The 72089-nt window shown below is 45.9% G+C and overlaps 1 protein-coding gene and 1 long non-coding RNA gene across 3 annotated transcripts; both read right to left on the bottom strand.

Moving 5' to 3' along the window:
* Positions 1 to 6155: 6155 nt before the first annotated feature.
* On the bottom strand, positions 6156 to 7871 carry LOC114701379. Its single transcript, XR_003735815.1, has 2 exons — positions 7677 to 7871; positions 6156 to 7348 (listed from the first exon to the last, which is right to left on the bottom strand). It is a non-coding gene; the product is annotated as an uncharacterized LOC114701379 (long non-coding RNA).
* Positions 7872 to 13526: 5655 nt separating this feature from the next.
* LOC119088023 (solute carrier family 22 member 23-like) lies at positions 13527 to 58125 on the bottom strand. 2 transcript variants are annotated; one of them, XM_037205824.1, is made up of 3 exons: positions 57416 to 58125; positions 21026 to 21129; positions 13527 to 14657 (listed from the first exon to the last, which is right to left on the bottom strand). In XM_037205824.1, exons 1-3 carry the CDS (start codon positions 58052 to 58054, stop codon positions 14495 to 14497), a joined length of 906 nt encoding a protein of 301 aa, XP_037061719.1. In that variant the 5' UTR covers positions 58055 to 58125; the 3' UTR covers positions 13527 to 14494. The 2 variants fall into 2 exon arrangements, with proteins under 2 accessions (XP_037061719.1, XP_037061720.1); XM_037205825.1 differs by lacking the exon at positions 21026 to 21129.
* Between the last annotated feature and the right edge of the window lie 13964 nt (positions 58126 to 72089).

The following is a 72089-nucleotide window of genomic DNA, read 5'->3' as shown; positions in this document are numbered from 1 at the left end:
TGTGTTCAAGGTTCTCCAGATGAGATGCCTGAAGTTCAATGTTGAGCAGCATTTCAGAAACAGCCAGTTTGATACCATGTCTCAAAAATAAACAAAGGAGCAAACAAAAAACAAGTAAGTAAGAAAACAACAACAGGGGCTGGCTCAGTGGGTAAGAGCCCTGGTTGTTCTTCCAGACGACCCGGGTTCAATTCCCAGCACCCACATGGCAGCTCACAACTGTCTGTAACTATACTTCCAGGGGATCCAACACCCTCAGGGAGACATGAATTCAGACTAAACAACAATGCACATAAAATAAAATTAAATGAAATCTTAAAAAAGAAAAACAAAACAAAACAAAACAAAAAGAAAGCAACAACAGCAGCAAAAACAAAAGAACAAAACAAAAATTCTGAGGCCACTTATGCGTGCCATTTGGACCTCGGCTCACCAAAAGCCAAATGTCATCATGACTGGCTACACAACTGCAGGTTAGACGGAGGTGTGATAAAAGTCACATGGGAACTGAGACCACACACGTGCAGGATGGCACAGGCCTGAGGAACACCACGGCAGCCAGATGTCAGGTCAAGGACTGATACAAGTACTCCACCCATCTACCTCCATTAAGGACATCTTCGTTAGCAGGAAGAATAACAGGGAATGGGCAATAATAATGTCCCCAGGTTCTATTACAGCCATACATGATTTAAATGTCTACTTAGTGAATCCTTTAAGTTGCAAATCTAACTGCCTTTCCTGAGATGGAGTAGACCTCTCACTCTAACAGAAAGATGCCAACCTTATTTACCAAAGAGCCAACTCTCACCTCCCCTGGATTCCATCTACCTCAAGAGCCCAAGCCGCCTACAATCTTCTTTATATAAAGGCAACACTGGCTGGACAAAATGGAGTCAGGGAAGACAGGGTCAGAAACTCCAGATCACAGTAGGGCTTCTGCACAGTTACCCTCTATTATGTAAAATAGATGAGTGTGGAGCCGGGCTGGAGTTAAAGGGCCCTTAGTTCACCCATGCCCCACCCCAACAACCTGCCTTCTGTTTGGAGGGAGTTCTGAGCCCTTTCCCAGAACCAACACAAAGCAAATACCAAGAATGACAGGATTTCAAAAGGCCCAGGTTGGAGAAACACAGCACTGTTGGTCTCTCAAACAACACCAGAGTAAGCTTCCCTTGGTCACAAAAGCACCCTTTGCTACAGGAATCATCAAAGGCTCCGTGGAGGGGAAATGAAAACACAGCTCCAAGCACAGAGCCCCGATTTTCCTGCCCTTGTGTTCCATGAAGGCAGTTCAAAGGCCCTGCCCGCCTGGGCCTCTGAGCAGTTCACTCCATCACACTGAGGCAGGATAAAAAAGGAATTTATGGGGACATATGTGGGAAGGGAAAGGGACTCCTCTTCTCAAAATCTGATTAAACCTTTTTTTTTTTTTCAGTTGAGAAGTCCAGCAAAATTAACAAAATGTACTGCAAAGGTTGCTAACATAGTTAATATTACTTTCACATATAGATAAGAAAAGTTAAAGTAACGGCGAACCAAGATTAAGGCCTGAGTGCATATGAGCTTGGGTAGAGCCTCATTCCTTTCCCCTGAAGTCTATGGACCTCAAACAGAGCTGTTTACAAGGAGCTTCTTCCACCTTCCTGCATCCTTATCAACTGTAGCCCCGTTGGGCGCCCCCACCAGGAACCCAGTGATGAGGTAGGAACTTCAGACCTAACCAAGATCTTATATTTGGCTATTGATAAAACAAGGAGCTGGACTCTCCGAGAAGTCTACCCCAAACTGTTGGATATGCCTTTCCTTCTTCTGAGTGCCTCTCTTTTGCTTATGCTAGGGCTTGGGCCTATATGAAGATATTTTTAATAAAATCTCCAACTCAGCTTTATAAACTGGCTAGTTCTGAAATTCTTTTTGGCATCAAAGTTAACAATCTTGATTCAGTCTGCATCAACCTTCCTAAAACTTCAAGCTACTGAGGGTGGTGGTGTGGAGTTGTGGGTATTCCCTCCACCACTGAAAACATGGAGCATCAGGAGCTAGATGCATCCCTGCCCTTCCTTCTCAGACGCCTCCATGCTGCTGTGATGGAGGTTGGTTGGTGTGGCTTTAAAACTGACCATAGCCCAGGTCTGATGCTCCAGTAAAGAGATTCACAGAAAGGTGTAGGTGCTGGAGCTTGGGCTAGTAGGAGGTACGAACAACCCAAGGAAGGCCGGCCTGCCTACTAGGGAGCTGGGAGAACTCTAGCAAGAAGGGCTGATTCTGTTCCCACAACCCAGGCAAGAGGCAGAAAATCGTCCCTGCTCAGCCTTGGCACACGTGGCCCTTACAGGTTGGGATGCTGGGCTGGGACTTGTTCATGCAGAGGGGACAGCACACATTTCAGATGTTTGTTGGATCTGGCATGCTCTTAGACCAGTGATTGGAGGGTTGCTTCTGAACAGCTTTCCCCTGAAGCTGTACTTTGAAAATACAAACAGAGCAAGCCTGGTGCTGCTTAAGGAAGACTCCCTTCGGCAGCTTTTCCAGAGCAGGGATCTCAGCAGCTTTTCCAGAGCAGGGATCCACATTCACACTGGCCACTTTACAGGCAGTACCCACTATCATCCCTTCAACAAAGTCAGGCAAAGAACACTTGAGGTCAAAGCATAGCCAGCAGCTGCCTTAAAAATAAGGCACACTTTTTTATGAGTTAATATTTTAAAAATATAGAAAAGGAAGTGGGGCATGGTGGTGTGTGCCTGTCATCCCAGCCCTGCAGAGGTTGAGGCTGGAGGATACTACCCATCCTGCGCTACAGAGCAAGATCCTGTCTCTAAAAGTGTACACAACACACACACACACACACACACACACACACACACACACACACACACACACTGGTGGGGGTTGGGAGGAGGCTAGGAATATAGCCCAGTGGTACAGCACTGGCCTGATAGGCCTAAAGCCCTGGGTTCCATCCCTAGTATCACAAAAAATACAATAAAAATATGGAGAAAATGGACGACTGACATATTTACACCACTAGTAATTTAGAGGCTGCTCTGAGTCTAGGTAAATTTAAAAGTGGCCACTTCCACTCTTTCTTTAATACTTTTTATGGGTTGCTCTATTATGGTGGTCTGAGAGAAGAGAGAAGAGACCCCAGGTCTTCCAGGATGATTGGTCCAGGAGAATTTTTCTAGACTTTTAAATGGTTAGTACAAAAAGACACAGAACTCTGCCTGAGGCCCAGGAGAGCAATTACAAAGCAGATTCTTGGCTCCCTCTCTCAGCACACCTCAGTCAGCCTACTTTGCATTGCTAAGCTGGGAACCACCCTTAGACCAAGCCTGCTGTGAGCCAAAGAAACCCCCACCCAGAGGTCCTGGTAGAAGCGGAGGGACTGGATTTCTCCACTGAGGAATCATGCCTTCAGCAGAAGGGTGACTGTCACATTCCATCTTGTCACAGGGAACACACACACACACACACACACACACACACACACACACATACACACACACACACACACACACACACAAGCCAAGGCCCACAAACATCTCTCTGGAACTTTGTGGCTTAAGGATGATGACTGCCTTTATGCTTCCTGCCATCTGCATAATCTCTTGGAGGCGGGAAAACTGACACAAAGTCCATACAGGAGAAATTCATTCAAGACAACTAGAAAGTAGTGGGCTCAGCTTACGGTCCACTGCTGGCTGGATCTTTACGAGCTGCTTACCTGTGGTTACGCACCTGTGTGCACACTTACATGCATGTTGGACAGAAGCAGGTGATGAGTGTGTCAATTTGTCACATATTGCCTTTCAGTGTGGACAACACAACACCACACATGAGTGCAAAGTGCACCTCGATTATGTATCCGAATTCTCTGCATTAAAACCTGGGAATGTGCTTCAGGGACTCAAAGGAAAAATCACTATTGACATGCCTTATGATCTAGTTTTTCTATCCAACAGTAACAAACAACTGCTAAGGTAAAAATTTTTTCTTCTGTACAAAGATATGGATGAGTCATATTAAATATAAATTATGATGCTTAAGAACGGTTGGAATGGTAAAACTATTGTTATACATGTTTTACAACAGCTGAAAATTATTGTAAGCTATTTAGCAAGATATATAACATAAGAACAAGATAGTATTTTGAGACTAACATGAATTAAAACCTAAGTTGGAGGTATTTCATATTAATCACTAAATTGAATTAAAGCTGCCTTTGCCACAATTACCTCCGATCTACTAGGCAGTTATTGCTTCATCCAAAGGACACTGTTCCATGTCTTGCATCATTTGACAACATGTTGCCCACTCCTTGGCTCCCTGTTTACCAGCTTATCTCAGTCACCAATAACCATTTAGGCCATTCCTTCCTGTCTTGCTCAACTGGTTCTTCCGCCTGCACCCATTACTCTTCCACACTGATCCCTCTGATCTCTGCTCTCTCAGTAGCCTGTCAGTGGCTACTTTATGCTGAGGACCCACAGACCTGATTCCACAAGATTCTGAACTGTGGATCATTAAAGCAAAGCTGGAAGATGCCCTTAAGGGACCACTGACTCAGCTTCCTAAAACAGAAGTAACCAGACCCTTCTCACACCTCATGGAGGAAGGGAGGGGTCCATAGCTTCAAATCTGAAGGACTTGGAATCAAAAGCACTGGCTGAATCCCTCACTTACATTTGGAAGGGGGAAAATCGCATCTATCCAGGTGCAAGCAGTTGCCTGGTCATCTTTCTGTGCTCTCCTCATCTTCAGTTAATTGGCTGTGGTCCTCCCTTGCCCACAGCCCTGGCCTTTATTCAGGCTCTTCCTTACATAGATGCAGCACCAGCCTCCCAGCTCCCAGCATGGCCTGCCAGGTTGGCCTATTTACAACTGCAGCCTGAGTGTTTCCCTCCAAAACAAACATGTAAAAAGCTACCCTCTCTGGCTTGGGCTCCTTCATTGGCTTGCTACTATCCTAAGGTCACGGAGGACAGAACTTTTGTGTGCTGTCCTTTTTTAGTGCTCCTCCTCAGGTTCTACTGGTCATGATTTGTATTCCGGACAGGTCCTAAGGACCTACAGCATCCAAAATGGAGTGGGCTCCAGCTCAATCCTAATGACCCACAGTGCCCAGAAGGCACTAGGCTCCTCTGGTCCATGAGAACCCTCATCAGATAATGAACTTCTTTCCGATGCTAATGCCGTCAGTCCTATCAGAGTGCACCCCATCCTCACTTCTTGAACTCTCAGTGTCCTGGGAGGCAGGACGATGTGTGCCTCTGCAACTTCGGAGCCTGACGGTGCCCAGGGTTTAACACATGCCCAAATTGACAAATCACTACTCTCCTGACCCTCCAATGTTTAACAAGTGAATGAATAAAGGAAGATGTAGTTCTTATGTGAGCCACCAAAAAATAAAAAATAAAGTATTGTTTGGAACGGAACAAATCTGGCATGGCACAGTGGTTTGGACAGGAGTCACTGGCAGCACAGTTCTACGGCTCTATATAATTTAAGGCATGTTTTCCTCTCTGTTCTCTGGTAAGCCTATGGCTTTCTTCCATTAGCAGTGGACCTTGGCAAACCAGACATGGTCTCCCTTCCCCCATATACGTTTGGAGGTTTTCAAGGAGCCTGGAACTTTTTATTTGCTTTCAATATGATTGATTGATTTCATTATTTTATTTTCATTCAAGAGTGGAGAAAAAAGGATGGGGGGTAGGAAGGGAGTCCATTGCACACTGCTTGCTTACAGTCCTGAACTCCCTCTAGGAATTCCAGCCTCCAGCTCGGTGTCCCACCCTGTCTTCCCCGGTGGAAACGGGGACTCCTGGAGGTTCTAACAGGATTCCCAGGATTTTCTGTCAGGCTGAACCAGTAAATGTGGAGTGAGAAAGGCCATGCAGGCGGGGCAAGTGAGGCCAAGCTGTGGGCAGGGAGGAGGCAAGCGCTTTGGCCATAGGAAAGGCAAACTGTTAACCGTTAATCTTACCCCATCCCTTCACCTCTTCCTAGCCAGCCTGGCCTTTGTAGCCACTCCATGTGACATCCACCAGGGTAGGATGGAATTCCACCAATGTTAATGATTGAGTTTAGGATTCTAAGGTTGTGAAATTCTAAAACTGGAAGGATTTCTCTGTGTTTTTGTTCTTCCTTGGTTTTTTTTTTCCATTTATTCCCAGGAATGGATTCATATTTTGGACACATTTGAAAACCCATCCCCTAACTCCAGAGAAAGGAATTGGAAGCTGATGAATTTAAGCTATGTATCGTGGTCGCAGTCATGCGAGGGACTCAAGCCACAGCTCAGATCTCTTAATTTCCAGATCATGCTAAGGATTCTTCTGCTCTATAGACAGTTTTGCTTCCAAGTATGCAGGCAGCATTAGATTTCCAGCATGACGAAACCTAACCCATGAGGAAGCATGGAATCTAATAATCTCTTTTTACTCTGTGGCCAATACAGCTAAGCCCTATCATTTCAACGCTCAAAATATTTGCCGCCTTTTTTCCCTCTGATTTTTGAGATATGCCTATCCTTACCAAATTCAAAAGCCCCTAATAAACAAGCACTTTAAAATCTATCTACACATTTAAGCAGCTGGTGTGTGTTTTTGTCTCCTAACTTCTGCAAAGATGAGGCGTTTGGTTCTCTGGGAGGTTTTGTGTTTCCATTTTTAGCATGCAGAAGACATATCACATCTGTACATGCTCTACAGGCACTCACGAATAATTTTTGTTTGAAGGACTAATATACTTTAAGAAAAAGTAGTCCTGGGTGGCAAAGTATGGCTCCCTGCTAGACAGCTCATCCCCATTCCCCTCTGACTGGTCCCCACAGCATCCTGTCCACACAGGGACTTCATCCCCAGACATTTCTATTCCCACTTGCCTCCCCAGGATGGCATAAGGTGCTCTGATGCTCAGAGACAGGTCAGAGGGAAGATTTAAGGCAAGTGCTCCAGTTTAATTTCTTTTTTTAGTTTTTTTGAGACATTTTTATAGCCCAGGTAGCCACGAATTCACTCTGCAGTTCAGGTTAGCCTTGAACTCTTGGCAATCCTCCTATCTCAACCTCCTACAAATACTGGGATTACAGGCAGTACCCACCATACCCACCTCCATTCTTTTTTTGCTTATAAATTTACTGCATTGCTTTGCTTTTCACAATGAATCTGCAGGATTAGTAAATGATTGGTGGAGGGCCTTTAATCTGTGGATTCTCTGATCATGCCAAGTTGAACTAGAGAAACAAATAAAAATGGGTGTGTGTGTTTGTGTGCTATTGAGGTACACATGCCTTTGCATATGTGGTAAGCACAGGAAGAGGCTTGATGTCCTGCACTATCACCTGTAGTGGGTAGCCATTCCAGCTTGGATCTGGAAGCTCCAACCCCCATTGAGACTCTGGCAACTGTCACGCCTACAAGGCGGGGCGAGGGGAGGTGCTGGAAACCTGAGAGCTGGATGGGCAAGCGCTCGCTCTGGGCGCGCTCTCTGCGCCTGGACCCTGGATAGTGGAGATTGATTGTGCAGAGCTCCAGAGAACACCGCTGGATTGCGATACACTTTCCCCAGACCCCCGCGACCTATCCATTCCTTCATTTGTAAGTCATCCACTAAATAAATCTTCCTTTTAACTACGTGGAGTGGCCTTTATAATTTTCCCCAATAATCACCCATTATCTCTTCCCTTAAGACACAGTCTCTCAAAGAATCTATCCTAAACTGCTGGCCAGCAAGTCTCAGAGCCCCTCCTGTCTCTATCCTCTATGGCTCTGAGATTACAGCTACATGCAGCCATGCCTGACTTTTAAAAGATTATTTATGCTTTATTTTATATGTATGAGTATTTGACTATGTGTGTGTGTGTGTGTGTGTGTGTGTGTGTGTGTGCACGCCACATGTGTGTCTAGTGCTTGCAGAGGCCAGAGGCTTTGTGTCTGCTGAGAGTGGATTCGCAGACAGTGGTGAGCTGCCATGTGGGTTCTGGAAACCAAATTCAGGTCCTCTACAAGAGGAATAAGTGCTCTTAACCTCTGAGCCATTGCTCCAGCACCTCCTCCAACATTTTATATGGGTGCTGGGGATTTGAACATGGGTCCTCATGCTTGTACAGGTTTTCTTACTCAAGAAAAAAAGTCCAGTTAAAATAATATGGCTTGTCAAAGTCCTGTGGTAAACTCTGACTCATTCCTTGATGGAAAAGTCCCTGTTAGCAGAGCTGGCCCACAGGGGACCAGGATTACAGCCCAGAAAGATGTACTACAGGAAGAACCAGGCATCTGAGATGGAAGAGGATAGGGCCAAAAAGAGACCCACCAAGCACACATTCTCATGGAACTTGCCTCCCCCAAATGCAAGGCAAATGTTTGCACTCCAGATGCAGTCAACTACTTTCTCAACAGGCCATCTCCATCTCTTCATCCCACAGCTCAACCATCTCCATCTCTTTATTCCACAGCTCAACCATCTCCATCTCTTCCTTCCACAGCTCAACCATCTCCATCTCTTCCTTCCACAGCTCAACCATCTCCATCTCTTCATCCCACATGTCTGCCGCTCACTACACAGAGCCATTTGGTGCAGTCATTCAAGTAAAAAGAAAAAAGAGTACAGCAATCCCGTTGAGTGAAGTAAGTCCCTACATTTTCAGCAACACAGACAAATACAGAAAATAATACAAGCTGCAGTACTTCCGAAGAATATACAAGTGTAAAAATGCATAGTATAGTAAGAATACAAGTATCATTCTGCCCCATGGATTAGAAAGCATTCAACCTTTCCTTGGGAGTTTAAACTCATTAGGGTCATGTCAGGGCAAAAGAGCAACACCCACCTAGAGCAGACCCCAGATTCTTTTCTAGTCTCTTTAGCAATTAAATCGAGACTCAGACTCTAATTTTGCAATGTTATCAGTAACTTAGGCACCTTACAATTTCTGGTCACTCTTTGATGATGTGTAAATGCATTCAACTGGTTAGGCTGCCTAGGCTCAAGGAGAGTTATTATAATGAGAATCCCTGTGAGAGAATTTCTCAAAAAAATTGTCATTGTTAGTAAAAAAAAAAAAAAAAAAGTTACTTGTTAACATTCACTTGACCATCTCCAGGCAAGGTCTCTCCTAGCAAAAGGTAACAAACTCATTGCTTCAAATCAGAAAAGCAGAATTGTGGGAAGGGGAAGCTTTAATGACCAGAGATACCAAAAAAAGGTACTTATGGTAATATGACCAAATGGTCAGCCCTGAAAAATTATATACAATTAACATCATACAGACTGGGCAAGTTATGTAAGGGAATACACACACACACACACACACACACACACAATTTAAATACATACATACATATATTCATGTAACAATTAATGAAAACAGAGGCCAAGAATTTGAAAAATAGTAAGGAAAGATATGAGGGTGTGGAGGGAAGAAAGGGAAGGGGGCAGGGAAGAAGGGAAATGAAAAGAAAGGGATGGGGGAAATAAAAGACATAATAAAAAAGTTAAAACACAGAAATAAATAAATTGGGGGCAGTGTTTTTAAAAATGGGCCAGGGGTGTCGCTCAGTAGTAGCCCATTTTGCCTGAAGGTGCAGGGTCCTGAATCCCATCCCTGGCACTGCAAAAAACAAGCAAACCAACAAATAAACAAAAACAAAAAACCCTACTACATCCAACATCCAATCAACTGAGCATGTAAAATAAAGCAATACTCTTGGCTATTATTATTATTATTATTATTATTATTATTATTATCTCATTTAAAAGGGGACCTGTCCCACTATGCTGCCTAGGCTGGCTTCAAACTTCTGGTCACAAGCCACCCTCCGAACTCAGCTTCCTGAGTATCTGGGGCTACAAGTGAGTGCCACAGTAAAGAGCCTTGCTTTGAAGACAGATGCATCTTAAACAGTGCTGATCACCTGGCCTGCGACACTATGGTCTTAGTTGGGAATGAGGGTCAGACTACAATCACTCACAGCTGCTTATATAACCATTTCTCTAGCCTTTGATAAAACGATGTTCATAAAGAGATGGGGAGATGTGATTTATAGCTCTTGTCTGTGTCTCTCACAACTAAATTGAGTGTTCCACCATGTGTGAGTGGGTATGTGTGAATGCAAACACGCTCATATTCACAGGTTTTAAAAAAAAGAAAATCCACCCTCCAGCGTAGCCTTGTGTTTAAGTGCCTGTGTGCCTCACAATGGTCTCAGTGGCCGGCAGGCACCGCTGCCTGGTCCTGCACAGACCTGGTCTGTTCAATTGCTGCAGTTCAAATCCTCCGGAAGACCAAGATAATCTCTATTTGATGTCTTAATTATACAACCACTTATCCGGTTGGCAACTTAAAAAAAAAACAAAAGTTTAAAAGGTAGAATATTTAACCACAGTGTACCTTAGAACAAGATCCAAAGGAGGAAAAAAAAAAAAAAAAAAAACCTTAAGCAGTCTTTCGAGTAAAGCAGAAAATATCCGTAAGTCAGCAGCATTTCTTCTTTCTTCTTTCTTTTTTTCTTTTTTTTTTTTTTCTCAGATAGGGTTTTTCTGTGTAGCCCTGGCTATCTTGGAACTCACTCTGTAGACCAGGCTGGTCTCAAACTCAGATTTCCACCTGCCTCTGCCTAGGATTAAAGGCGTGTGCCACCACTACCCAGTGGTAGCACTTCTTGAAATGAATAGCCTACCCTCATGGCGAACTACACAAGAAATCAAAATGGCAAAAATCATTGCTTTGCTAGTTCCATTGCCAAGCACCTGCAACATTAAAACAGAATAAAGCCCAGGTCTGGTTTGATAAAGGCCAGGCTTTCCCAACAGAGGCTAGAAGGGATATAAAACGCTTCCAGATGAAGGAGGAGAAAATTTGGGGACCACTAAAAATGTCACTTGCAAATAATTAATGTCCAGAAGTGTCACACTTATCTTTGGAGCTAAGAACTACTTAGCTCATGGCTTATCAGTAACTTCTCTAAGCTCAATTCACAGGTTTTACACATGTGCTTCTGTGTGTAAAAAGCTAGCAAGCTCACTAGCTGGAGAGACGCAGCTCCCTGCTCTGTTGACTGACAGCACTCCTTCATGTCTTGTCACCAGCTCACGTATTTCCTCAAGCTGGCCCAGGGATGTGGAGAGCTGGGCTATCTCAGCCCAGCTACCCATGTCCACCCCAACCTCATCTGCCAAGTATGACTTTGGTTCCTTTTTTTTTTTTTTCAATTCTCCATTGTCAAAGGTGGCTTGTCTGTCACTTCTTTACAAAATCCTCCTCCTTTTCACCATTTAAATGGGTTCTCAAGCCATTGTTCACATTCTTTTGCTTCATTTTAATTGTGCTATCTGGAATAATCTATTAGCTCCTACAGGAGGCCACTGTTAATGTTTGGATGTTTTCATTACATGTGTCATGCTGTTTGGATGTTATCCTCAACTTTAAAAAAAAAAAAAAAAAAAAAAAAAAAAAAAAAAAAAAAAAAAAAAACGTGACTCATTAAAAAAAAGTTTGATTTAATTATTTGTTTGTGGGTACGTGTCTGTGTATGCAGGTAACTGTGGAGGCTAGAAGAGGGTGCTGGATTCCCTAGAGCTGGAGCAGCAGGTGGCTGGAGACTGCCCAACATGAGTGCTGGAAACTACACTGAGCCATCTCTCCAGCCCCGAACACAATCGTTTTCAATAGCTTATTCTACTTCAGGGAAAAAAAAATTGGCAGGCTGCTTATACACATCTATACAATAAGATAAATCCTGAAGCCAGAAAACTGCACAAAGGAGGAACTAACCAGGGATAGTAAGATGAAGCTAAGAGAGAGGACTGGACCTAAAGCTTGTGTGGTCAGTCCAGGAAGGAACCACTTCCACCAGCGCTTGGGAGGTTCTGAACTCCTAGCCCAATATGGTCCACAGTCTGCTTCAGTGGATAACATTGTAGGGCAACACAGCCACAGCCATTCATGTACATATTAAGCATATGCTTGGCTACTTTCATGTCACAGTGGCAGAGCTTAGGGGCTGCAGCAGAGACCATCTGGCCCACAATGCCTACAATTTTTACTATCTGGCTCTTTTCAGAACAGTTTGCAGGCAGCCAGGTTATATGATTCTCTTCCTAGGAGACAGAAGCAAACCTACTTCCTAGACCAAGTACAGTCCTTGTATATAGCAAGTGTCATCATCCCAGCTCCCCAAATTCTTTTCAAGCGTAATAAACACATAAATGAACATAAAATGGTTTGTCAGAAGCCCGTGGCAAACTCTGACTATACACTTAGTAGGAAAGGCCCGACTAGAAAAGATGGTCCACAGGGACCCAGAGGGCTTGTACTACAGGAAGGCCCAGTCATCAGAGATGAAGGGGGCAGGGCAAGAGAGAGGTCCACCAAACACATATTCCCATGAAACTTGCTTCTCTCAAATTCAGTATAAATACATCAGTGACTTTCACAGGGTCAACGGCACAATGACGTATGTCAGCACAAGTCAGTAAGGCTGAACAACAGCACAGTTCGGGTACCATCCACACATGGGCCAGCTTAATCCAGGAACAGACTCAGAGTGGGCAGGTGCCAGGCACATACGCAGTCTTTCCCTGCCCTCCTTCCTCAGCCTTGGCTGATGGGGCTAATGATCTGGGGTTTTCTTCTGCTGAGACCCAAGTATCCTCAGCAAATTATTAGCACTTATTTTGCAAGATAAAAGGAGAGGCCATCTTTACTAGATGACAATTTCTTCTGAACTCTGCTGACTAGAGTGTGAGGTTGAGGATGTATGGTGTGCCACCTTCCTGTGGTTCAGCCACTGCGCTTTGCCTACAGATAGCCATCTCCTTCAGAGGTAGTCCATGGGAAAGACCAGGTTGCCAGGACCCTGTGACTAAAAGACAGCTGCCTGGAGAGAAGAGCACGTTGATGACTTCAAGCATGGCTTGGAGTCACTTCAGGAAACATGCCTCGGACCCGGCATACTACACAGGCCAATGGTGGGTCAGGGCCTTGGGGACACCATAGCCACTCTGAAGGTGTTAAAGCCCAATCAATGCCCATACTGTCTCTTCAAAGAAAGAAAACTCCAGATGCCATCAGCTAAACCCACTGCCTTGTCACACAGCTCCAAAGAACTCGGTACGACAAGTGCCCCAAAATAAAGACAAACACTATAAAAGGTGACCTATAAGAAACTATGATTCAGCTCATTGCTAGAAGGAGATAGAAGAATATGCTGTGGCCTTTCCATTTCCACTCCTTTCTTATGGTTGAAACGCTGTCATGCACTGATTGTGTTTCCAGTGGGACAGAAATTTAGGTTTATCTAAAGAAAACTTTAATATGCAAATTGAGCCAGGCGGTGGTAGTGGCTCACACCTTTAATCCCATCACCTCCCAGGCAGAGGCAGTTGGATCTCTGTGAGTTTGAGGCCAGCCAGGGCTACACAAACAAACCTTGTCTCAAAAAAAAAAAAAAAAAAAAAAAAAAAAAGAAGAAGAAGAAGAAAAAGAAAGAAAGAAAGGAAATGCAAACTGAAGAAAACTGAAGAGAATTACTCTAGAAATTACTAGCTAATCAAGACCTGACTCCTCCCTGTTATCAAAGATCAAGAAAGCCAGAACCTTATCTGCCCAGTGATCCAAAAGGTCTTTCCACAGGGTGTCCAGAAGCAAGCACAAAACTAACAAGTAAAATGTCTACAGCTTCTCCTCCTCTTGTGGGTGTGAGGTTGTCTTCCAGAGAAATGAATACAGGTAAGTAAAACTTACCCAATGTGACAGCAGAGATCATATGGGAAACAAATATGGCAGAGCCCCTGAATGCTTTCTCCATCCTATTTCAAGCACAGGAAGCATGCACAGGCCCAGCCCCAGGTGCTTCGAGCCCCAAGAGCAGAGGCTGAGTGGATGGGAAAACCCTATAGCCTTGGAGGAAGCTGCAACCTAAGAGGCCATAGTCCTTTAATGTCACCCACTTAGGGGACAGTGTGTCAGCTCCATCCTGTTTCAAAAGAGCAAACACTACCAAGTCTTGCCACCTAATGTTCTAGTACTAAAGCTTGACAGTTCAAATCCAGACCACCTACGGTCACATCAAAAGGATGTTAAAAATGTGGATTTTGTATGACCTCAAAGTAGAGGAAAAGAAGAAAAGATCTCAAGGAGTCCAGGATAGCATAGTTCATCTCAAGTGCAGTCCACATAGAATCGTTCTTCAGTATGCACTGCTAGATCCAGGACTGGGGTACCCAATGGTGCATTCTGAAGTGCACAGAAACTTCCTGAGAAATCAGCAGCCCACATGTCAGCTTGAACTGATTCCCACATCTCCAAATCATTACACAAACTTCCATTCTCCTTGATGCGGGCACTGAGCCCAAGCTGGAAGCCTTTTTGTAACCACAAAGGCTTCAAAGTGTATGTGTCTCAAGTGCCACCACCCCAACAATGAGCCCAGAACTTCGCAGGCAGCAATACTGGGCTGATTTTCATAGCGACTGGTCATGACAGTTCCTACTTACGTAATGCATATAAGGTGAGGATGATTCCGGCCAGGCAAAATCCTTCAAAGAACCTGAGTGTGCTGAACATCGTCACATTCACTGACAGTGCCACAGTCAGTCCAAAGATCAGGATGAAGATGATGGAAAACAGCAGCACAGGCCGCCGACCAACCCTGCGTGGAAGAGGGGAGAAGTCAGGCATCCATGTTAAACAAGAGGGCAGTGCTCAGTGCTGAAATCCAGCATCCAGTGAGCACTCAGTACATGTTGAAGGAGTCAGCGCTAAGTGTCTTCATACTACCTATACCCACTTCCTAGATCACGGCTTACTCCCTTGGGATACAGGCCTCTTGTAGGACATTAAGCCCCATCCTCTCTGGAACTGAGAGGGCATTGCTCAAACAGCTACTAGGAGAGAGAATTATGATGTGGCCCTGATTGCTGCTGCTGAGTCTATCTCTGTGTATAAACAGGGACAACTCAAGGCAAGAGAACAAAATTAATAATAATTCCCCAAACACAAACCTTGACACACCCAGCATAAAATGGCTCGAAAAACTGTTGACCTTTGGAACTGGCCCAAAAGTCAACACAGACATGGAGGGAAGGCTTGACTTCTATTCTCCCGTTGCTACCTTGGTGGGGGAAGGGGTATCTTGTTTCATAGGCAGCCTATAGGTCCAGGGTTGGGCCAGCTGCAATCTGCTTCAGCTACATGACACCATGTAATTCTAAAGGGACCAGAGGGATCACACATTAAGCCTAGACACTTTGGACTGTAAATAAATGCTCTGATGTCTTAAAGTAGAAGCTGCAGGAAAGGGCAGTGGCATACTGACTCCACAAACCACACACAGAGCGGAGCTGATCGGTGCATGATCAGTGGCCACTATGGGACAATGTACTTGGGGGCACTCAGAGGGCAGATGGGGTAAGTTCATGGACCCTGAAAAACCATGAGTTCCCTTGTCCCCGTACTAACCCTTCACCTCTCTCTACTTATTACAAGTAAAACTATGGCAACAGAGCTGCAGGAAACAAATTAATATTTAACACAACTGGCTTGGACTAGAAGGATAGTTCACAGAGAAGGTGGGGGAGAGGATAGGAAGAAAATGCAGGCCTGGTGCCCTCAACAGCATGCAGGGTAGCCAAACGGCATTGGCTGTCCTGGACATTTATGACAAGTAAAAAGGGGAGAAAAAAAGAGCCAAAGAAACAGACAGCAGAACGGTGGCTGCCTGGGGCTGGGTGAGAATAGAGAATGTTTATGAGCATATTTCACAGTCTCTTCAAGGACCATGGAAGTGACTTAAACTCAGAATGGGCAAAGGACTGAAGTAACTCTGTAAACACATTCAAAATCATTGAATTGTGCATATTAAAAGGCAGGTTTATATATGTGCAAATGCTTTCCCACTTAAACCTCATTTTAAAGATTAAAGTGCTGTTGCAAGGCCTATTCCACCTTCTATAATTTTAATTTATATAAAATATAACATAATATGTAAAAATATAAAAATATATAACACAGTAATATATAATAGTTTTAAATATAAAATGTAAATATATAAAATATAACATTTACATATATGTATATATATACTATAAATACAAAGTGCTTTCTCAGGGTCTACCCATTTCTTTTTGATTTGAGGATACACAGCCAAGGCTATGAGTTTATAACAATGAAAAGCCTTTGTGTTTCTGCTGGGGTCACAAAGCCCTTCCAGGAAAGATCTTACCAGACGCCATTGTCTGTACCCAACTCATTTGCAGAAATACATTTAAAGCATGGTTCACTTGTCCACTTAAAAGGGAGGAGAGTATACAAATCTCTAATATCCATTTTTAATTCGAGGTACCTACCTCACCCTTGAATGGGGATATGGGTTCTGTTTCACTTCTTAGAGGGGCATGATGAGCCTGGCCTGAATCCCCGAGCTAAACATTTCAACTTTCAGCCTTTCTGCACTTCCTGCTGTTGCTTGATATTGTCTTCCTAAGTAGCCCAGTCTGGCTAACCTAGAACTCTCTATGTAGCCCAGGTTGGACTGAAACTGGCAATCCTCCTACCTCCAACCTCCCCAAGTCTTCCGATCTCAGGTGTATGCAGCCATGCCTACTTCTTCCTGATGTTCCAACCTGTGTTTTCCTGTTTTGATTTTGTCTTAGAAATGATGCTTGATTTTTTTAATTTTCAATCTTGTAAAACATATTCTATGTACTTCCCTTTCAAATGGTTACTTAAATCAGTAAACCACACCTATCAATCCTTAGGGGCTGTGGGGGCACGAGTAGCCTCTGAAGTCAGAACAAACACCTTGGTTTTGCATCCAGGCTGGTAGTACATCATTCCTGAGCTGTGATCTTGGGAAAGTCCATACTTTCTCCACTGGTGTCTTCTAGGGAGTTTGTATAGAAATGCGCCAGCAACTCAACAACCGTTCACTACATCACTACACGCTAGTTACAAGCCTCATGTGAGCTGGTTCCCCAGAGTGGGAGCACAGGTGAGGGACAGCAGAGGCCTTTATCTTTTCGGATCTTCAAAGATGTACCTATCTAAATTCTCAGAATCTATCTTTTTTTTATTTTAAACTTTCAGGGCAAGAGGGACTCTGAAAATGGGATTGCAGCTAAGGACCTCAAATAAAGTGATTTTCCAAGGAGGGTATGTAGCATGAAAGAACTTGATTCCATTTTACTGGTTCTGAAGATGGAGGATGGGCCCATGAACCCAGAACACAGGTGGCTACTAGGGGCTAGAAAAGACAAGGAAACGACTGTCCCCTGAGCCTCCAGGAAGGAGCTCTGCCCTGGTGGTGTCCTGGTTTTATCCCAGTGACACCCATCTTGTGAACTGTACGATGATTAATTTGTGTTGAAGCCACTGAGCACGTCTTAGTGACAGCAGTCACAGGGAACTGATACAGGGTCTCCGAACAGACATCCCTCGCCAATGAAGTGACTGGAAGAGATTTTGAATAAAAGCAGGGATTGTTTATAAAAGATGGAGCAAGCTGGCAGAGAACCTGTAGGACAATATATCCACTTTGAAGTTTCTATCAGCGGGGCTGGGAGGCTGGGACGCTGGAACCAGATAGTCAGGCATGGAACCAGTTAGAGGCACTATGTAGAGAGGACCCGGTTGGTGCCCCTTGCAGCTCTGCAGAGACCAATGCCTGAGCTGTCCCTTATTTCAGCTCTTCTATATCCCCAACTATGCTTTCATTCCACCATTGCTGTTATAAACACAGGCCATCCTTCAGCTGAGCCCTGTCCTGAGTGTCTCACACACAGCTCAACTAAGCTATTCTCTAAACAAAAATCTGGGTTGAAAATGAAGCTCGTTTTTTCTTTTAAAAAATATTATTTTAATTTTTTTTTTTTTTTTTGTGTGTGTGTAGTGTGATTTGCTGGGGTCGGAGGAGGATGTCAGATACTCTCCTCTACCATTCTCTGCTGTGATGCCTTGTAACAGGGTCCTTCGATGTCTTAGAGTTTCTGTAGCTGTGATGAAACACCAGGACCAAAGAAACTTGGGGAGGAAAGGGTTCTTTCAGTTTATGCTTCTCCATCATTGTTCATCATGGAAGGAAGTCAGGACAGGAACTTAAGCAGGGCAGGGACCTAGAGGCAGGAGCTGATGCGGAAGCCTTGGAGGAATGCTACTTACTGGCTTGCTTTCTTATAGAACCCAGGAGCTCCAGCCCAGGGATGGTACCACCCACAATAAGAAGGACCCTCCAACAGCAATCACTAATTAAAAAAAAAATGTTCTACAAGTTTGCTGACAGCCCAGTCTTATAGAGACATTTTCTCCATTGAGGCTCCCTCCTCTCTGATGACTCCAGCCTGTGTCAAGTTGACATCAATCCAGCCAGTATACTCTCTTAACTTGCGAATAGGCCAGAAGCCAGCAAGCCAACCAAATCCTCCTGTGTCTGTTTCAATAGCTCTGGGATTAGGTGCATGTAGCCATGCCCAGTTTTTTACATGGGTGCTGAGGATTCAAACTCAGGTCCTCACGCTTGTGCAGCAAGTGTTCTCACTGACTGAGCCACCTCCACAGTTCTACAACTCTTTAAGGAAAGCACCTAAATGTCTGTAGATGTTGACTGTAATTTTAGAAAGCTTACTCTATGACTTGATCAACTTCCTCATGCAGCCCTAACCCTGCTGTGAGATGCGGAGTTCCCTCAAATGGGGTGATTTCTTTTAAGGCAAGGCTTAAGCAGAGAGTAAATACACTACCCCCCTCCCCGCGCCCCCGCCCCCCCCCCCCGCCCCCCGCAAAGGTAGGAGAGTTGTGAAGAACAAAATTTCCCTGAAACGGAAGGTCACCATTCAAACTCTCCCAAAGCTAGTGCTCAAACATGTGTGATGACTCCCTAGGACATCCCTGCTTGCTTGTCCAACCTAGCCCCCCAGGAAGCCACTGCAGAGAACTGGGTTTGTGCCATCAGACTCTAGGCACTCTGAGAAAGATCCAGACGGACTCTTAAGTCTTTTGTCCCCATACCCAGGCCTGGAGTGTGATCAGGGAGGCCACTGGGTATGCATGTGCAAAAAAAAGCCTGACACGGGGAACTTCCACTTCCACAGACAGATTGTTTAACAAACCCCTGCATTTCCTATTGTAGTAAGTCACTTGTGGAATCAGGACACTATGAGCGCTATCAAGTCTGCATTTCTTAGAAAGGAGGGCCATGGATCCTATCGGTATACATTTCTAATTTCTGTCAGTTCTCTGGGAAGCAGTGTCTGCCAGATGAGAACAGCTCATGCTAAAAAGCTAGCAAGCCAAGCATCTGGTTAAATAAAACCTTACTTTCCACCCTCAAAAACTAGACAGCTCCTAGAATAAGACTGCACAGGTCACTGACAGTTTCATTGCTGAACACAAGAAATGTGTCCATATGAAGCCCTAGAAATGGTGAGTTAGCAGATTCTGGGCTCACAGGAAATCATATCATATGTGCACACAAATAGACATTAGTTTGAGGAAGGAAATTTCCACCATGTAAAGTGGCCTGAGAACTCTCTATAGCCATTCCCACTGCCCTGGCTAGCTTTCTCAGTTAACCAGGATACAGAGGGTACCAGGAAAACACACACACACACACACACACACACACACACACACACACACACACAGTCTGTCCCTTGGCATTCCTGACATTCCTATGTCAACAGGCCCGAGACAGGCTGATTCACATACAAAAAAGATGATTGTAAAGGGTGTGGGATAGGAAGCAGCCACCCCACATCTCTGTCCTTGGGCAGTCCCTGACATTATACAATTGTCTTCCCTCTTGAACACAGACAGCACCACAGTGTTCTTGTGACCTGAGAATGCCTTAAACAAAAGTGCCAAGGCAGGCCATCAGTTCTGGGCCCTGTGGTGTGGTGTCAAGTCCTGAATGCAGCTTATTGCTCAGTGAACTTGGGGATTGACTTCAACTGCTAGGCTCTAGGTTTTCAGCAATAAACAATTAAGGCATGGGAATATCTGATACTTGCCTGGTACATAGTGATCAGTAGCAATGGGGTCTTTTTAAAAATTATTTATTTTGATTTATTTTATTTTAGGTGTTTTGTGTGCATGCATGTCTGTGCCTGCTGCCCTTAGAGTGGAGAAGAGGCTCACTCAAGAAGAGGGTGCTAGGAACGGAACCTGGGAGCTCTGGGAAAGCAGCCAGTGCTCTTTACCACTGAGCCGTCCATCTCTCCAGCCCCTAAGCAGCAGGTTCTAACTCATCTTCTGTCTCCTCCTGGTCCTTTTCATCACTTATTTCCTCCTGAACTACACATTTTGATCTGGAAATCCACCCCTCCTTACCCACCTAAAACACATTCTGTCTCATTTCTGATTGCTGCCCTTCCCTTGTCCACAATGCCTATCCATTACCCAAATGCCATTATGTTCTACTGTCCTCCTCACCATCGGCACCACAGAGGCAGCTCCTAGCTAAGCCAATAACTGTCTCTAAAATGTGCATGATATTTTAAGGTGTTACTCCGGACTGATATCTATCTCCATTCATAAGGTGAAGGGTCTGCAACTCCTTCACCAACGTTTTAGGTTTTTGGAGATGGAGTTTCATTATGTTGCTCAGGCTGGCCTCACTGAGTTCAAGCAGTGAATTCAGCCCCCAGTAGCAGAGACTACAGGTACATGCCACTTCACCCAGCTCTTTTTTTTTTTTTTTAAATGTATTTTGTGCATCTATCCACTTGGCACCTAGCTGGGCATCTCCATGCTCCTCCCAACTAAGCATAAGTTATCAGAATTAAATGGGGCTGCAGGCTGATCTTGAATGAATTTAGACCCTCCTTCCCCCTGGTCTATCATGTATAGTGATCAATTCTCTTTTGCCTCTGCATTCTCCAAGTGGTAGCTTCTATTCTGGCCTCACTGGCAAGCAGAGCCAAGGCACAGTGACTACACCTGTGTTAACAATAACCACTCCTCTTTAGCTAGCAAAGGTGTGCTGTGCCTTCCAAAGGTCCACGGGTCGGGTGTGTTGGTACTCACCAGTCAGCAATGCATCCAGTTATTAGGTAGCCAAAGATTAATCCAACCAGCAAGGAGAACTTAGCGATATGGACCTTCCAGGCATTATCACACACAAGATCCCACTAGAGAGGGGCAAACAGAAGGTAAATCAGAGAGACACATACACACAACTAGTCGTGCTCTATTACAAGCACAATACAGTAACCCTGCAAGGGCCTGGGCATTCTTATTGGGGCCATATCACACGTGACACTAAGAATATCATCATTAGGCTGCTGAAAACCCAATGGGAACTCTAATTTGCTCACAAAATTAAATGTGGTGTTTTAATCTAAACAGATTACCTACATTTGGGAGGAGTGATCATATGAAATCTGGGGGACATATGTGCTTCTGTCCCAAAAGACCACAGGAAACCAAGGGAGAGGAGAATGGCCAGAGAAATCAGTAGCACCCTGGTGACCAGAGTCCTTCACACCCCACAGAGTTGCTATAATCTAGATGATGGGAAGGCCTGGCCAAGTGTCCTTACGGGGTGCTGTAATAACACAAGGAAATGAAAGGCAACATTGGCTTTTTCACCCCATTATACTGTCTAAACTGCAGTCTCAAAAAGAAATGGAGTTAATAGTGAATGCTGAGCTCCGAACTTACTACATTCTCATTTTTTTTTTCTTGTAAATGCTCTTGTGAATTGTCTTATAGGGCTAACGGCACCATCGGAGTCTCAGACTTAGCCAATTTTGTGCAGTAAAGTTATATTATTTAATTGGAAAAATGAAAATGCTCCTCCAGGCTGGGGAGATCACTCAGTCCAGAAAGTACTTGTCATACAAATGTGAGGATCTGAGTTTGAATTTCCAGAACCCACATAAAGCTGCCTATGGTAATGGAATCCCAGAGCTCCTACAGCAAGACGGGAGATTTGTGGACCAGATAGACTGGCATACACGAGGGTGAAGAACCAAGAGACCCTGTCTCAAACAAGCTAGAAGGTGGGGACTGGCACCTGAGGCTGTTCTCTGACCTTCACGTGTGTTACAGCATGTATGCATGCCTACTCACACGCAAACATTCATGCACATACAAAGGGAGAGAGGAGCAAGAGAGAGAGTGAGATCCTCGATTATTATCTTTCCTATTTACCAAAGTGGAGAAGGACCGAGGCTCACACACAGTCTACCTCTAGGTCAGAGGGCAAATGAACAGGGAGTGGCTGGCTGGTGTCACGAGGACTGGATCACCCATCCTTGCTGTTTAGTGTTGCCATCCACTGTCATGGTAGGGAAGCCCTTCTGGCGAACGTTACAGCCTGGAGCTTTTGACCCCAGGTCAAAGGAGGTACAAGGGTGGTGGGGTATTGATTGCAGCTGGAGACATGCCCCACCATGGGAAAATTTAGGACTATTAGAACAAGAGGTATGCTGGAGGCCATCAGGAAAGGTGAGGCTAAGGGGTAGAAGCTATGCGGTCGCAGCCTGAACTAAGTGCTGCCTTCTTAGGTGTCTCTTCTTTGAGCCTCTGCCTATAGAGAGACGCAGAATGTAATGCCAAGAATTCTGGTGGCCTCAGGTTTGAAGTTTCCAAACTTCTGCGGAGTCCAGTGGAGGCGGAGGATGACAGCTTAGGTCTCAGCTTCAGTGGAATTTGGAAAAGACTATCTGTAGCAGCAGTTGCCCAGGAAAGAACCTGGCCTGGACAGAGAAGGAAGGGGCTACCAGTCATTGTTCTGACATCTGCCCAGAACTCCTTGGGATACTTGATGCCCATGCTCCAAGGCAGGATCCAGAGACTTGGAGAGAGTAACTCACTCCATCCTCTACCGAGCTGGCTCCAGATGGTCTGAATCAGAGCTTAGGAGGGAAGGCAAAAAGATCAGGCACAAGCTCCACGATGGCCCAAGAAGGATGGTTTGAGGCTAGTTGTCTAGATGCATTCGTGTGTCTGGGGAGGAGGGCTGCTGGCTGCTTCGGATATCACTTAGGCAGTCAGATGCAGGCATTCCTTAAAGGAGATCTCAAAATGCTACAGAACCACGGGGACTCCATTGCCTGGGAATGAGCAGGAAGTACAGATTAGGGGACCCCAGCCCCAATGTTCTGAGTGAAAACTCCTGCAGGAAAGCCGAGCAGGGCTGACAAGCTGTCCAGGTGAGCCTGAGCCACATGGACCAACTGTCCTGCTTCTAAGAAGAGCCATAAGATCCTAGCCTGCCTTCCCATGCCACAGTGGAGGCAACCCATGAGCTTCACCACCTCAGGCTTCAATGGCCTCCCAAGAAGGAAGAGACTAACACTCCATATAAAACATACATCACTACACCTTTGTCCACTTGGAAATTGACTGTGAAGCTCCAAGACAGCTTAAGTGGGTTCTTGGAGCCAGCCTGATGTTTCTAGAAGAACAAATTTAATAACAAACAACTTTCTAATGCCAGGAAGGCAGATTTGGCCTTAAAACACGAGTTAACAGCTTTGTCATGAACAATGTGGGTGCATTCTGTTTTCCCAGCTCCATGTAAACATTTCTGGGAGAGTCATCACCTGTACCTGTTCATCTCCCAGCTACACCACACCTGCGTAGACTTCAGCCTGGCATATTCTTGGCAAGCACTAAGCCGCCCTGACCCGGGTTACTGCCTGGGAGGAACACACCAGCTGCCATCTCTTTCATTCACTCCACTTCTAACAACTTTCCCATCGTCACCAAGACGCCCCATTGATGAGTTTACTCAAGGTTAAATGGTGCAAAAGAGTGCATTACACTTATACCGAATGGCCAGGAGACGGGAGACTTTAATAAAAACAACCAGGGAAGTGGAGAAAATAGCTGGCACTGTTGCCAGCCCAGTCACCTGAGCAATTACTACACCCGGCCCGGGGCAGCCATGACCCAATTTAGCTGCCACCTAATAAGTTGTTCAGTCGTCGCCTCCACATGACCCCTATCAATTAACAATGCCAGAGTGGAAAATTATGAGGACATGCAGGAAGGCTGAAGCATTCCCGCTGTCAATAAGGAAAGGAAGCTCAGCTGGCATCGGTGAGCTCGGCCTGTGTGGGGACTCACTCTCCCTGGGTTGGTGGGCCAGGGGATCCAGGGCAAGACAGTCACCCATGCTCTACAGCTTCCTCAGCTGGAGACATATCTGAGTCAGCAAGCCCAGCACCTAAGAACACCCAGCAGGTTTAGCAAGATAAGGGTTACTCATGCCTGGGGATCCACCTACACCCCCACCCTTGCCATCCTGGGGCCCACCCTTGAGGCACATTCCACTGGGCTTAGGGGTGGGGAGGAAGGTGGTGGGTAGAGTGGAGGTGGGGTGAGGGATGGAAATGGGGGTAATCTATGGCGCTGGCTCCCTTGTTTAACTTCGACCAAAAAAAAAATGTACTGGGCACATGAAGTGCGTCCTCACACGCTGTTATCTTTGAAAAAAATCCACCAAAGAATTTCAGAAGTATGAGGAAGCTTTGTGGTCGCTTGGCTCTCAAATAGGTTCTCATTGCTATAGATAAGATTATGGCAATTGGCTGCTCAGGAAGTTAAACTAAGTTTTTAAGACTTAAAAATAAAGATGTCTGACTAGAGCAGTGTTGTAAAAAGTCTAAGACTCGGACTTAATGAGCTTGGCCACCTCCCCTTCCCCCTGTCCCCTCCCTCCATCAGTCCCTCACCAATACCAGCACAACCGCAGAAACATGTCAAACACATCCCGAATGTCTCCCGTGTTCCACTGTGGCCATGTCATCCTAGGGGTGAGGGAGATGCTCACTGGACATCCAAGATGGCAGGGATTTCCTCCTGGTTTATGTTCCTGTAGTGCAGGCTACAAGGCTAAAAACACTCCTTCTGGACCCTTACAGAGGTTTCACAGATGATTTCCGGTCTGCTAATCAGGTCCACACAACAAAGAACTGTCCATGCTGCCTAGTTCTGATCTCAGGGCTCCCTTGACTTGAAGGAGAATAAGTGGTTGGGGTGTGTTGGGGGAAGTCCTGCGATGCTGGTCAGATCTGGTAGGGACTGGGTGGTCTTGCGGCCTACAGCTCTGATGATAGCTTTACAAGAGTGTGAGCCTGGGTCAGTGGCTTGCTAAATTCCTCGGCTTCCAAATGCAACACTGGGCCATCAGCAGCTCTGCTGGGAATCCTTCTGGAGCTCTGGCCTGTGTGCTCCAGGAACTTAGGAGACACTGTTGTCCTGCATTCAATCCCTGTCTCTGCAGTACTCACAGCAGTGCCTGATACTTGCAAACTGAGCCCCTTTTTTGATTGGGTTTCCTTGAAATAGAGTTCCCAAGGAAGGTGTGGGCGGAAACCCCTACTCTCCAGAAACAGTACAGCCTGGCATTGACTCCACCTCCTGGAAATCATCCCCTAGGGACCAATGGGAACAGCCCTCTAATGAAGCAAGTTAACACTCCATCAGCAGGTTTAACAAGATCATAAAAGCTTCAAGCCACAGCCCATTCGACCATCCCATTCTCGCCTCCTCTGCCACGTACTCACTTCAGAAGCATCCTGCATGATCACAGGGAACTCTGGCCCATACTTCAGGACAAGGTGAATGATTTTACACATCTCATACTACATGTTAGTTGCTACGCATTCTGTTCAGAAGCTTAATTAAAAACCTTAAAAGAGGAAAGATCTGGTAGGCCGTTTTTGTACTCAATAGATTTAAAGGACAGACTACAAGAAATAGAAGTTGTCAATGATCAACTCTCTCGACTTATTAGAGTGGAGAATCGTCACCAAGAAAACTAATCACATTTCTGAAGAAGATGGAAGAAAATGGGACAGAGAAAACAATTTTCAGTAATAAGAAAATCTATGAAATTTATAAAAAAGAATCTCTGAAAAACTGGAAGAAGACAGGTTACTATCTGACTGTGGAGAGTGAATATCTGCCATAAAAACTAATGAGAGCAATCACCCAGAGAAATGATAGGATGGGGCTGGGGAGATGGTTCAGTGGGTCCAAGCACTGGCTGCTCCTGCAGAGGATCAGGGTTCAGTCCCCAGCACCCACACGACAGCTCACAAAGGTCTGTAACTTCAGTTCCATGGGATCCATTGCCCCTTCTGACCTCCACAGGCACCAGACATGCATATGGTACACATACATACGTCCATGAAAGCAAACATTCATATACAAAATAAAATGAATCTTTTTTAAAGACTAGTATATGTTTTGCGTTTAATTGTTACTACTTCATTACTAACTTCAAGTAGTTAAAATTTCTATGCACCAGAAATGTCATAAACAAAATTGTAGCTATCCATATTTGTAAAATTACATCCACAGGTCTCACATTTAACTGTCAGCTATTTTCCTCTGGTTTTATTTTCTTAGCAATATAGCCCAACATTCTAAATAGAAATGTGTGTGAACATCCAGACAGTTGACAAAATATGGAGTATGGATGGGTTGGAAAATACTCAGGAAATGCTTGATTCTGCTAATGAAAATCTAAACAATATGTGTATTTTTAACTTTCTAAAGATGAAAGAGAGACAAAGAGGTATGGTACCATTTTTTTTTTTCCAGAAAGAAATTTGACAACATACAGCCCATTCCTTTAAGCAGTATCTACTCTTTGACCCAGCAAACCCCACTTTGGGGTAACTTTTTCCCAAGGAAATGATCAGAGATGCCCACAGAGGTCCCTATGCAATGAATGACATCACCCATTGTAATTTACAAGGGCAAGACATGAATTCTTGAGAAAAGGTCCCGGGGAACCATGTGGCCAAAATTCTGCTTTCAAAAACTAATGACTGACACAGCCTTTCATTGTGTGTTACAGTGTCAGAATGAGAAGAGTGAGGACAAAAGGTGGTGTGCACAGGGAGGAAGAGGCGTCCCAATGAATGCATCAAGACCAGAACAGGGCCCTGGAAGCCGCTCAGCAGGAGAAGCTGCTCACTGCCAAGCCCGACTACCTGAACTTGACTCCCAGAGCTCATATGGTGGAAAGAGAACTGACTCCCACACATTTCCCTCTGATCTCCAAAGGCCTGCTGTTGTACATGCACTGAGCACAGATGTACATAACACACACACACACACATATGAAATTAAAAAAAAAAGATGTGAGACTAGGGAAACTGAGTTTTGTTTTCTAGTTTATAATATTCTTATATTCCCTAAACTTCTCATGATTAACTGTGAACTTATGAAATGGGAATACAAAGTGATGATAAGGGTAAGACAAAAATCATTTAAAAAAAAACAAAACAAAACAAGAATACACGTTCCTTTCACCTTTTCAGGGATATATATTTTCGCGCAATCTAAAACTGGAGGCTGAGGATGAAGTTCAGTTGGCAGAGTGCTTGCCTGGTGTGCACAAAGTTCTATGTTCTATTCTAACATGGCAGAACACCAGGTGTGGTGGGACACATCTGTCATCTCAGATGAAGTCAGGGGAATCAGAAGGTCAGGGCTATCCTCAGCTACACATGGAGTTTAAGACCAGCCTAGAATACATGAGACCCTATCCCAGTCAATCAGTAAATGAACAAATAATATGTTTAGAAGAAATTTGTTTTGAAAATGTTTGGCTGTCAACTGGAATTTTTAAAAAATAGAGAAAATAAAGTTGGGTACAGTGGAACATGCCTGAAGTCCTAGCTACCTAGTGGCTGAGGATGAGGGTTTTCATGAACCTAAGAGTTCAAGGCTAGCCTGGGCTAACACACCACACTGTTGTTTCAAAGCAAGCAAACATTTTAAAAAATATTTATTTACTTATTATGTATATAGTGTTCTGCCTGTATGTCTGCCTGAAGGCCAGAAAAGGATACCAGATCTCATTACAGATGGTTATGAGTAACCATGTGGTTGCTGGGAATTGAACTCAGGACCTCTGGAAGAGCAGCTAGTACTCTTAACCTCTGAGTCATCTCTCCAGCCCCACAAGCAAACATTTTAAAAGAAGCTTTGCAGCTGGGCATGGCAGTGCGTTCCTTTAATCCCTGTGGCACAAACAAGAGAATCTCTGTGAGTTCCAGGCTAGTCAGGACTGCAAGTGAGACCTTGTCTCAAAATAGGGTTTGGGAGCTGGAGAGATGACTCAGCTGTAAAGAGCACTGGCTGCTGTTTTTAGAGGACCCAGGTTCAATTCCAATCACTTACGGGGCAGCTCACAGCAATCTGTAACTGTAGTTCCAGGAGCTCTGACACCCGCTTCTGACCTCTACAGGTACTAGGTACACACACGGTACACAGACACACATGCAGGCACAACACTCATGTACAAAAAATAAATTTATTGTTTTTTTATTGTAAAAGAAGCAGCTTGCAACAAATTCATAGCCTGTTGTCAAGCCATGAAATTTACTTCTGTGTTTTGTTTTGTTTTTTCACGAATGTGAGTTCCCCCAAAGTTTCATCTCTTAGAGTGGAGATCCACATGTGAGCTTGTTGTCATTAGCAGACCACCGGGTTTTGCCAACCACTGTGCCAGCTGCCGGGTCCATGCCTGAGCACAGTCAATTAAGATACAAGGAAATATTTCAGGGTAATACCACAAAGACGACAAAATGGCTTCAAATTCCAATGATTTAAATGAAACAAAATCCCCAACTGGGTTGCAGGAATGTAGAGAAATATGAGGTCATCACTTTCCTCTCCAAAACAGCATTTCAGAGTCTCCCAGGCACTATGGATGTGCTCTGCTCTGCTGCTGTTAAACTAGAAACAATAGGAATGAAAAGAACAGACACACGTGTACATATGTGCACACAAGAAAGCATACACATACATGTGAAGATTAGTCACAGAAGGACAGAAGAAATAGTCTCCACAAGCCAGACTGAAGGAGTGTGTGAGCTACAATTAGCCTCTCCACATGTAGGCAGCCAAGAGCACCATTTTTAGTATATCTATTCTAGCAGTATATAGAGTCTCTTTTTTTTTTCTTAAAAGACTTCATCAAAATTCAAGATATACTGTCTAATTTGAAAAACCCTCAAACTCTCTCTTCATTTTTGCTTCTAAGCTCATCCTCCGGTTTCAGGAGGCCGGCTGTCAACAGTAGCCAACACAAGTGCCAATTAGAGTTGGCATGCTAGTGAGCTTCCTTAAATGACATCATCAACATCCTTGCCAGGTACTCTGGGGATTTTTTTTTTTTTAAGCTTTGTCTCTGGTTTTTGTTCATTGCTACTGCAATTGCTCTTCATCTTTATTTTCTCCCTTCCACCTACTGCCAAAATAAACAAACAAATAAATAAATAACTATAGCTTGTTGGAGGAAACAATAGGAAAAAATGGCTAGCAAGCTTGTTTGGGCTAAAGGGAGAATGTACCCCTCCCAGAAAACCAGCACTCTGGCTTCTTCTTCTTCTTTTTTCTTTTTTTTTTCAGGAGACCCACACCAAAGCCACAGCATTAGAGCTGGTTAGGGTTCTTAAACATTCCGTATCCCCATTTCATGACTAACAGTGTGATTTCATCCAAACTCCAGACAACGCTTCATCTCTTTTTCTAAATGGTATTCCTGGGGGTTGCTTCTCTACTTTTACAGCAGCCCTCTGGTGCAGGAGAAGAGCTGAGACTGTGATGCCTCATTTGCCAAAGCTGAGGCTTCCTTGGTTTTCACCGAACTGGATCTTTTTTTTTTTTTTTTTTTTCCATAATGCTAGAGATGGAGAACTGCTTCCCAGCAAGGTTTACAAGGGACACAGAAACATGATCACCTGGCTGCACTCTCACTTCAACTGATGCAGGATTATTTCTGGGAAAGCAATTCAGTGAGCCCCTTTATCTTCTCCATAGAAACGCTGTGTGGCAGCCCAAAGTGGAGGTCTACACTGTGAAACGGTCCTAGTCTCTTGATAGAAATCCCTGTCATTTGCGGGGAGGCGGGGAGTTCAACAGCCATCCACAAGGCAGCGGAACTTGCTAATAAGCAATGCCTTCTATTAACCAAACTTTGAGGAATCTTGCCCTGACCTTTGATGTATATTTCAGCAATGATCATCACTGCTAAGAAAGGAAGGGAATTAAGAGCCAATTGTGTAAAGAGACCAGAGAAGGAGGGGAGGGGGAAGAACCCAGCTGTAAGCATCAAGACAAATCAAGATGTGCACACTAATTTGTCCTAAGTAACAAACACTGCACTGCTCACTTGAGAAACTACTGTCCTGTATAGCTTAGAAGGCCTCTCCTAGTGCAACACAGTGTATGAACAAAACTGGTCTGTCACATTAATATTTAAGCACACCCACTCATTCGGGAAAAGAGCCAAGTGTGGAAAACTTGGGACTGAGATCAGAAAACTCTCAGCCTGGTGAGGACTTAGAGGGAGAAGGCCCGGCATAACATGGCTCCGTGAAGTTCTCTCTATAATCGACTCACCACACCTCCTATTCGCAAGCCTGAACTCCAACTCCTGTTACCGAGTCATATTTTATACCTCACCAGCTCCCCAAAGCCTCAGGACTCTCCATAGAACTGCTCTCCTGTGTACCACCCCGCTCCGTCTGCCCATGACATGCCTGGCTCAGCATGAAAGACTAAGACACTTCTCCCTACCAGGGGCTAGAGGCACAGCTCAGTGGCAGAATGTTTTTCAGTGTGTTAGACCCTGGGTTTCCTTCCCGGCACCATAAAAAGGCCCCTCCAACCAAAACCTATGCTCACCACAACCAGTCAGAGTGTGCTAGACCTTCCCCACTGTTTATCCTTTTTTCTTTCAGTGAGTTGATGACACCTTTGCAAACAGAAGACTAAGAGGAAAAGGTGTCAAACACAAATGCATAGATGAGGGCCGGCGGTGGTGGCGCACGCCTTTAATCCCAGCACTCGGGAGGCAGAGGCAGGCGGATCTCTGTGGGTTCGAGGCCAGCCTGGTCTACAAAGCGAGTTCCAGGAAAGGTGCAAAGCTACACAGAGAAACCCTGTCTCGAAAAACAAAAAACAAAAAACAAAAAACAAAAAACAAACAAACAAACAAACAAACAAAAAAAACAAAAACAAAAACAAATGCATAGATGAATACAGTTCCACATTCCTATCAAGGCAATCAACGCAGCTGAAGGTCTCCCTCCCAGGCTAGATCAAGAGCCTTCCTCTGTGCTCCGAGAACATTCTGCAGTCATAATAAATACCCAGGTGACTGAAATACACTGTAAGCGCCTGCTGACAAGTCCTTTCACTAGCTCAGGAGCTGGAAAACTACAGCCTAGGAGGCCAATACACCTCTGTACCTGTTTTTGTAAATAATTTTGTTAGCACATGGCCACACTTCATCTATATGTTTACTATGCCCACATAATATATTATAATAGCAATTTGAGCAGCTGTAAAGATGGCAGCACACTCCCCATGTCCACAAATAAAAATGCTTACTATTTGATCTTTATAGCATCACCATCAAAACTTAAGTTTGGGTGTCTTTGTGGCTGTTTTCCAAAAGTTTTAACTGAAGAAGGAAGATTCAGCTAGAATGTGGGTGGCATCATCCCATGGATTGGGGGTACTAGACTGGAGGAAAAAAAGAAACAAACGAGAAAGTGAGCTTAGCATCAGCATGCATCTTTCTCTCTCTGCTTCCTGGATGTGGGTACCACGTGACCAGTCACTGCATGTTCCTGCCACAACAGAGCACAACTTCGAACAGAAGCCACAATAAACCTTGCCTCCCTTGAGTGGCTCCTTGTCAGTATTTTGTCACAGCAAGCAGAAAAGTAACTAATGGAGAAATGTCTTTTCCTTTTCTGAGACTGGGTCTCTGCAGGTGGCCCACACAGGCCTCTAATTCCAATCTTGTCATGGCCTCCTGTATTATAAGTGTAAGGCGCCATTTTGTCTTATTTCTCTATGCTGACTAATTAAGCTGAGGACGTGAAACAAGGGAGGAAGGAGGCATCGCCCTGGAGGACTCCTACTCCCAGAGTCAGAGGGCTCCCCACGAGTGTTTATTTCTCTAATCCTCTGCTTCGTCATGGTTTCTTCAAACATACTTTATTTAAATAATACATGATAGTATGCAAAATTTATGCCAGAATGTAGTTTTGAAATGTTGTACTCAATTGTTTACTATGAGTGGTATTCCCCCAGGAAAAGATATTATGGCTTTATTATTAAAATTGATCGAGAAATAGGTGCATGGAAATTTTATTTTTAAAAATAGAGAATTCCCTCTTGAAAGAACAAATCTATTTCACAAATCAAGCACTCTTCCTAGGCACTGTGCCAGCTACTTTGACAAGGCTGTCACTCACTCATTGCCACAGACCTCTTCCATGGGCACTGTCATCCATGGGGGTGGAGAATGGCACTTGAATGTGACTATCAGGAGTCTAGCAGGGACTCACAGTGACAGTATAGACTTTTGAGTCTGATGAATAGGCATCTCCATTCCAGTTCTGCCCCATGACAGCTTGTGTGACCCTGGTCAAGGAACTGACCCTTGTGCAAGCTCCGTTTCAACATCTGTGATGTGGGAGGCACATACCCTACAATGCATGGTTGTTGTGAGGGTCGAGGGCAGTGTGGGGAGTGTGCCAGGGCAGTGACGGGCACATGCCGATGCTTTCTATTGTTTTGTCAGCCTGCTGGGCAGCCCTCGGGCTTTGCTGACTGTTGGTGAGGAACGCTTGAGTCTGAAAGCAATGGAGTGACTGTCGAAAAGGTCTTGATTTACTCATTAAGTCACATTGAGCTGGTCCGATTAGGGGGTGCTGTACTGTTCTACAGCATGTCTGTGTAGCCAGCACGGGCTGCGAGAGGAGAGAGATGAGGACAGAGAAGGCCATGTGTGAGTAATGGTGCTCCGAGCTGCCCAGTGTTACATGGTATTCTCCATAGTTGTCAAGTCTTCCTAGATTTCAGAGTATGGTGCCCTTTACCTTGACCTTCCCAGCAGCATCCTAGGAACTGCCACTCAGCCTTCCTTGACACTTCCTGCAATCAGCCCTTAAATACCTCATCTCTCTGACCTTGAGCCAAGGGTGCTAAGATGGCTCTAAAAAGCTGACGCATTAGTCTCTAGTGGGTGCTCAGCCCCCCCCTCCCCCCACCTTGAACTATTAATCTCCTACAAACACGATGAATTGGCAGTGTGACAGCAGAAGGTGACCAAGCAGTTTGGCTCCTCCTGGGCTGGCCAGGCTTCATCCAGCTGGGGCTCAACTCTTCAGATACAGCCCTTGGGTCCAGAGAGGCAGAGGCATGGCTGCCCTCCATGCAGACACTGGTGAGAACGGGCTCCTGGCTGTGTGGGTGCCTCTGGCATTCTGGGGACAAGCTGACTAAGAAATGGTTGTTCAAGATGAGGTCTCAAATCAAAGCCGAAAGTGTTGGCAAGCTGAAGGCAGGAAGCCTTCCTGAAGAGTGCTGCCGGCCACAGGTGATCAGCTCTGTGATGGATGGGCATGGCTTGTGGAAATGGAATATGCAAAAGAAAACCCACATCTTGTCAGAGAGTCCTTTATGAGCCAAGGTTGTTGCAGAGTTGCCCACACATGGCCCTTCACCATAATCTCGCAACCTGGACTCTTGGGAGGTTTCAGCCCCTCCCACCTGCCACAGGTGTAGTCTGTAACAGACCTGGGATGAGGGACTCCAGCAGGGATCTTCTGTTGGCACTGGGGCTGGGATTTTAGCCACATTCCGAGATAGCTGTGATACTGTAGTGAGTGCGGTTTGTGGCATGGTGGCACTTAACGAACCAGGTCACTGGAGTTCCTTCCTTCCCAGCCTTTCCAAAGTAAGATTTTTCCATCCCCTAGGGATTAGTCAACAGAGTGCAGCCCTGCCAAAGCTTGGCAAGGGACAATCAAGCTGGCCCATGTAATATTCCCCAAAATCAAATCAGAAGCAAGAGACAGGATGAACAGAAAAAACTGAATTCTCCATGGGGGCTCAGTGGGGAAAAGTCCTTACTGTAAGAACCTGATGATTTGAATTTGATCCACAGAACTCATGTGAAAGTGGAAGGACAGAAGTGCTCTGTGTCTGCAGGTACACACTCACACATATACATCATACACACACACACACACACACACACACACACACAATCACACACACACACACACACACACACACATGCACCACCACTACTGCCACCACCACCACCACCAATAATAATAAATAATTTTGGAAGTGAATGATCCATGAAGGGAACTCTTTGTATTTACAATCACTGCTACATTAACAGATGATGTGTTTCTGGAGACATCAATCCTCGGAAGGCATCAATAGTTGGTCATCTAAGTAAGGGGATCAGACTGGGCATGAAGCTCATAGGCAAGATCCTGGCAACAGAATAAAAAAAAAATTTAAAGAAAGGTGGAGAGAGGGATCAATGGCTGATAATAATCATTTCTGAAATAATTTTCAGAAGTGTTCAGTTAAAGAAAACTAAGCTGATGTCTCCTTTGCAGGACCTTCTCATCACCTCTAAAATGCCAACGGGAATCCTGAAAGGGGATTTATGTTCTGTGTGACATGTTTTCCAAGCTCATTTTGAAATTCTCACCCCATCCACACTTTCAGGGGCTGAGGGTTGGACTACAGAACACGAAAGATGCTTATATGTATATTCTGCTTGCCTCTCATTGACCTAATTCTGTCTATGAACACAATGCAAATGATAACACATGGCAATGCTACCTGTAAGGCTGGGGTGCAGCAATCCTGTTGCCCCTCACAGTCCACCTGGTGTCAGGGGAGGGAGTTCGTGTGTGCTGAAACATGTTCGCCAAGCAAGGAATGCTTCACACCTTCCAGCAGAGAAATACAAATGGTATTGCTCTGTCTTCTCAGGGGGTTATTACTACTAACCTGTTAGGACATGGGCAAACATTAAATACCCTTAGGATGTGACCTGCAAAAGGCCATTCTCAGCAGAAAGCAGTCAACTGTTAAAAGTCCACTTTCTGAAAAAGTCTAACTACTTGGCACATGTGCCTCTCTGACAGGACAACCATTCAGCTTGCTAAGGTTCAGTAGTGGCTCCATGCTGTACAAGCAATTTCTTACATGACCTTAACCTCTCCAAACTCATCTTGCTACCCCCCCCAAAAAAAGCCAGAGTGGCACCAAGTGCTCTCTGCTCATGTGTCAATAGCTCAAGTCTCAATAGCTTAAGTGCCGATCCCGAGAATCTTGGGTAAAGTGTGATCTACACATGAGATCTAATTACCATTCATCCTGAAAAAGGAAGGAGAACCTGACACAGGCTATAACACAGGGGACCCCGAGGAGACCATGTGCAGTGTAGTTAGCTGTCTCGGAAGGATGTATACTGTATAATTTGACTTATACAAGGTCCCCAGAGGACCCAATGCATAAAGACAGAGCATATGGGCTGGCCCGAGGTTGGGATAGAGACACAGGAAGTCAGAAGTAGAAGGGTGCAGATGACTAGTCTAGAGAGATGAAGAGGCCCTGGAGTTAGAGAGTGGCAACTTTTATACAATGTGAATGTATTTTACATCAATGAAGTATGCAATTTAAAAACAGCTAAGATGGGGAAAAAGTTACATTATATATATTAAATACAGATGCATAGTACGCTGAGAACCCAAGTCAAGGCCTTTGTAGACAGCCCTGGAGCAGGCCCTGACTTCAAGCCTGTCTTTAGTCTCATTTGCCATCTTCCTGAGAAACATTTGAGATCTAGCTCTTGAAGTCCAGCATTTTCCATCACCAGCAGGCCACCAGAAAGCCATTTGCTGTCAGAAACCATCCTTTTCCCCCAAGCTTGCCCATGGATGACAAAGTAGAGATGCCCTGCTCACCTGTAGAAAGAGTGACCAACCTATCCCACCTTGCCTGGCTATCCTCTCCTCCTAGCCTCTCCCAACACCCAAGGCAGGCTATCCCAGATCTCAGCTCTGTCCTCACATAAGCAGCTTGTCTCTGCTTCACTGCCCAGGGCCAGGGTCCAGGCAGCCCTGCCCAGAGCCATCAGTATGTGTAAGGGTTAAGAAATGAGAGGCAGGGGAGGTGAGGCTGGGAAGGAGACCCACACATGGGCTGGTCACTGAGCTAGAAAGAATGAGCCAGAATTCAGGGCCAGATCCTTGGGTAACCTCTGGCACGTTGGTGCTACAGAGTTGAACCTTTATCAAGGGTAGCATTCAATGGCTATTAAAATCTATCCTCAATACCAGGGTAATTCAGTGGCAGAGCCCTTCCAATTAACTTTGGGCTTTTGATGGACACTGTTAACTGTTTAAAATATCTAGAAGTTGGGCATGGCAGCATATGACTTTAATCATAGCACTTGGGAAGCAGAAGCAGGCAGAACTCTCTGAGTTCAAAGCCAGCCTGGTCTACATAAAGAGTCCTATGTCAGCCAGGGCGATACAATGAGACCTTACATAAAACAAAACAAGTCCTAATCAAGGATGTTAGTCTAAGGGCCAGCCGTTCAGAATGTGCCATCTATGTTGGACATGAGGCTTGTAAGCTATTGCCCATTCTCTGATGAATGGGTTTGAGACAAGATAAATACAGAAAGGAATGGGGTCATCCCTAGATTACAGCCCTACCTTTAATAGCTTAGCTAAGGTTAGTAGCCCCAATGTTTTAGATGTGGAAAGTAGGGATGGAAAGGAGATTCTAAAATAGAAGGCATTTAAGAGGACCCAGGGATCACTCCTAAGTTGAGATGTCAATAGCCTGGGGACAAATTGAGCCAAAAGAAGAAGGTCCTGAATGTGAGGGTGCAGAGTGGCCAGGTATGTTGCAGGGTGCAGTGGCCATTTGCTAAAGTTGATCTCACTTATGTGTCCTGGCCCGTCATACGTACTGCTTTAAGGTGGAAAGTTAACAGCAAGGGCTGGAGACATGGCTCAGTTGGTTAAGAGCACTTGCTTCTCTCATAGAGGACCTAAAATGGGTTCCAGTAACCATGACATGCCACTTATAATTGTCTATAACACTCCAGATCCAAGGGATCCAATGCCTTTCTCTGACTTCCTAAAGTTAGGTCACCTAACTTTATATGCATATATCTCAATACAGTCATACAAACACACATAACTAAAAATAAAAAAAAATATTTTTTAAAGTTAGAGGAAATGGAACAACTATATAATATATTATTCAGTCTGAGTTTCCTTATCTGAAATTTTTGGGACCAGAGGTTCTTCAAGTTTATGATTTTTTTCCAGATTTTGAAATGAGATATTAGAAGAGGATATTGGAAGAAATGAGATATTGGAGAAGACTCAATGCTAAACATAAAATTCATTTGTGTCTCATATGTACCTTGTAATGCAAGGCCTGAAGGTAATGTTATACAACATTTGCATAATTTTATGCATGAAACAAGAGTTTAATGACTATTAAATTTTCTACTTGTGGCTTCATTTTGCCATTCAAAAAGTTTCAGGTCTTGGAGCATTTTGTATTTAAATTTGTGGCCTTCGTATTTTTGAATTAGAGACTCTCACCCCGAAGCAGATGACTGGGTGACTGTATTAGGAGGCCCACTGTAACGTCCTTGCAGAAAGGCCTGGGGTTAGAGGTCAGTCTCCAGCATGCACACTCTGCTGAAGGGGCCTCTTCCACACGTGTCTCTGCAGGAATCCCCACAAAGCCTCATGAAACGTGTCTTCTCCACTTTGGAGAGCATGTTCCAATCCTGAGCAATCTGCTATGGCTGTTTGGTGAGAAGTTGGTAGTCCAGGCGAAAACTTGGTCCTTCGGCTCTGGGCTCATTGCTCCTTGTCTTCCTCTGCCCAGGCATCAGTGACTACACACCTGCCTTTCTCCCTGCTGTGTCAGCAAAGGCTCCTCAAATCACTGCAGCTCAGAAGTCAGGCTGTCTGCAACTTAAACCCCAGCCTGTGTTCAGCATGCTCAAGGCCCTGGGCATATTTCACATCAGAAAAAGAAGACAAGATAAACCATCTTATTTTGATCTTTTGATAGATGCTGCGATTGTTAGCAATATCCCAATCAAGGATTCCAGCCTTTTGGAAGAGGACCAAATTCGTGGCCCCTGCTCCTCCAAATATCCTCCCTTTCATGCTGTTAGCAGGGCTGCTCTTTGGTCACCTTGGACCTAAGCAAGGCAGAACTTGCAGTAGGTCACCTGTCATCTGTCTTTCCTCTTGGGCACCATCATTTCAACAGCCACTAGGCTGAGAGCATCACTTACTCAGAATATTTGGGGGCTCCACCTCTAAATGGTTATCTTCTTGGAGGAGTGTCGTCAGTTGCTTAACCTGCTTTGTAAGGAGCTCAGCCCCAGCCAGGGTTGACATATTTACACAAGCACAAACGAGCTTGCTGACAACGTGCAGACAGGCTCACAAGCCAGAGCAGCGTGAAGAGCCTGCAGAACAGCCTAGCTTCTTGGATATTCCAGCCAAACTGGATGCCCACCTACCCTCACTGCTCTCCTCAAGGATATTAGGTGGGAGGTGAACTGGAAAGGCCGCTGGCTTCTCTCACCAACTCATGCCTGGGGAGTACTTCCTTGGTCCCTCTTGAACTTAGTAAAAGGAGCAAGTGGATTCCTGCAGGGCAGGTTCACCAAAGAAGTCTAGCCTCTTGCTCACTGGAATTACCCCACAAACAGCTCTCTCTCTCTCTCTCTCTCCCTCCCCACGCACCCCCCTCTCCCTTTGCATTTTATACTGGGCTGTATAAGAGGAGGCATGGCATCTGCTCTGTGTTGTCTGCGGTTTTGCCTAAAAATTATTCAGCCCCCAGGTGCTTGCCCTCACAGGGTCATTTTCACAGAAGGGAGGATGGAGAAGCTATGGAGAGAAGGGGTACCTCTCTCCCATGCCACCAACGCAGGATGAAACTCAACCCAATCAGCTCCTGGGTAACCCTGAGGTTGCACAGAGCTGCTGCCTGGCAGCATCACTTCTAGGTGTGACTTTTCCCCACCGACAGGACACCATCAGTTCTCAGGGCCTCTCCATCAGCCCTGGGGGTTGAGACCTGGAAGAAGTGGGATCACAACGGTCAGGGCCAAGGACCCACATCTCTTGGAGGTGACATCCCCCTCTCCCACAGCCCCTTCTCATCACTTCAGTGTTCTCTGAGAAGAAGAGACCAAGAAGGAAGTTTGCCTGGCTCACAAGGAAGTCAAGGTGTTACATCGCTGGCCTGATTCTGCCAGTCAACTTGTACCTATTGGAACTGAAGAATAAGAGGAACAATAGACAGGAGGAATGGAAATGAACATGACGAATATTCGCAGAAGTCTATGGTACCGAACAACCCAATGTACATGAGCAGGTAGAGAGAAATGCACAATATGGAAGACAGGTTAGCAGGGCAGGCAAGTCTCTGGCAGAGTCCCATACTCTTGAGTCAGGAATACTGAAACGAAACAACAAATAAAGAACATGGACTCTCGGGAAACCAGAAAGGGGCCCAGGAGAGGGGAAATAGGGGCTTTAAGGGCAGCACTGCACAGAGCAAATGTGATAGGAAAGAGGAAGTGGGCATGTTGGCCATGGAAAGGTTTGAGTAGGGATGGAAGGGAGGCAAGGAGACGGGCAAAGAGGGGCAGAGTCAGCCAAAGCTTGGTAGAGGAAAACTCTATAGGAAAACCTGCTACACATGCAAAATTTGGAAAATAAAATAAAATCTTGTTTGATTAAACTATTTCCAGAAGCCATAGGTTATCTAGTGAAAATCCACAAGCCTTTCCATGAGTTGTTGGTAAGGGAGGCCGCTGCTGTTGAAAACACCCTATACTAGAGTTCCGGGACATAGAGAACTCATGCTGGAACTGAACTAGATGCTCCCTGCCTGTTAGCTAGTTTTCATAGTGTCAGAATGTGTTACACAGGCTACTAGGTAGAAAAATCATTAATAATTTTACTCAGCTGTGAACACTGTGAGCGACAATATCAACCTGCCAGGCAAAACGTACCCACTGGCACAACAGTGGTATGGCTGTACAGGGGTAACTGATACTTTCCCAGTTGGTTTTCGAGCCTGCTCCACAGGAGGGAATTCACATCAGGTATTATAAACCCGTTCAAAAGTCTCTGGCTGGGGAGATCACAGGCCTCAGTAGGGAAGCTACTGTTGCTTTCCTTGATAGATATGTTGTATCTGTCAAGTTGCCTTCTAAATATTTACGTTTGGGCCTGTAGGTTAGCACTACTGTCAACATTGGTAAGAGAAGCTTCATTTCACAGTGATTCATAACGAGTCAAGGCACTGAGAGTAAGTGACTGTTGTATGCTCAGCCCTAACCATAACCCCCTCCTAAACTCAAGGGACATCACAGAAGGGAGGACAGAAAGACCGCGAGAGCCAGAGGAAGGGTGGAGTGCTACGGAACTCTGACTTCCGGGCTTCACGTGGTTCCTGCACTCATGAACTCACAGTGAATTTGACATTCCTTCATGGAGGAGGGAGGCGCTCACAAGATCCCATCACTGTCTGAGGATCTATAGGCAGCTAACAGTCGCCAGAGGAAGGAAGGAAGATGTTTTCTTCGGTTGTGTACCACTGGTGCACTGCCCTCACTTCCATAAATAACCCCTGACCCACATTCATGTAAACAACCCTAATAAAACTAATTGGCTCATCAAAAGCAAAACAAAGCATGAAAATAGAAGGGGGACAAGGGAACTGGGGAGTGGGGTACTGGGGAGAGGAATGGGAGCAGCAGGCATAGGAGGAGACAGAGGTGGTGGTGGAGGGTGAATATGATCAAAATACATTCTCTATGTGAATGACAATATCATAATAAAATCCATTATTATGCATCACTAATGAGTGCAGATGAAGGTAAAATAAGTGAACTTTCAAAAGGTAATGGAGGCTACAAGGACTGAATGTGTGTGTGTGTGTGTGTGTGTGTGTGTGTGTGTGTGTGTGTGTGTGCTGTGTGTGTGTGTGTGTGTGTGTGTGTGTGTGTGTGTGTGTAAGTGGGAATCCATTTTGCAAAAGATGTTTGTGCAGGAGAAGAAAGATGAAGAATAAAGAATCTCCTACCCAAAGCCTGTTATGTCCATCACTTCTGGATCTCCTTGTGTGTGGTCTTTCAAAATCTCATACATTTTAAGTTGTGAGAGTCAGCTATTATGTTTGCTAAATAAGTTCAAAGAGATCAGGAAAGAAAGACTGCCATGTACTATCACTGTAGTTATGGGGAAAATTCCTTTGGGGACTTGAAAACCTCATTCAGGATGATAAACTATGAGTCTTGAAAGTCTCTGGCAACCTCTGCCTTAGGTTGGAAATGGGTCCCTCAAAGACAATGTATTAAAGACCTGGTCTCTGTCTGTGGTCTTGCAGGGAGACAATGAGCCCACTAGAGGTGAACCTTGAAGGCGATATAAGGGCCCCAGCTCTTTCTCTTCTTCTGATCCTGCTTCCAAGCCCCATAAGGAGAACATCTCCCCCCACTACACACTCCATCATGATATGCTGCCTTATTGAGACCCAGAGGCAAAGGTTCACCTGACCATGGAAGGACACCTCCAACATGGTAAATCAAAGCACACCTTTCTTTGTTGCTTGGTTTTTCGAGACAGGGTTTCTCTGTGAAGCAGTTCTGGCTGTCCTGGAACTCACTCTGTAGCCCAGGCTAGCCTCGAACTCACAGAGATCCACCTGCCTCTGCCTCACCAGTGCTGGGATTAAAGGCGTGCACCACCACCGCCCGGGCTACACCTTTCTTCTTAAGTTGATTAGCTCAGGTGTTTTGTTTCACTAATGGCAGGCTGGTTGACACACCTTCACCTGTTAAGTGTGATTCATTTTGGCTTCCTCCAAAACTACTTCTGAAAACAAGATTCATCACCAGAGTTAGAGTCCTGCCTTCTTCACTAACCCCTCCCAGTGACCACTTATCTAAGATTCTGTCTAAAAGGAACTAGGGTTATAAATGGAATAAGAAGGTGAGTGAGAAATCAATTACATAGGCAAGAACCTTATTGGGCTTCTCAGAAAATTATTAAAAATAAATCTTCGATGAAAATGAAGTAATAATTAAAACAAACAAAAACTCCCTAACCTGGAGCACAGGGTGAAGGCTCACAATGAAGTTGAGCTGCAGAGACCACTAAACTGTAGCTGGACCTCTACAAAAAGCACATCCCTTTTTGTGTGTCATCTGCTTTCACTGGGCCCACCTAGGTGAGGATCCCTTCTGGTGACTGACAGCAGCTTCTGAGGGTCACCCAGACCGGTGTCACATGCCAGCACATGGCCAGGTCTCACTGTAGTAGTAAAGCCACTGACTGGCTTTACTAGAGGCACCAAGAATGCCAAGCACACTCAGAAAAGGATCCACTACCCACTCACAGGACCATAAGCGGAGTGGACAGAAAGTACAGTGAGCAGCTAAGGAGGTGCAGGTCCTGCTGGGGAGCTTGGGTCTGGGGTCCTGGATGATGGGTACAAAGGTCACTAGACATCAGTCCTGGTTAACAACAGCTCATATACTGTCATAACATGCATGGTCCAAGAATGGAATCGTGTGAGGAGAATTATGAGTGCTTATGAGAAAACTCCAAGAAAACAAGACAAGTGTCTTGGGACCTTGGTTTCTTCAAAACACGGAATTGTTCTTGGTACGTGTTAGTGTCCTCCTCCTAGGTACGGCAGATAGCGAGTTTAGTCCAAATTATTCATTACAACAAGTTTTTGTTATTTGTTTAAATGCCTCTAAGGAAAAACATGTTTTTGTCACATGCAGCTTGTCCACCACGTGCTGCTTGCCCTTATGATTGAGTCATGTGACTCTTCTTAACACTCAAAGTAGAAACTGTCTGATGCTCTGAATAAAGTTTGCTATCGCATGAGATTTTAGTCCTTATTTTTTGGTTCCCACCACCTCTAGAGCAGAGACAACACACTTCCTTGAGGAGGTGACAAGTGTGTGGTTGTCCATCCTCAGCCCAGGTAAAAGGTGTTATGCTAGGGTCACTAAGCCTTACTGCCCGGCACTGAGGAAGAGAGTGGGCCCCTGGCCATTACTGACCAATGTCACCAATGCTAATGAACAGCCCTGGCCTCCAGTGTTCCATGTCTGTGCCCCGTGGGAGAGCTCTCTTTTCCTACTGCCTGAAACACCAGGAAACTGCCTCCCTAGGAATCAATTATGGAGAAGGTATGTCTGAATTAGAGACATTTTGTACACAAATACCATTTATTTCCAAATAAATGTTTCCTTTTCTGGTAAGGAGAAGGGCAGAGCTCCACCTTTCAAGAGGGGCTGGGGGTGGTCCCTAACTGCATTCTAAATACTTATTCTTACACCCACAGCTAAGTGTGGTCCTTACCCCTCATCAAAGAAACAGGTCTTTGCAACAGATGAAGACCATCACAGAAAATTACAACCCAGCAAGATGCAGAGAACAAGAGATAATAATTTCAAAAAAATTTACTTTTTTAAAAGAAGTAGAAAGAAAAAAGAGGGGCTGGAAATAGAACTCAGTGGTGTGCACCTGACATGCATAAAACCCTGGGATTGATTGTCAATGCCTCATGCACACCAAAAAAGAGAGTCTTGGTCATTTGTAACATCCATTTGTGCAAAAACATGTCAAGGCTGTATTCCCAGGTATTCTGTCTGTAAACATGACTAACCTTTACTGCCACTGAGGAGCCAGAGATGACTGCCCTAGGCTGTCCCGGACAGTGTGATCGCTCTTTCCTCCCTATATTCTCACTTTCACAGCAAAGGAGCCCAGGTCACAGAGCTGATTCTCCACAGCAGGGGCATCTGCTGGGTGTGGTCAGAAAATAATTACCTACCCTACTATTAGCCCAAGCCAGACTTTCTACACTTGGGGCATCAGGGCTGGACCCAGATCTCCAGGATGAGCAGCAGTCTTGGCCTCTACCTGCTAGATGCCAATAGCAGCCATACCTCCCCCATCCATATTGGTGTGACAACCAAATAAAGAGAATACACATCTAGGGGAATCATCCCACACAGCAGCATCCAGGGATCATCTTTAAACCACAGATGTCTCGGGAATTTCCCAAAGCTTTCCAGTAAGCCTAAGTGCTCTGGACTGACCCCCTTCCGACTCAGAGACCTGTTCATTCTAAGAAAAGGCACCATGACACCAAGTCCTGAAAATCTTCAGCTCACAATGACACCATTCAGACCCCAAACCAGCATGGCTTCAAATATCCAGGGGCATTTTCAGATGAGTCAAACTTATTTTCATCATCAATAGTTCCATGGATTCGCACTTGGGGTTTGAGATGGCCTGTATGTGGGTTATGCTAGAATTAGGTCATGTGATCTCACTCTGATGGGAGCCATTTCCTGTTCCTGACCTCCTCACTGGTGCCATTCAGCATGCCCAACAGCTGAGGTCCACACATTGGCCAGCACAGCGGGGGCATGGGATGGGACTGTTGGGACTAGGGAGGCAAGAAGAGCTGAGGGAGGTGAGGGGATGGCATGGAGGGGTAGGTTCTGGGTTGCAAAGACGTGGTATTATCTTGGAAACAGATTAGCAGCTGGTACACAAGTTTGGGTGGGGACGGAAGCAGGAAAGCCAGCCAGGGACTGTGCAAGTCCAGCCAGCAGCAAGATTGGCTTAGCTACAACGTGGACACCAAGTGATGAGATCTGGGGCAAAAGAGGAGAAAAGATCACAGGCCCCCAAAGAGTCCTATCCAGCAAGCAACAAGTCTAGGGCTTCGAGAAACATCCACACTGCAGATCTGATCCATAGGGGAATGCTCTAGGCAGGGCGGTGCTGGTACTCCAGGGTTGTGCTAGACACTGCACCCCTAGAACCTGTGTGTTCAGAATGAGACAATGTTTAGGGACAGGGCCTTCTATGAGGTGAGGAAAATGAAGTCATGTAGGTGGTCCTTCATCCAATATGACTGGTACCTTTGCAAGAGGAGGGGCAGGGGGAGGTGACTCAGTGATAGGATACAGGCTTGGTATACCGGAAGCTCTGGCTTCCATGCCAGCACAGAAAAAGAGGAAGGGATGGGGACAGGGACACGCAGGGGTTAGAGGGTGAGTAGAAAGGAAAGGCAACCACTTGCAAGTGGAGGCGTGTGTCAGGAGAAACCATGCCTGTTTTGCAGTGATCTGCATGGATTTCAGCGGGCACAACTGAGAAAATGCACAGCTCCCGTTTTAAACTGCCCGGTCTGTGCTGTTTGTGACAGCAGCTATCTGAGCTAATCTAGGGAGGCCAACTGGAGCCTCTCAGCAGTCCTGTGAGAGCTGTCATTTGGCTAGCCTGACAGCGGCAGAGACCACACTGTGGCCAGTGGGTAACACGGGACTGAACCGCCACCTCCCAGTGGAGCATACATGCACAAGAAAGAGATCGAAGACAAGAGCTTGCTGAGGGGGTTTCGAAAGGTAGAGACTAATGTGACTGTGTGATGGGGACAGCACCAAGGGGACTGTGGGCAGTATCCTGGGAGAGACAGGAGCCTGAGGCTGGGATGAGGCTGGCTTCTCTCCTCTGGGTCTCCCCATGTTACAAAATCTCCCTCTTCTGCCATTTTCCTGTTTACAAATTTCAAGAGACTCGTTGTTTACTGCAGGAGGGGGAACTGAATTCCTACCTAGAGACAAACTCCAGGGCCAAGGAGGGTGGAGTCTCATGTCTATCTACATCCAGGCTGGGAGCCTCCACACCCTGTACATGCCCCCCTCAGCTATCACCAGCTCCTTGGCAGAGGAAGTTCTGCCTCCATTCTCTACTTATCGAAACACACGTCCTTCTCCTGGGCAGCTGATATGGCACATCGTGCCAGGGCCTTCCTGCCTCTTTTGCACCTCTGGGCTCCTATGCTCCAATATGTCCTTCTACCTGGGCACCACGCCCACCCTCCGAGCTGTGCCCACCTCTGCACCTCTAACCCTCAGCTCCTGGCTCTGCTCTCCATCTGGATCCTCACATTGCAGATGTGTCGACCTCTGCATACGCTCCTTCTCCAGGCCTGCGTCACTATCCATGTCACCTGCCCATGGTGATATTCTGAGACAAGGGACAGAAGCAGGCCCTACTCAGGACCAGAAAATTGCCTCTGAGAGGGAAAATGGGAGGGACTGCACTAGCCGTCTTCAAGAGGACACATTCAAGTTCACAGCCATGTTGTTTGCCACGACCCAACGAGGGGAGAGGGTAGCCCAAGTGTTAATCATGGATGAAAGGCGAAACAAAAAAAGGGCGTATTCATAAATATAGCATAATTCACCTTAAGGGAGACTCTGACACATGCTACAACACAGATGAGCCTTGGGGACATCTTCAGCAACATGTGACAGTTGCATGGGCACATATATATCTCCATTTATATGAAATACCCAGAACAGTCAAAATCACAGAAAAAGAGAGTAGAACGGTGGCCACTGGGGGCTGGAGGTTGAAGGAGGGGAGATGACTGTTTAAACAGGGACTAAGCTACCGCTGGGAAGATGAAAAGATAGACTGGGTGAGGCCACACAAGTGTGTGAACAGACACAGTGACACCCAACATTCTTCACAAGGGTCAATTTTGTGACGTATGTTATCAACATTAAAAATAGTTGAAACAATTTTTGAAACACACAAGACAATAACTTTGTGTTCATTCTACATGTTGTATATACAGTTGTCTCTGGGGACTTCCACAGCATGTGACTATGAAGGTGCTCAATTTATAAAGTGTCTTTTGAACACAGAGAGGCAGCGTGTAATCTAATCTGGGAGGAAACACTATGAAGTGCAAATTATGAGGCTGGAAGCATAAACCATAATTCAGCATGACCTCTGGGAGCCTCTCTGACATCCTCTCCTTTTTTAAAAATGACACCACGCAGTAAAGTATGACTGCTAGGGAGTAGGATCATACAAAGGGCTGACTCTTCTTTTCTCCAGTTCAAACCCAGAAGTCTGATAAACACTCCACTCGTACTGCCATGACTTAACATTCTCTACCACACATCCCTATGACTCAGCGCTTTGGTTTTCAGTCCAGATAAAGTGACCCAACAGCCCGGCTCCTGGAGCTGCACTCTGCAGTGTGAGCCGCTCCCTGGCTCCTCCATGTCGTAAAACACACTGAAGGCCACTGAAGACCGGAAACACACCTGCTCAAGGCTTTGGGACGCTGCTTCTTGGCAAAAATGAGGCCCCTCCCAAAAAGAGTTTGGCTTTTTACCACAAGGAATGTAGAAAAAGATGTGAAATATAACAAAGGAAGGTGTGGGGGCGGGGGGCACGGAGAGAATGATTGAATAGGAACAAATAAGTAAAAGTGAGGCAGACAGACTAGGAAAGGTTCAGGGTACAGGGCCTGCTTAGCTTTGCAGCAGTGACATCTGACATGTATGTGTGTGTGTGCGTGCACACGTGCATGCGTGTGTGTGTGTGTGTGTGTGTGTGTGTGTGTGTGTGTATGTCTGTGTCTGTGTCTGTGTCTGTGTGTGTTTCTTGACAATGAGAGCCTAGGGCTACTAGAAGCAGGCCCAGGCCCACATATCCCCACTTTCAGAAGTATCCACACTTGGCTTCCTGTTCTACAATCAGGTATTTTTACTACACGGAGTATACTTTGACTCTGCACAGGGCTTCTACAAATTATGGAACTGGTTCAAATATGGTAGCAGAAATATAGGAGAGAATCTGCAACACGTTTCCAGTTTCTGATGTCCAGGGGCACTTTCCAAGGTCCTTGGATGACATGGAACTAATGCCTGGAGTCATTTTTAATTATTCCAAAAGAGGCCCTCAGGAGGTGCCTGCCAGTAGCACCCTGGGTTTGAATGGCCAGGTAAGTAACAGGTTGAGTGTCTGGGAAGGAAGGGGATGCTTTGCTTAAAGCATTGAACAATTAAACAGGTCTTCTTCCAATCCTTTACCCCAGCCAGAGAAGAACCAGTCCTACACCGAGTCACATGATTCCAGAGAGTTCCCCAGCTCAGGTGACTGCATGGCTGGTCTAGAATCTGCCATCCTCTACTCCAGGCATGGAAGGAAAAGGAGCCAACTTAAGGAGGCAAGGATGAGAGCAAACACAGCTTATAAGAGGACGGTAAGCCAAGGACAATAACTGTGATGTGAGGAAAGGGCAATGACAGTGACCTTAGGGCTCCCGAGAGTCCCCAGTCTGGGTTGGCTGTCTCTGGACCCCATCACACTCACCACGTGCATCTTTGTAACAAACCCCTTTCCTGCGTGTTAGCATGACTTGCAATGTTGCTCAGTTACTTGTAAACCAAGTGTCATGAGAGGTCTGACGGACTAGAACGCTGTGCAAACAGGAGGCTGGAGAGTCTACCCGGAAGTGATGGAGTCCGGTGCAAACCTAGTCCCTTCCTTCTATAACCACCCTTCACAGAAGCACAGGGCCTGACAGTCTCCGGTCCCTTCTGTGGAGGGAGCTATGCCATTGGGAACAGCCAGCCTTGAGTCAGGCGAGCAAAGAGAACAACAGAATGACTAACTCCCATCACCCTGGAAGAAGTTCAATGACTACTGTGGCCAAAGCCAATGGCCTTAAAAAATGCCCAGGGTACAACTCTAGGTAGAAGTGTCCTGTTCAGAAGCTCACTCTGCTTTCCACCTAAGCCCTGCAGTGGGCAACGGTCACCATGGACACCTCTCAAATTCCATTCTTGACCATACTGTCCCCCAGTGCAGCTCAGTTAGATATCGGAGTGTGCCAAACTCACTCTCCACCACATGGCATTCGTCTCACGTGTCTTCCTTCTCTGATCCACATCCTGTGAGCCTCAGGCCCTGTGGCCAGTGACCTGTTTAGTTCTCAGATTAGAATTCTCCCTACCAGCCAACCAACCACAAGAGGATCCTTGGTGGCCTGACTCGGGGTGCAGGATTCTCATGTACAGGGCACACCCAGCTCTCCAGGGAGAGATACCTCCACCTCTATGCACCAGTGAGATAAATTACCCTTTCAGGTATGACCCTATCACCTCCATCTCAGGGCTTCTTATACGGCAGCCCTCACCCCAGGTTCCAGCCAGGTACCTCCTGTTTGCCAGGTGGAGAGGTGAGGCAATGATTCCCAGGTGCTCTGTCCTCCCACCACCTGGAGGGAAGGCAGCAGGTACCCCACCCTGCCAATGAGGAAGCTGGAAAGAATAATATAGATTTGATAAGCTGGTTCCAAGCTGGAGCTCTGACAGCGCCAACCACACCCGCCAACTGAAGAACGCTCCCTCACATTTCAGCACGCCATGTTCAAGGGGCTCAGGCATGTATGGTAGGGGTTTGTGGGTCAAAGACCTCTAGTGGGGAGGCAGACAGACTGCATTCTGAGTAAGTGTTACCATCGCTGGGAGGAGTCAGTCAGGTGATGGCTGAGCTGACTCAAGGGCTGAACAGGAACCGGTGGGCTGAAGAATGAAGGGAAGGGTGTTCCACGTTAGTGGAAGAGCTTAAGCCAAGTGTTGAGGAGGAGGAGGAGGAGGAGAGGCCAGCTGGGAGCTGGAGAGGTCCCCTCCAACAAAAGAGGTATCGAGGAGGAGTGGAACGGCAGATAAAGCTCAGGCCAAAGCCAGGCAGTTTAGGGAGCCACGACAGGGAGCCCTGGAAGGCTGCAAGCAGAACCACAGGACAGGATTGCATCTTAGAGTCTCTGGGTCTGTGGTTTCAAAGGCAGCAAGATGAAGCCAGGTAGGGGTCTACAAAGGCCAAGGGGACACAGGCTAGAGAAATCTGTACAGGGGCAAAAACCTACCCCCACAGAGCCACAGAATGACACACTTCAACTTCACAGTAATCCAAACATATGCTTAGGGGCATTCTTAGAGCACAAAAGACCATCTGCTTGGTCACAAAAGGCAGAGGGTGATAAGAACCGGACATGCCAATTGCCCCTCAGCCCCATTTTATGTAAACTAGAGACTCTGGACAAGAAGGTCCTACTAATATGACACCCCACACCCAATGTGACCTCTGTCTAGCCTAGGGATACCGGGAAAGCAGGTAGTGGATGTACATTCTGACCCTAAGGTTTCCCAAATCTGCTCTTTCAGCCTTGTAGAAATGTAATTAGCACTCTCCCATTTTTAGCAGGAGAGTAAATAAAATTCTAGAATGCACCTCAGGACCAGCATTCCTTGACCGCCCAGGACAGGGGGGTCAGGTCTTCCTGTCTGACTACGTCTGCTCAATGTCTGGCTTGGACTCAGAGCTCCAGTGTGATGTCCCACTACTCCATCTCAGGCCTCTCCTTCCACCAAGCACCTTTCAGTAGCACCCACAAACCAGGTCCCCCAGCTACCCCACAGGCTGCCTTCCTCACCGGGAGTCCATAGCAGCTGCAATTCTCGGGCCCAGGCCCTCTTCAGCCCTCCTTCCTTCCTGTCTGTCTGTCTGTCTATCTCTTTCTCATCCCCATGCCATCACCTCTCTAAGTGAGTTCACATCCCTGGTAAACTGGGACACCTGCAGCTGACCCAGCGGGCACAGCCAGTCCACCCTGCACATCTCACCATCCAACCTTGATGCTGCCGTGGCAGACAACTTTGTAACAACATGAACTCTCGCCACCCCATACCACCAACTCTGATCAGTACACCGATGGTTTTCCCTTTGCTCTGGAATTACAGAAAAAGTCCTTAGCGTGGGTTATGAGCCCTGGCCCTTGTCCTATTCCCCTACCAATGACGGGCGATCTTCATTCCTGCACGCCACATGGTCCCTGCAAGTGCTGTCTGCCTTCTGGGAAGCTCACACCGTTTGATTTTGCCTCTCTCCCCATACACAACCCTTAGTCCATCTCAGATACACCAGCCCCTGCAGGTCAGGTTTCTTCGTTCTAGCTTTTCATTCCCCTTTCTTTCCATACACTCATCTCAGTTTGAAATTAAAAGACCATGACTCGACCCGTTAGGCTGTGCTTCCCTCATTAGCCTGGCAGGCCTAGGACAGTTGTTCTTTTCTCCCAGTGCCAGGTTCAGAACATGCACATGTAAAGGAGGGAAAGATGAAAGACTGGGGGGTGGGGGCGAGCTTGCACTTATTTCTGTGACAAATGCTTAACGTCTGGCTTTCTGAAGAAAACCACAATCCCTGGTCTGTGATGCTTGCCAGTTTCCATGGTGGAAATCCCTAAACACCCCTGGATGACCCACTGGGAGCCACCAACATTATGTTACTGAATATGAAGATGGGCAGAGATGCCCACAGTATACCAACCACTGGCAATGCCAGGACAACATTCAGAAAAGCCAATGTGCTTATACATGACACCAACTCTTTGCCTCAGCTCTCCTTGGATCAAAGGTCAAAAGGAATCACTACTTGCAAAGACTGCCGAGGACAGAAAAAGAGCTTGAAGTGGCTTCTAACAATAACGGCACCCCAAACGATTCAGAACAAGATGATGGAAGAGGAAAAACTGTCCTACAGCCCTGGAGAGAGTTGTGTTCCCTGAGGGAGGGTGTCAGACCTCTCCACAGCCTCTCAGTCCTGGCCTCTGCACTGCTGAATTGCAGGTTAGAAGCAAGTCTGCACAAAATGTGGGTTCTACCCCTGTGTTAGCAATTCTAGAAATCTACTTTCACAGCACCATAAAAACAAAACATTTGCAATGCCAAATTGAAGAGGAAATGAAATTATAAAACTATTAGAAGAAAACATGGGATTCCCCGCCCCTCCCCCCCACCCCGAATCATCTAGGGCTATGGAAATCATAAACCTAACAATACAAAACTCAGAAGCCATGGAAGGAAAGACTAAGCCACTTGACTCTATGCAAACCAAGCTATGTGTACAACCCAAGCACCATACGCAGAACCGGAAGCTTGGGTAATTACCCTGGGGGAGGCAGTGTCAGAACCACAAGTGCTGCTGTCAGTCAGCGGAAATAACCCTCGAGCATGCATGCACATGAAGGCAAAGGGATGGGAGACCATGCTGAGGAAGGAGCATGCACAAAGATGGCGAAGCCGCAGACTGAGGCGAACACAAATGCTGCAGCAGTAGTCAAATTTTATTTTCTACTTGTCAGACTAGCAAACACTTAAACATCTGGCAACTCCACAAATCATGGGAGGTGTGGGAACAGGACCACATAAACTACCGGTGAGCATATAAATGGCTAAGTTCTTTATAAGGAACACTGAGGAACATTTACCAAAATAACAGTGTAGGTGGTTTAAATACCTGGCTTCTTATATCTTGCATGTATGCAAAAGTCTGTGTGTAAGAATGTCATTACTTATTGTATATATACATATTTAAAACAGTAAAGATGAGAAATAATCCAATGCCTTCTTAGTAAATGACCAGTTGAATAAACTATGGCCCAGTCAGACAACAGAATACTAGGCAGACATAAAAAGAATGAGGAATTCTCTATAGACTGATGTGCACTCAACTCTGATATAAACAAGAGGTAAATATATAAATGAAAATAGAATATTTTTGTAAGGATATATAAAATCTGGCAACTATCCTGAGGAGCAGAGAGAGCACACAGTGTGACTTATACTATAGCCATGTATATCTAACTATGCAGCTCTGGCTGACTCGGAGCTTACTTTGTAGACCAAGCAGTCCTTATACTCACAGACATTTGTCTACCTCTGCCTGAGTGCTAGAACTAAAGGTATGTACAGCTTATACTACATCCTAAACCATGCAATCCATTATCTATTATAGTTAATTAAAAAAAAAGAAATTTGCTCAGAGATGTTCACTGTTGTATTGTATATACCTATAAAAGCCACTACTGGGATGACTAAATGATACTAGGAAACAAGAAATTTTAGTACATCAGCAAGAATATGAAACTTAAAATGTTTCTGAGGGGCTGGAGAGATGGCTGGTTGCTTAAGAGCCCTTACTGCTCTTGCAGAGGACTTGCGTTCAATTCCCAGCATGTCAGACAGCTTGAATGTAACTTCAGCTCCAATGGATCTGATGCCCTCTTCTGGCCTCCATAGGCATCTGCACACACATGGTGCACACACACACACACCCGGGGGGGGGGGCGGTCAGGGGGGCACAAAGATGCACATAAAAACAAAATTAAATCTTAACAAAATGTTTCTAAAGATTGACAAATACTTTTGATATGATGCAGAACAGTGGCAGATTCCATTAAATAAGCACTGGAAGAGTGAAAATATGCAGAAGTGCTAAGCATTTCAAAAATGGAAACTAGTTACTAGTTTAGGATAACATTGTAGACTACTTTAAAAAAAATTACCATTGCAATGATAGTAAAATTAGTTTTAGTCTTAATTACATTGTACTGGAGTCATTTTAAATAACTTCTAGAAAAAAGATACAAATTACTTCCAGGATATTAAACAGCCTTCAAGACAAAGGTCAGAAATCTTTGCAAATTTATGAGATGAATGAACAATAGAAACTACAACTATGGGGAAAAAAGAGGCTTGGGGTGGTTAGCTGGCATTGCTTGCTGACCAGATTCTAGAGAATATTCCAGAAGATAGTGAGCCTTAGCAACCAGCAATACTCATGAAGAACTACACAGGATGAGCTGCGTGAGCCATGAAGAGCAACACTTTTACATTCATGGGGTTCTTTTTCCTCTTTTAATTAAAAAATTATTAAAATCTCGGCAGCATGAGAAACTTTGGACCACAGTACAGAGAATGGGAAAGGGAGTCCACTCCAGAGCTGCCTGCCTTCAGAACCCCACACCTGCTGTGCTGGGAAAGGGGTCTGTTTGATTCATCCTGAAGGCATTGCCAGTTCTGTTCAGCAGAGCAGGGGCATAAAGCACAGAATGCTAGATAAGGAAGTTGATTGAATACCTGCTTCCAACGAGGAACCATGCAAATATGTGTTCATTTTCTGTAATCAGAGCTATGGCTATGTTAAGATCAGCCTTGGGTTACTATTCTTAATCAAAGGGAGTAATTCAGGTGAAATGTTCCAGAAACTAGAAAGAGATGCACAAAATAAAGGTGGTGCCAATATCACCATCACTGCCACCATTATTTTGGTGAGAATTCCGGTGTGTGTATAACAAATGCAAGGCTCAAGTCCAAAGATGAAAACAGTAAAGATAACTGGGCCTGGTGCTACACGCCTTTAATCCAGGCACTCAGGCAGCTGGTGGATCTCTGAGTTCAAGGCCAGCCTGGTCTACAGAGCAAGTTTCAGGACTACTTAGAAGAAACTGGGGCTATATTTCATTGCTACCTGAGAAGAGGCAGAGAAGTCCTCACTGATTGCAATCTAATAGATAAAGCAAGGTGGACTGGGGGCCACAGTCCTTAGAAGTATGTCCTAGCTGCTAAAGGTGATGGTGCATCTGTCATAGGCTCCATTGGCATGGCACTCGTCCATCTCTCTTTTGGGGTAGATCATGCAGTGCCTGCTTGGGTGCCATGGTACCATGTTTAAGAGGCATATTTTCTGTGCCACAGTAAATATGGCTAACCTTGTTATGAATGTAACAGCTGAAGGAGGTGGGCATTTTTCAGCCAGGTAAGAAACTACTAAATAAAGCCAGGCATACTGGTGCATGCCTTTAATCCCAGCACTGGGAGACAGACGAAGGTGAATCTCTCTGAGTTCAAGGTCAGCCTGGTCTACAGAGTGAGTTGTAGGACAGCCAGGGCTACATAGTGAGTCCCTGTCTGAAAACAAAACAAACAACAAGAAGGAAGGAAGGAAGGAAGGAAGGAAGGAAGGAAGGAAGGAAGGAAGGAAGGAAGGAAGGAAGGAAGGAAGGAAGGAAGGAAGAAAGGAAGGAAGGAAGGAAGGACCAAATATGCATTCTATGGTGGAAAAAGGCATTCTCAGGAACTGAGCTGCAGACAGGCATGAGAGAACTTAAATGTAACTCACCGAAGTTCGGGTTTCTTTACAAAGAAGAGCAGGTTGGCCGGCTTGGGACAGAGCTCCACTTGTGGGTGTTTAAACTAAAGGAGTTAGTGCATGTCACGGGTGTAACTTGGAGGGAAAAGACGCGCAGAGTCCAGGGGACCCACTTAATTCCATATCCTGGGCCTAACTGTTTTCTTCCAACACCCAGGTATGAAGGCAATAGTTGTGTTACGTCTTCCCAACCAACCACCAGGGCTAGAAGGGACAAGGCTGTGTTTCAGGAGCATTCCTGCTGAAGGAGCCATGCTGAACACTGAAGACAGCCTGTGGCTGATAGGGCAGGGAAAGGGGCAAAGGACAACTTCTCCGAACTTGAACTTGTATCCATTGACAAAAAGGTGAAGGATTCTTCTATTTCTGTCTGCTGTGTACAGGGTAGACAGACTCTTAACTGCTAAATGCCAGCAGCATCATGGTACAAATTCTACACTGGTGCATGGACACAGAATCCAGTCAGCACACTTAGCACAGGGAGAAGTCCACTCCTCATGCCAAACTGTACTGGAAAAGCTCTTTCAGGCATTGTTACAGATCAGAACACAGTGGCAGGGCAGTCCTCTATCTGAGCATATTGGTCTGTGGAAATCAAGATGTCCTTCCCAGCCTTCACAGTATGAGAAAGGATGCCTCTAATTACCCAGGCCTTCACTCCTTAGTGTCATCTTGTCCGTAACATGTGACTGCCATGTGTTGTCAGGTACGCCCCCATGTCAGGTAGCCCCCTCCTGAGTGTTAATTTTAAAAACTTGCCCAGCTTTCCAATATGCCTCTATATAGTCTATTTTCAGGAACTATTTTTGTTCTTGTTTCGCACCAGGCCTGGCAGGAAGAGTGCTGTCTCCTGGTCCCCACGGCTAGAGTGCTGGTCTGCTTTCTCCATCTCCTCACTTCCCACTTGACTCTCCCACAAAGCACTCTTCACACATACTCTTTCAAACCATTATTCTTCCTTTACTCCAGAAAGGGGCTGAAAATACTCGGCAATGTTGCCAAATCCTTCTTCTGACAGGCATGCATGGCAATTTAAATAGGAGCTGTTTTTAAAATTGTTTCTGCCACTAAGCAAAAAAAGGGGGGGGGGAGGAGAGAGAGAGAGAGAGAGAGAGAGAGAGAGAGAGAGAGAGAGAGAGAGAGAGAGAGAGAGAAGGAAAAAGCAATATTGTCCTCCATGAATGGGAATCAGTTCCAGGAGCACCTTTGGAAGGGAGAGGCTGTGCTGTGGGGGATGAGTCAAGATGAGACAAGCTAGAAGGATCTTCCCAATTATCTCGCCGAGCAGAGGGATCACTATGCCAGACAGTTCCCACAGGACACAGCGTTTCTGCCCAGGTTGGTACAAGATTAAAACAATGATTATGATGATGTAAGAGTTTCATCTTACTCATCCATGAACTACAACTGTTTACTAACACACACTGGTTGTGGGGATGGACTCCACGCAGACAATTATAAACTGTCCAGATCCATTCTCACGTTTAGACAAAGTGTTTTCAAACTGCTCAGAACCACTCTAGTTCTAAATGCACTGTTTAAAATGCAAAGGGGGCAGAAACTGCAAATGCTTCACAAAGCGCTTGACAAGGTGGCATCCAGTATTTCCTACATGTCAAGACAATTGAAATGTATACATATCTAGGGCTATAATGCGCTAACACTACCAACTGTCCACTTTTAGGGTGACATACATCTCTCACAGAATACTCCTACTACATTACACAGGATGCAGAACCTCTGCAAGGGTCAGGGAGGACAAAGTGGGTACTAGGGACCAGCTCACCAGGTCTCAATGCCTCAGACCAGAGCAGCTGCTGGACGAGAGCTGCGATGACACTCTGCAAGCTTCCCACATCCTTCCTATGCTATGGCGCTACTGACTGGAGTCCTGAGAAAAAACATTTGAGGGGACACCCTGACATTGAACTCTACAGCCAGACAGATCTCTGGAAAGAACAGCGCATAGTTGGGATGGGAGCTAGGCAGCAAGGGAACTTTTCAAAGGGCTCTGCTTCTTTGCCTATAACTTCAGTTCTTTAATTGGCTTTAATCTGATCAAGGCACGTGTGGGATGGCTGAGGTCTGCCAGAAAGAACATCTGAGAGTAGAACACTATTTTTCATGGATAGTTAGTTCCTAGTGGGAAACACAGGGACAGGCGGCCTGTGGAAAGAACATTGCTATGGCCTGGCTCCAAGGAGCAGACCTAGAAGAGGGATTGAGTCTTCCAGGACCGCTGCTGAGCCATCAGTGAGTCTGACACCTAGCAAGATAAAGGAGAGCATTTGAACTTTTGGGGGAAGGGCACCCTTTCCATACGTGCACTGGGACAGGAGTTTGTGTGGAAATTAGAAAAGGCTAAATCGGTCCCTTAGAAGCGGATGCAGCGTCACGGGCACCGCAGAGGGCGGCAAACAGCCTTGGCTTCATATCCAAGTAAGAGCATCTCCTTTGGGGGAGAGCAGGGAGCCCAGTCAATGCGGGATTGTGAGTACACAGGCTAGCATTTCGGGCTCCTCAGCAGGGTAGGCTCGGACCTAGATCTGCAGAGAAAGAGAGATGGAGCGCAGAGCAGAGGCAACCGAGATCGGAAGAAAAGGGTTCAGGAGAAGAACGCGGGGACGCAGCGATCGGTGGCCCTTACCTTGCTGACCACGTTCTGGACGAGGCCAGTGCGGATGCCGTAGTCCCAAGCGTGGCAGTCGCAATTTGAGTCGTTGTTCCCCTTGCCCGGAGGGGACGGAAGGGGTGGCGTGTCGCTGCTGTTGCTTCGGTTGCTCGCGGTCCCCCAGGCAGCAGTGGAGAAGGGGGTGGCCGGGGGGCTGGTCCAGTTGCCCATGTCGCCCCACCGGCCGGTGACAGTGGCACCTGCCAGCTCGGTGCCTTTGCCGGCCCCGCGGCACCAGAAGTTGGGCTGGTCCAGGAGGAAGGAGTCCGAGAACTGGCTGAAGCCGATGAACAGCGCCGGGATCCAGGTGAGCACCACCAGGGTCTTCTGGTAGCCGCCGCCCAGGCCCCCGAGGAAAGGCAGCACCGAGCCGTCATAGTCCAGCAACAGGAGGCTCGGGGCGGCTGCCGCCGCGCAGCAGCTCGAGTGCGGGCCGCCGCTTGGGTGCAACGCAGGCAGCGGCTGGATCTCCGCGCTGCCACCGGAGCCCGCGCGTCCCCCGAGGGGCGCGGAGGCCGCCGCGTCGCCGGGCGGCAGGGAGCCGTTCTCCTCGGCCGGGGCCGGCTGCCGTCCGGCACCGCTACCCGCCGCCTCGCGCCGCCGGTCTATCGCCATGGCCAGGGCCCGCGGCGCCCGCAGAGGCGCATAGAGCGCGGCGGAGCTCGGCGGGCGCCCGGGCACAGCGCGCCGGGCCGGGCGCCCGCAGCTGCCGCCGCCGCCGAGGAGGGCCCGCGGCCGGAGAGAGCGCTCCGGGCCCGGCGAGTCAGGCCGCCCCCATGTCACCCGCGCACACCCGCGCCCTGGGCGCTGCGGCCCCGCTCGGGCGCCCGGCAGAGGCCGGTCGAGTCCTCAGCCGCTGCGGTTCATCCGCACCGCGGCCCGGGCGCCCGCCGAGCTCCGAAGCTCTCCGCTGCTGCGAGCCGGCTGAAGAAGAGGAGGAGCCGGCGCCGCGCCGGACCCGCGCCCTTGTCGCGATTCGCGGCCCTGCGGACGCCGGTGCGCGTTGTCCTGGGGCCGCCGGCGGCTGCGGGCTGGGAGGTCCTCCACGGACTTGGGGCGCTCCCGGAAGCCGCGAGCTCGCAGCCAGCCTGCGGAGCCGGCCGCGCTCTCGGCTCACCGAACCGGCCTCCGCCTCCCTCCCCGGCCCGCCCCCTCTCCCCCCGCCGAGGTGGAGGTAACCGCGGCACCTGCTGCGCCGCTCCTGCGCACGAGCGCCCCCTCCAGCCCAGTCGCGCCGCCGACGCCCGGGCAGACGCAGGGGCGGGGAGAGGGACACCCCGGCCGCCGCAGGATCTCCGGCGGCTTCTCGGCGCGACGGGCGGGGGTCCCCACGGAGTCGGCTCTGGCAGGGATCGAGGGGACAAGGTCGTCTTCCAGTCTCGAGTCCCACAGACGCAAGGGACCCCACCCCGGGCACACTGGCTTTCCGTGACCTCTGTTCGTTTTCGAGGTGCCCGGCGTCCCGCACCCCACTCCTGGTCCTGAGCCGGAGGGTGGCCTGCCTTCCAGAACAACCCTCTGCGCTTTCCCCAGATTCAAATAAGGCTGCTTTTTATGACCACGGAGCAGTGGCAAGGAGGCGTATTTGCCAATTTTAGGTTACCAGTCCCTCACAACGCTGGGTCACATTCGACCCACTGCAGCACCCAACCCAAATCGCCATTTCTATCTGTGCTCCAGAATGAATGTCAAATAAACACAATGCTAGAAGGTTATACCTTCAACAGGAGCCCCCCCCCACACACACACACACAAGATACAGACGTGAATGAGGGCGGCCTGCCCCACCCCCTCCCCAAGGTCTCGGATTAACAATTTCAACGCTATGTGCACAGGCGCACACATCTACACCTCAAAGGAGATCCAAATGCTCTTGGCGCTCCGGACTCCAGCCCAGCGCCAGCCTTACCCAGCCAGCACTATATAAATAACACCAGCCCTGCGGCAAACGGCCGCATTAGCATATTTTCTCCTGCGTGCGGGGCCTGACACTAGTGAGAATTATGCGGCTTTCATCCCAGCTTCACTACATTCTGGAGACATTTTCATATCCTGAGAAGTTTATTAATGGAATTAATGGAAATCTTAAATGGAGCAATCTATCTCCAGTCGTATTTAGCATGGGGAAGGAAGCAAGCATTCGCTTTCTAAAAGCATATCCTTCGAGAACACGTATGGAATGCATTCTTTAAGCATCTCCATTATTTGCTCAGCTGCATGTTGTATAATTTAGTGGGAGACATTTAAAAAAAAAAAAAAAAAAACACCGTGCTGCTCAACGTTCCAGGCAACATGTACTTACTGCTGAAATTCTGGCACGCAAAGAGAACTATTTCTGAAGACTGCCAGAGGGGGCTGGACCTTGGGAGACCCGACTGGGAACTCTCCTGAGTTGCTGGATAGGGGAGATTAGATAACAATAGGCGGAAGAGACGGGTTTCAGAAAGACACTAAAGGTCTGGGAAACCCAGTCTGGAAATGTAAGCATATTTAATGACATATTTGAATGAGAACGTCATTGTGAGACCCATCACTTTGATTATAATCTAATAAAGTATTATTTTAAAAGATCAGTTGGGAGTGACAGTGCATCCTGCCAATACATATGATAATGTTCTTTTTTTTTCCCTCCCCAATTTTACCTTATTGATTAGTTTTTTTTCTTTTCTCCCCTTCCTCCTCACTTGAAGAGCTAATACGTAGGAAGTACTGACCCCCTCACAAGGACAGAGTCAGCACTGGATGAATGTTAGACTTTTATTATTGGCTCCACCCATGACACACAACCTACATGTTCTTATCTGAACTGAAACGTAACAGGCTAGGCTTTCTTTTGTTCCCCTTCAGTGCTGATTCTTTGAAAGGAAGCCCTCTTGATGTCTAGTTTTGCCTCCTTTACCCATCTGCTCACTGGGACACTAGTTGATGTTTTGTAACTTATTGCAAAACACAGCCATTGGTCTCAAAAATGGCTTGTCTAATTGAAATACTAATCATAGGGAACTTTGGAGGGATTTGCTTCCAGATCCACAGTCATTTGAACCCCAGATCCAGGGCTGAGATGAAGTGAGAGTCGGATGCCTAACTACCCGTTGGTTTTAGAGCCTCAATCATCTCATTCCCAGTGTTCTTTCGTTTCAACATGCAGGGACAGGGGTGTTTACCAGGATGTCTGTTTCAAAGGAGGGGCAGATACTCTGACTAGTAATCGCTTTGCTGCATATGTATATATCAAAACATCCTGTACACATTAAATGTATACAATCAAATAAAGTTTATATCCTTACAAAAAGTAAGGACTATAAAACAAAGTCTGTTTGCCTTTTTTAAGAAAAGCTGTTTATTAATGTATGCTTTAGGTGGGTGCATCCCTGGTCCTGAAGGGCCTTCATTTTGAGGCTCTTTGTTCTTATTCCAATGGGTAGCAACAATCCTCAAAGGGTGCACTCTGAGATTTTGGAGACAAGCTGAAAAATAGTGCCCTCTCAAGCTGAAGCAGAAGGAAACTACCACCAAATGTTTGGAATTCAGCAGCAGAAGCAGCAGCCTCGACCCAGGCATTGTAATTAAGTTACTGATTAGATTAGGGGTTTCCCCAAATCCCTCTTGGATCAACATTTCTCCCAAATCTAGTCAAGAAGATTAAAATGTAACTAATTTAAAATAAACTGGCCTTCTATTTATTAAAACGCACCACAAATGACCTCTTGATGAGCCCTAGAACAAAAGGAGTAAAGCAGGACTGACATTTCAGAATGGAAGAAGGCCTCCAAAGTGAGTATTTAAAGGCCAGCCTGCTGGTACAGAGAAGCCCAAAAGACACCTGCCAGCAGCAACCCCGCCCCTAATTTTCTCCATGGCCTTTGCTATTACCTGCTGTTTGTTTTGCTTATCTATTGATTTTGCTACCTCCCACCTCCAGAATGGAAGACCCTTGTGGTCCCCTTGCTCAGCTGTATTCCTGGGAGCAATAACAGTACCTGGCACATGTGAGATTCTCAGTACATACTTGTCGAATGACTGAGTGCACCCAGCTGTGATCATCTGATGAGCCCATCTATTCAGATCTACAACTGGCTTTACTTTGATTCTTGAGTCATTAAGCAAGCTTTTCATATTTGTTTAATCTCTCAAACGTAGTGCTCAGCTGAGCCAACACAAGAATTCAGATGCACGTGACAATTGCATGCCTTGTGAGCTATTGTGGCTAATGGATTAGCTCCTCATATAAAGTTGTCTTTGGCTTGAAGATGAAGAGCAGTTCACACACTACATGCAAGGTTTCCAAAAACATCACTACCAGCATTTCAAAATGGAAGGACTGAACGTGTTTTTAAAATGTGTTTGGGAATTCTCCTGACACAGCAGAAGTCTGGCTCGTTCCTTGCCCTGTATTTGTGGGGCCATCCTCCCTTGAAATAGCAGGCAAGTGTTCCCCAGCTTGTCTTTATCCCTGCCTGGTACACATGCACGTCATCATCCGGCCTCTGGAAGCATCTACATGTGAGTTCATGACCCTAATTCATATTAGCATCCTGAGTGCACTATTACCATGAAGAAGCTGAGTCATCCTCTCTTCCTCTGACATTCTGTTAAGTAATCTACCACTTTGCAATTCCCCAAAACTGAGAAAATGAAAATATGATGCAACCTAGTTAGCAATATACTAGGATGATTTTCCCCCACTTTGAAATAACAGGAGAACAAAAGTGATTTTTGGCTTACCTCTAAAATTGAGGGACACTCAATTTTTCAAAGTTATTCCCAAGGAATTGGTGTCAGAGTTAACTAATTCATATCAGAAACCATGTCATACTAAACAGATTTCAGATTGTTTCCATGCATCTGTTCATTTTCTTTCTGTTTGAATTACAGGTGAGTAGATCACAAACTGCATCATTCTTCTGTTTTATGGCAGCTTAATTTCTTCCCTTCAGAAGCTTGCTTGAAAAATAGGTTACCTTGCTTTCCAATAGTGTTCCCTTCTTGTGATGGGAGGCAACCCCAGCTATGGCTGTGCATATAGTATTCAAACGTTATTTTTTATCATCCTTTGGCTTCTGGAATGTCAACTCTTACTCTTTAACAGGGAATTTGACATTTACAAAACCTATCATAAATCAAAATGAAAAAGCTACTTTCATTCTCTGGCAGCAGAAGTAATAAAAATGTCACACAATCTCTCCCAAGGAAAGCTGTAGGTAATACCTGGAGAAGGAGCCACCTGCACGTCTATGACAAACCAAATTCATCCTTCCTGATCCCAGATCACGGGAAAATAAAGTCTCCCATGCAAAAAAAGCCACTCCACTGCCAGTGGGATCAGCAGGGCCCAAGTGCTTCAAAAAGCTTGGTGAAAACTTCATTTCAAACCAGGTGAGTGGTGGTGGGTGCACACCTTTAATCCCAGCACTCAGGAGGCAGAGGCAGGCAGAGCTTTGTGGGTTTGAAGCAAGCCTGGTCCACAGAGCAAGTTTCAGGACAGCTAAGGCTATACAGAGAAACCCTGTCTCCAAAAACAAAAACAAACAAACAAACAAAACCCCTTAATTTCAAACTTATTTATTGAGTTAAAAAAATTCTATCAAATGTATGTAGAACTTGATGGGTTTTGTTTGTTTGTTTGTTTTTGGTAAGAAATATGTTGCTTTTATGGGGAGGGGGTGAAAATATGAAAGGGATGGCCAGGATGGGCCTTATAGGTAATCTTGAAATGCTTTGTCCCAGCACCAGAACAGCCACCTTCTGTTTGGTGAGACTCCCCCTGCACTTGGCTTCTGGGGTGAACACTGGGTTTGGTATGGGTGAGCAATGTGTTGACCATTGCCATGCAGGCTTTGGGGAAGGACACTTAATGTAACAGAGGTGTAGGGCAAGAAAATTTCACTTCCTAAGATGGGTAAAGGATGTTCCTTAAACAGCCTTTTGTATTTATCTCTCCCTACTGGAATAGAGATGAAGAAAACCCCAGCAGATGGTCTGGATTTTTCCTAGTCAAATCTAAAGTCAGTAAATACATTTCTTTCAATGACTAGAACTTACAGAAAGATAATCAGCACCCCTAAAAGACACAGTATATACCTTATGAAACTACATGCTTTATCCAATGTATTTATGTTGTTTTTAAGATAAACTTTATGTATTTGTTTATTCATTTTAGAAACAGAGACCATGTAACCCAGGTTAGCAATGAACTCGCAATCCTTTTTTTTTTTTTTATCCTTCTGAGTAATTTCAACTGTAAGAGCATGCCATCTTAGTGGATTTACCCATTTATTTTATACTTGTAGTTTTTGCTATAGAAATAATATTTAATTTAAAACCCTCTAAAGAGCACTTGGAAGGCAGAGGCCTGAGTACAAGGCCAGCCTGGTATGTAGAACAAGTTCCAGGAAAGCCAGGGCTACAGAAAAAACATATCTCCAAAAAAAAAAAAAAAAAAATGAATGAACTAACTAAATAACTAAATAATAACAACCCTCTAAGATGGCCCACAGTTTAGACTGAAAATAGTATGCATGGCACTGGGCAAAAAATAATTTTTTTTTTCTTTGAAATGCTAGAGGTGGTGCCTAGGGCCTGGAGCAGGCTAGGTGAGTCCACTACCATCGAGAGCACTTCATTTGCACTCAATGGGGCCGATTACATAACTTGGGTAATCATAAAGGACTTTTCTTGGGTTGAAAAATAAGCTATGTATGTTTAGTAAATGTCCCCCTGAAGCTCGAGTATTGAAGGCTTCATTCCCAGGGCGTCAGTGCTGAGAGGCAGGACCTTAGGAGGTGAATGATCGTGAATTAACCCATTTATGGATTTATAACTTGAGGGACCATTGGAATGTGGTGGAAACTTCAGGCACTGGGTCTTGGGTGGAGGAAGGAGGTTCCTGGGGTGGCCCTGGAAGAGTATGGAAGTATCAAAGTATAAGTCAGGATTTCTTCTCTCTGTCTTCCTGGAAGCCATGAGGTGACAGGTTTTCTCCCCCCCCCCACTTCTATCATAATGGATTAGTTCACACCAGACCCAGAAACAATGGGACCAAGTAATCATGGACCAAAACCTCTGAGTGGCAAGCTGACGCAAAGCTTTTTCTTCCTGTTAGCTTGATTTCTCTCGGCTGTTTTGAAGGAGCAACAGAAATCTGACTATCACACAGTATCTGTTTACTGTTTCCAGTCTAAACCATGGACCTTCTTACAGGGTTATGAGTTAAATTTTATTGTTTCTGGAGCAAAAATTATAAATGTATAGAGTCATTAAGATATTTTAATGAATTTTTAAATTTTATTATTACTATATATTACATGTATGTACATTTTGCCTGCATGTATGTGCAGTCTCCATAGAGTTCAGAAGGCATCAGATCTCCAGGAACTGGAGTTACAGTTGCGTGTGAGCTGCCATGTGGGTGTGGGAACCAAATATGGGTCCTTTGCAAGAACAGCCAGTGCTTTTAACTGCCAAGCCATCCCTGTAGGCCCTGTTAATGAAGGTGTTGTGTTTTTTTGTTTTTTAAGTGAAACTGAATTTAAAAGTTTTGAACCCTGAGAACACTTTCTCTATTGATAAAGCAATTCACTCCAATAATACCAACAAGGTCACCTAGCATTCAGAGTGTAAGTGTCTAATACCATTCTCCATTAAAGGAGCCGGGGCTCCTTGGTGGAATGTTTAATTCTGGAACTGCTATAGGAAATATATAAGATGATTCCAGGGCATCATGGAGTGCCAGGAAGTAGACAGGTTGTGCATATTCTCTACACTTACCATATATGCTCACAAAAGTAAATCATAGAGACACAGGCACTGACTGAAAGCTGCTAAAAGGAGTACTTGAGCTCTGTCATACCATAGGCTGACAACCCACAGCAGAGCATAGTTATGAATGTATATCAATAAAAATAAGTGATCAAATAAATACATACCATAAATAAATGACTGACAACATACCACAGAGATATTTGCACACTCATGTTTACAGCTGTACTGGTCACAACAGCTAAGAAAAGGAGACAGCCCACATGTCCATCAACAGATAAATGGATTTCATAATCCATATACACAAAATTATTTTATTCCTTCATTAAGACAAGTGAAATCACAACATTTGCAGGAAAATGGATAGAACTGGACATCATTATGTTGAATGTAATAATTTCCCAAACCCACAGTCTAGTTTTAGAATTATACTCTCTCTCTCTCTCTCTCTCTCTCTCTCTCTCTCTCTCTCTCTCTCTCTCTCTCTCTCTCTCTGTGTGTGTGTGTGCAGGTCATGAAAGTAGAAAGAGGACTATGGGGGGGAGGGATCTTAAGTGGAGGATGGGAGAAAGGAAGAAAGGATGATGACATGCAAGTAGCATGGAAGCAGAAGGGGAGGGAACTCATTGGGGAGAGGGGGAAAGGGTCAGTCAGCAAGAGGGGGCGCAGGAGAAGATGAGTAAGAAGAAAGTATACTAGCATACATGTACGAAAGTATAGAATCAAATGTTACCTCGTGTGCTCACTTCAAAATAGTGAAATTAATGACTTAATAAAGATGGGAGAACTGATCTCTAATGCGTAAGAATTATACCTCATGACGATGCTCTGCTGTCATTAGGTGGGCTGCATGGAGTGACCCCTGCCAAGGACACCGTGGGAACAAGGGGAGGGGAACAACAAAGATCCAGCTAGAGGAGAAAACCCTGCAAACACTTCCCCAGTTGGTTCCTAAGCTGGAGATTTAGCTGTCAAGTCTGTCTGGTTCCATTTGCCTTTGTGTTTGCACATTCTGTCACACTTTCTACCACAGACTTAGGTGTGCATCTGTTTTGTTGGTTTATGTATTCATTTGTTGGTTTGTTTGAGTCAGGTCTCAGGTCTCCTGTGGCCCAGGCTGACCTGGCACTCACTCTGTAGCTCTGAGGTTGACCTTGAATTCTTTATCCTCCTGTCTCAGCTTTTAGAGTAGCAGAATTACAAGTGTGTATCACCACACTCGGCTCTGAAAGTACACTAGAACCATGGTGTTCCCTTCCTTCCCCTGCCTTGTCAAGCTCCTCAGTGATTCCATTTCTTTAAAGTTAACCTCTGGGGAAGCTGCAAAATTCATGGGTACAGAAGAACCAGCCCATTTTCTAGGTAGTGTGGCGAAGCAAGTTGTAGCCTCCAGGTGAACCCTCTTTGATGGAGTCTTTCCATCAGCCACAAAAATCCTGTGACTATAAATCTACCTACATTCAAGTAAAACTCCATTTTCTGGTATATGCCCCTAAAGGACAGAGCCCCTGATTTATCTTCCTCTGTAGCCCTATTGCATGTCACAGGGCCTGACACTCAGTAGTTTTTGCTCAATGACGGAAGGAAGGAAGAATGGAATGACAGATAGTATTTTTGCAGGGGGGCAGGGGTGAAACAGTACCTTTCACGTCCAGAGGAACATTAGGAGTGAAAGCCGAGAGACAGTGAAGACAAAGGCATGGGAAAGAATGTGCAAGATCTATGTGTCTGGATGGTGGATGGCTTTTTCACAAGGTGATCTACTTCCAGTAATTGCTATAATTTGGATCTGGAATGTTCCCCAAGGCTAATATAAAAAGGCTTCATCCCCAGCCCATAGCACTTTTGGAATGTTGTGAACCTTGTGAGGGTAGAACATAGTGAAAAGAAGTGGGATTGCTAGGGCCTCCCCTTGAAAGAGACACTGGGTAACATGATAGAGCTTCTACCGAATGGCCTTTGCAGGTTTTTCATCAGCCTCCCCCTGTCCAGCCCCCTGTTTATTGGGCACTGTCAGGTGAGTGACCTTTTCTTTCGCCCTTCCCCACCAGGCTTTGCTGCTTTGCACAGATGCAGAGGGGACAATGGCAAATGGCCACAGCCCGAAACCTCTGACAGTGTGAGCCGAATCTGAAGTTCATTATCTTATAGATAGCACAAGTTTTCAAAAGGAAAAGTCTAATGGCTTCAGAGATGGTTCAGTGGTTAAGACCATGACTGTTCTTGCACAGAATCTAGACTCAGTTTCCAGCACATATATGGTGGATGGTTCACAACCATCTATAACTCCAGTTCCAGGGGATCTGACACTGTCTTCTGACCTCTGCAGGCACCGAGCATGCATGTGGCACACAGACGTACATGTAGGCAAAACACTTCTATACATCAAATAAAATAAATCTGAAAGAAAACAGGTAAGACTGTAGGGAAACAGAACATTTAATCACTCAAGTTAATTGAGGAAGGATTCACACACATGATTCAAATGCTCAGTTTGATGATGTATGTGCACCTTTAAGTTCAAATAAGAACAAAACATTTTATTCACCTGCCAAATGGTCTTTTGTATTCTTTGCAACCAATTCCCTGCTCCCACATGGCCCTCTAGGCAATGGTTGGTCACCTTTCTCAAACTACAGATTGTATTTTCCTGGTCTAGAATCCTGAAGAAATGGATTCCACACGTGTTTTTTCCTGTCTCCTCTCACTTTGCACACAGCTTGTGAGATTACTACTGTGTGGTTGTTGCCTGTAACAGGGTTTCATCCCTTTTTGCTGTTTAGTAATATTTGACTGTATGAATATGCCACGTGTTGTTATCTGTTCTCCTGTTTGTGGGCATGTTGGTTATTTCCAGCTATGGAACTACTGGGAACCTTCAGGGAGAGTTCTTTGCACCAATACAATGCATTTCTCTTGAGTATAGTTGGGTCCACTTGACATGTCTTAAGTAACCCTAGTCAGTTTTGCCCATAATTTTCCCGGAAAGCAATAAATAAACAAAGGCAAGATCTGGGCGTATAGACCAACAGTGGAACACTTGCTTATCATGTGCAAGGTCCTGGATTCAGTCCTCAGCACTGCCAATACATAAATTAAAAAAAAAAAAAAAGAATGAATGCACAGAGTCTGAAAACAACAACAACAACAAAAACCCAAACCAATCTGTGGTGGTTTGAGTGAGAAATGTGCCCCGTAGTCTTGGCATTTGAACACTTGGTTCCCCGTTGGTGGCATTATTTGGGGCAGTGTAGGAGGTGCAGCCTCACAGGATGAAGGAATGGGAATGAGAGCGGAAACCTTCACCCTCACTTCCGGTTTACTCTCTGCTTCATTCTTGAGGCTGAAGATGTGATCTCTCAGCTTCCCATTCCTGTCACCATTTCTGCCACTTGCTGCCTTGCTTCCTGGCCATGGTGGACTCTTATCCTTCCGGAACCATAAAACCAAAACAAACTCCTTCTGCAAGGTGCTTTGGTCATGGTGTTTTATGATAGCAACAGAAAAATAACTAATACACAAATACGTTTGTGTAGGATGTGGAGCTTTCTAGCCAGACTCTGGTACACCAGGAACATGACTGATGTCTTTGACCTTGACTTGAGATAAACCACCTGAGTAGACTCCTAACCTGATTCCCCCCCTCTTCTGACCCAGATCACAGGGTCCATGGGCTTGATGCTACTAAGGGTGTTTTTGTCAGCAAGTCCCCCGTGGACTGTGCTCTATGATGATGGATTTATTTGTTTCTTTCTTCATTCTCAAAGCACCCAGATGTCAGTTCACAAACCCAGGGACTGGCATTTTTCCAGAACAAGCAGGACTGGTGGTTGCATAGGAGGCCATATCTCACTTTTTGAAAATGACACCTTTCTAGGTGTCATCAAGAATGTGACTTCTGCACAGCCAAGTCTGTTGGCTCTGACTGCCAGTGGCTGAGCCAGGTACTATTTTGGAACCTAGCACTGTGGTTCCTGGGCTCTAGGTCACCCATCTAAAAAGAATGTCCTTGGGTTGCTGTTAGAAAAAGAACTTAGGGCTGAAAAAAAGCATCATCTGAGCAGGCATGGAACAGCTTGTGTTCCTATGAAATGAGAAAAATGCTCACAGTCTTTCAGGACACAAGTAGCAATGGGGAGATGGCACCATGTGTTGGTTATCAAATCTGAAGCAAAAGGGAGTACTTTACATGTCAGTGTCTAAAAACGAATTTATTTTAGGTCAGTTTCCATACTTGTTCAAATGGACATCAGTCTGTAGGCATCCTGTCTGCACTGTATGCATCAATATTGTTCTTACATGCACACCTCAGAAAACCCAAGGCAAAGTGGCCGTGGGGAGAAGAGGACTGATTAGTTCAGTGGCCCAGAAGCCGCGGTTTGCATGGCTTTTGTCATGGTGGAATCCTGTCCCTCCCCATCTCAGAGTGTGCTTTCTTTTTCACTACCCTCTTTCTCATGTTCAGTGGGGGGGGTTTCCCTTGCTCTCCTGGCAGGCCCAGCAGAGAGGATATGGCTACAAACTCCAGACAGATCACCCTGGAGTCTGTTGGCTCTGAGGCCATTGTTTGCTCCAGGTAGGGTTTGGAATTTATACCTATGGTGCCCAGACTCTGGGGCTCTGATTAGCCAGGTTCGAGTCATAAGTTAGGAAAGCCCCCTTGACCTAATCTGAACTATGATAACTGGAAGTAGAGTAGCAGTTTCTTTTAGGAAATCAAGGCAACTCCAAAAGGCAAAAGAATGATGCCTACTCAGCTGTTCTTGTTATAAATGATGCACAAATTCAAGCTTTTAAATATATAGCTGTCACTCAGTGCCCTTAATCTAAAGCAGAAGATAGATGAAGGTTGGCAAGACACTGTTGTTAGGAGTCAGGGCCAAGGTATGCCACAAAGGTCACACTACCCAACATATCTCACAGAAGAGATTTATGCAGGGTGGGTGTCTCTGAGCAGGGACATGAGAAAGACAGAGACAGAGAGAGACAGAACCAAGCTGCTAATCTAACTTTCCTAAGGAAAGTCTGTTGGATCTTCTGGGTCTGGCAGCTGAACACTGATGCTGCCCTGGGACCTCTGTCCACAATGACCATGGAGGAACCTAGGGTGATTGCCCAGGTAGCCACCCCAGATGGTCCTGCAGAGTCTGGACAATGAGTGAAACAGCCTGCTCTTCCAGGATTTGGCCAACAATCCCAGCTTTCCTGAGTTCCCAAGGATGTCAATGCCCCCCAGACAGCAGGAAGCATTCTAAAGAGCAGAACAACCCCATTCCTGCCTCACCATCACCCCTTCCTATTTCCTCACCTTTTATAATAAACAAAAGGGAGGAATGTTAAAAATCAGGTGCTCCCACAGCCTGCCTTCAGTGACTCAGCAGCACTAGCCTCTAGGTCATCACCAGTCACCAAATGCTCATAAAAGTGCCCTATCAAGGCTCACTCCCTTGCTCTTTCTATCTTGCTCCCTTACTCTGTCTGTCTCTCACTGCCTGGTACAAGGACTTTGGAATGAAGCCAAAAGGCTCAGAAGCAAAGCTCACCCAAGAGAAGTGGTCAGAGGTGGGTACTTATGCTTCCAAGAGTACCAGAGATTTGGGGAAACATTTACACCGACTGAAAGGGATCACTTAGCAATTTCAGGTGATGGATTGAATGGCCAAGTGATCTATGGGCCAGAAGGTGGACCAGTTGTGTGTGGAATGGGCAAGTAGGGTCCTGGTGTGGCTCAGGCCCTGAGGGGGAGCACCTGCACCTGGAAAGCCTACCAAGTCACAGGCACCAGGTTGAAGCCAAGGAATGACACAACAGAGATCACACCATGCAACAAATCTCATGCAAGAGATTTATTGAGGTAAGGGTCACGGTGGGGGAGTACTCCCGCCACTAAATCCTAACAACTATACCAGGAACAAATACTCTACTTGCCAGGATAACTGGGGAGATGAGATAGGGACAGGGGCTGAGCTGTCTGCAAGTTATATTGGGAAGTACAGAGGTGGAGCTTTTGTGCGTGGATCCCCCTGCTGGAGTGGGTTTCTTGATGATTCAGCTGCCCTTGAGCCATCCATGTTCCTCTAAGGAACCCGTCGTCACTCATACTCCTGCAAATAACCCCAATACACTTTGATTCATTAAGCTAAACTTGAGTGTATTGGATGTGGATTGACTGGGGTGATGTGAAAATCAAAGAAAGAGGAGACTGATCTCTACAGAAGCAGGTTGTCCTTTAATCAGAACAATGAAGGGCAGCAGTTTCTCCACAGGCGTGGAGACTGTGTGCCCAGGCACAGGGGCCTTGGAGGTTTTAGGGGGCAGAAAAGGGAGTTTGGAGGATGGGATTCCATTTGCATATCTGTTCCCCTGCTAAAGCTGTAAACACCAATGGAGGTTAACATGTTGATCTTGTCAGGAGCCTGCCAGCTCCTAACTTTCCTCAGAAGTTATTGTCTGCATGTTCACTTTCCTACCCAGGTTTCTGAGCTCACCTGAGGTTTAAGGGTTATTAGCCTGTTAGAGTGGAGTTGTTTGTTTTAATATAGCCTCAACGTCCTATCTAAGATGAATAGACCTTTTTTTTTATTTTTGTCTCCCCAGCAAAAATCACACACTTATATATATATATATTTGGGTGATGAGACCTAAGTCTAAAATTTATTTTGGGCTAGTAAGATGATGTTAATCCCAAAGATAGGAGAAGAAAGGTCACCGGCTCAAATCATCAGGGCCAAATTAATTAAAACAAGCTTTTTTATTCATGTACATGGGCTACCTCCCCCTAAGATGGGGTTTGAGAGGTCAACATGGATGTGAGGAAGACAAGGTTTTTATAACTCAGGGTTAGGGGCTTTCCAAATGCAGGATTTGGCAGGCAAAATAGATAGGGTTACAG

The sequence above is a fragment of the Peromyscus leucopus genome, chromosome 5 (genome assembly GCF_004664715.2).
Source record: "Peromyscus leucopus breed LL Stock chromosome 5, UCI_PerLeu_2.1, whole genome shotgun sequence".
Taxonomy (NCBI): domain Eukaryota; kingdom Metazoa; phylum Chordata; class Mammalia; order Rodentia; family Cricetidae; genus Peromyscus; species Peromyscus leucopus.
This window is presented reverse-complemented; position numbering and strand designations above follow the sequence as displayed.

Coding starts and splice junctions, on each gene's coding strand:
- LOC119088023 (XM_037205824.1), bottom strand. CDS start 58,054: ATGGCGATAGACCGGCGGCGCGAGGCGGCGGGTAGCGGTGCCGGACGG. Junction 21,130..57,415: donor TCCAGAACGTGGTCAGCAAG/GTAAGGGCCACC, acceptor GCCCCTCTCTAG/TGGGATCTTGTGTGTGATAA. Junction 14,658..21,025: donor ACTGGATGCATTGCTGACTG/GTGAGTACCAAC, acceptor TCTTCCACGCAG/GGTTGGTCGGCGGCCTGTGC.